A 72,089-nucleotide genomic window follows, 5' to 3' on the forward strand; every position below is an offset into this window, starting at 1 on the left:
CTCCCAGGCTCTTGCTCTTTCCACTAGGTCATGTTGCTCCTCCATGCTGCGGAGTCTCCATTTCTGGTGATCGTTAAGGAAAGAATAAACACCCACTGCTGCTGTAATGGGCATCACTTTGGTGCAGAGATGTTGCCAAGCACCATCAGGACATTCGAATGACTCCTACAGGATCTCTGCTTATTGGAAGCTACCGCATTGATTAAGCACTGAAAATGTGCAAGGGCAGTACGTTGGGCTAGGAAGATTACATGAAAATCAATTAGGACTTAGTCTCTGGCTCCCAAGAAGCTCACAGTCTAAAGGGAAGGGCAGACACAAGCGTCAGAATAATAACTAAGGCTTGAAAAGGACAGATTAAAATTCAACAGCGCAAAATTATGGACGGTAGAAAAAAAAATCACAATTCATGGTCTGTTGGAGGGGTCAGAGCTCGGACACCTTCTCAGCATTCTTAACGCGATGCAGGAGACAGTGTTTCTCTCCTGTAGTGGTGAGCTTAGTAAAGCGCTTAGTACAGTGCTCTGCACACAGTAAGCACTCAATAAATATGATTGATGATGAGAGGGAGGGGGCTGCCTCAAACCCCTAGATTGTTGGCCGCTGCTTGAGGACAGGGATAGTGTCTACTTACTCTATTGTACTTTCCCAAGCACTTGGCAAAGGCTCAATCAATCAATCAATCGTATTTATTGAGCGCTTACTATGTGCAGAGCACTGTACTAAGCGCTTGGGAAGTACAAATTGGCATCACATAGAGACAGTCCCTACCCATAACTATGATTGACTGATTGACTGATTGACTGACCACTGCTCCAATGCTGTGCTTTGCTAAATGTGAGCCAAAAAGGGCAGGGCAGGCCAGAGGGTGGACTGACAGGTAAAAAAGTTCTTGAGCCAAAAGATGTTTGGAACAGATCTGCAAGGCTGCCTGCTGGTGATTTCTGAAAAATTATAAAGTAGTTGAGAAGGACAAGAAGTTTAGAGAAAAGCAAAAAAGGTAGTCTCAAAAAAAAAAAAAGGAAAGAAAAGTGTTGCTAAAAATTACTGTTTCCGAATTTCAATTTTAAATCCCCCCCCCTCAAATTAATGGATAAAAATTATAAAAGACTGTATAGATTGTACCTATAAACATTTAGAAGGAGTAACAATAATAAGCAGTAACAATATCTGGGTTTATCAAGAGTAAATCCTTCAAAATAAGCTGTATTCCTTTTGGGATGCAATTTATAAAATTTTCTTTGGAAAAAACAGAAGCTGTAAGAGGTGCCTGAGGAACAGTTGCCAAAATGAATTGGGTGGCTTGGAAATAAAGCTTGTGACCTGTCAAAATTGGCTGTAGAACTGCAAAGGGAGAGTTGAGATAAATACTATGTTACCAGGCAGGCTTTAGTGCTTGCATAAGATACAGATCAGAGGAGATATGGTCTTGTCTGCCAATTAACGATTAGGTAGCTGTAAACTAGAGGGTGTTGGGAAGGCTTGGAGAAATAAAAACTCTGTGAAATTATACTAATAGTGAAGAGATCAGAAATAGGGGCAAAAAATTACTAAACAAAATGTAGAAAAAAATAATTTTAGACCCAGATATGTACTAGGCAGGAAGAATGGGCAGGGGAAAGGGAAGGAGGGAGAGAGGGGATAGAATAGTTTGCAATGTGATTCAGCCTAAAAGGTCAGTGCTATTTTGGGGGCTACAAGTGAAAATGCATCATGGGTGGAGCAGGGAAGGGAGAGGTCTTTTTCTCCTCTCTACTGAGACCCACCTCCTCCTGCCCCTCCACCCCAATCAGGAAAATATTGTTTTTGGTCCTGGAAAGTTGGAAGGAGATCAGAACAGAGCTACAGGATGCTGACAGGGCAGAGAAGGGAAAAAGGGCAGCTGAACTGGGGTGAAATGGGGGAGTCTACGCTGGACCTGGGGAGTGGGTTCGGTCATTTCCTCAGAAATCCCACCAAAATGGGGAGAGTTGATTTTCCCTGAACCAAAAAGGTCAGCTAGCTGGGGAATTAAGGAAATGAAGGCTGACTCACAGACCTGAACAGGAAACCCTCTTTACTGAAGGTATGATCTTCGAAAGGGAAAAGACCAAGAGTTAAATGATCCGTGTTGTTCACATCTGCACTGACAGGTCCAGGGAATGCACCTCTAGAGCTGGAAGTACAGAGGCAATATAGAGAAGGATAACTAAGGTGATCAGGAAAATGGAGACGCTTCAGCCTGAGGGTGGTCTTTATCTGGAGAAAGAGGATATGATGGAAGTTTACCAAATCATGAAGACAGACACAGGATAAATCCTCCCCCACCCAGGATTAAAGGATAGACAGTGAGGTATAAAGCTGGTAGGTTGTAATTAAACAAAAGGAAACATTTCACTTTTCAGGTAGTAAACGTGGACTTTGTTCCCACAGGATGGTGGGGAGGCAGAAGAAATAGGTTGGTTCACGCGGTGTTTGGATAATTTCACGGATTGAGCAGCCTAGTTATGGCATAGTTTAAGGTCAGGGTTGGACTGAGGCTTTCAGTCACCCTGGGCTAAGTGGGCTCTCCCTCCCTGTTACCCCTGGTCTTTCACCCTCAAGTCTTCTCTACTGTGGACATGTTTTTGGATTTGGCTCAGCTCTGTACTCGGCAAATAGATGTAGCTGGAGACACTCTTCTCCTTTCTGATTTACCCTAAGAGTATATTGTTATATTAATACCCAATATGTCATATTATTATAGATCATAGCATTATAATATTAATATATTATATTGATGGTGTATGCTAATAGATTAATAATAAGATTCTAGGGCAAACCAGAAAGAAGACTAATAATAATAATAACAATTGTTAAGCACTATGGGCCAAGCAGTTACCTCATCTGTAGCCTAGTGGCAAGAGCACGGTCTTGAGAGTCAGAGGTCGTGGGTTCTAATCCCTGCTCTGCCACTCGTCTGCTGTGTGACCTTGGGTAAGTCACTTAATAATAATAATAATGGCATTTATTAAGCGCTTACTATGTGCAAAGCACTGTTCTAAGCGCTGGACTTAACTTCTCTGTGACTCAGTTCCCTCATCTATAAAATGGGGATTGAAACTGTGAGCCCCATATGGGACAGGGACTGTGTCCAACCTGATTACCTTGTGTCTACCCTAGTGCTTAGAACAGTGCTTGGCACATAGTAAGCTCCTAATACCATAATTCTTATTATCATTATCTGTAAAATGGGGATTAAGACTGTGAGCCCCAAGTGGGACAGGGACTGTATCCAACTTGATTAGCTTGAATTTACCTCAGCACTTAGAAGAGTACCTGGCACATAGTAAGCATTTAACAAATACTACTATTATTATTATCATCATCATCATAATTATTATTATTATTATTAAGCACTGGGGTGGATAAAATACAATCAGATCATACGATCAGATCAGACACAATACCTGTTCCATGGGGCTCACAGTCTGAGATGGAGGGAGAAAAGTATTTAATTAATTTAAGCTGTGGAGACTATTGGATAAATTCTCCAGGATGCCCCAGTATGAGTTGTTGCAGCCTTTTCAGCTCTGATTTCTATAGTTCTAAGGGATCAGCCAAGGGCTTCCAGACTAAGACGGTGGAAAAAACGTCCAGGAGCAGGGACCAGACTAACATCTTGATTGGCACGCAGGGTGAAAGTGACCTGGTTCCTTTTGCCATTGGCAAGAGCTTTATATATCCCTCATTTTCACATCAGTAACGGCAGATGGTTGGGGAGGAAGCGGATTCTCAAGCGGGGATCATTCCCATTGCCCCTCAGCTTCGATAAATCGCAACCTTCCTTAAGAGCGCTTTAAAAACCCCATTCCCTCTAGGAAACACTTCCTAATGAACCCTCCTTCTTCCCAGTCATGCCTTCCCCTCAGCCACCTCAGCATTTGTGCACTTATCTGTTTATTTGCTGTTGATTTGTATCTATGTTCATTAATTATTCCTCTTACCTTCTTTGTACTGGTGTGTATTCAACAATTTATGTCTGCTTGTCCTGGCTTTTAGACTGTAATCTCATGCTGGGCAAGATATGCTGCTTCAGAGTTTCTCCCAAGGGTCTAGCACAGGACTCTACATACAATAGCCCTCAGTCTGTGTATTGTAAAATACCTCCTCTAGACTTTAAGCTCTTTGTGGGCAGGGACTGTGTCTACCGACTCATAATGTATGCTCCCAAGCGCCTAGTACAATGCAGTAAATGCTCAATAAATACAATTGATTGATTGTTGATAATAGTCATGTTCCCTTTCCTGGCAACTATGCCAGCCTTCCCCCAGATTAATACTGTTGTTTTTCCACTTCTCGACGATCTGAACAAGTTACCAGATCTCTAAAAACAAAATGGTGCCAGAATCACACTTCCAGAACAAACTGCCAAACATTTGGCGGCTTCTTACTTGCGCTACTGATGACCCCAGGACCACTTAGCTTTTGTTGAAGGCCTTTTTCTTACGTCAGTAAAACCTCCCCGGACAAAAAACTCTGGTCACTCTTTGGCTGCTCCACCTCTTCTCAGGAACATAATTTGAGCCCATTATTGGGTAGGGACCGTCTCTATATGTTGCCGATTTGTACTTCCCAAGCACTTGGTACCGCGCTCTGCACACAGTAAGCGCTCAATACGATTGAATGAATGAATGATTTCTATATTGTCATATTGTACCTTCCCAAGTTCTGAGTGCATTGCTGTGCACACAGTAAGTGCTCAATAAATACAATTAATTGCTCGATTGATTGATCGACTTCCTCCTTGCTAACTGCAGGTATTCTTCAAATCCCTAGGTGATTCAGGAAATTCTAGATTAAGGCCCTGGTAGGACAAAGCAATGGAAGGCCAGAAGATTACATCAGCCAAAACGGGCCCATCCACACTTGCCTTACCCCCTCCAACTCAACATGCCGGCCGCTGTAATGGTGACGAAGAGGGAGGGATGAAGTGCTGTCCAGATCCCACCACCCCAGAAAGCAGTGGGTCTGCTTTGTCCAGTGATTAAAAAGCCCTGGTCTCAGGCTGTGTCTTTATTTAATAATAATAATAATAATGATAACGTTGGCATTTGTTAAGCGCTTACTATGTGCAAAGCACTGTTCTAAGCGCTTGAGGCTGTGTCACTGCTCTAGACTTGAATTTCTCCTTGGAAGGTTTTTGTCCATTTCACCAAGTGCTTTGATCAACCTTTCTTGTCTTATGCTGTCTAGTCTAGCGACGCCATGGACACATCTCTCCCAGAGCACCCCGCCTCCATCTGCAATCATTCTGGTAGTGTATCCATAGAATTTTCTTGATAAAAATACAGAAGTGGTTTACCACTGCCGCCTTCCGTGCAGTAAGACCTATCAATTCATCAATCATATTTATTGAGTGCTTAAAGTGTGCAGAGAGCACTTTACTAAGCACTAGGGAGAGTACACTACAACAGAGTAGATAGACACCCTCTGTCCATAAGGAGCTTACGGTCTAGAGCGGGAGTCAGACATTACAATAAATTGTGGATATGTACATAACTGCTGTCGGGCTGAGGGTGGAGGAGAATAAAGGGTACAAATCCAAGTCCTGGGATGATGCAGAAGGGAGTAGAGGAAATGAGGGTTTAATGGAGGAAGGCCTCTTGGAGGAGATGGGATTTTAATAAGGCTTTGAAGCGGGGGAGAGGGATGGTCTGTTGAGCATGAAAGAGGAGGGAGTTCCAGGCCAGAAAGAGGACATGGGTGAGGTGTTGGCGGCAGCGAGATAGCTAAGATCAAGGTACAGTGAGTAGGTTGGTGTTAGAGGAGCGAAGTGAAATTCCTGGATTACAGTAAGATATCAGTGAGGTAAGAAAGGAGGGAAGCCAGGTGATAGAGCGCTTTTAAGCGGATGGTAAGGAGTTTATGTTCGGTGCAAAGGTGGATGGAACCACTGGAGGTTCCTGAGGGGGGCGAAACATAGATTGAGCATTTTTTTAGAAAAATGATCCAGCCAGTAGTGAGTGGGAAGAGACAGGAGGCAGAAAGGTCAGCAAGAAGGCTGACGGAAGGCAGAATAGGATAAGTGCGTGGATTAATGTGGCAGCAGTTTGTACGGAGAGGAAAGGGTGGATTTGAGCAATGCTCTGAAGGTAGGAGCGACAGGATCTGGTGAATATGTGGGTTGAATGAGAGAGGCGTGTCGAGGATACAGGTTTGTGAGACAGTGAGGCTGCCTACAGTGACGGGAAAGTCAGGAATGGGACAGTTCCTAGCACAGACTAAACTGTGCTATGAACACAGAGGGAATTTACCCTTCCAACTGAACGTGCAGTCACTAGTGCTGACTCAGCCACAATAAAGCCCTGTCCCACCTCACTTGAGAAACCCCCCATGTGTCTTTTCCTTTCCTCTTCACATCAAGGAGCTTCCTGTGTTCTTTTTCCTAGTATTGAACATCACTGTCACCTTCCCTCAGGCTACTCAGTCCTGGTAAGAGACCTCAGAATTCAGAATAGGAGTCCTTGGGCATACTATATGAGAGAGACAAATTCATTCATTCATTCAATCGTATTTATCGAGCGCTTACTGTGTGCAGAGCACTGTACTAAGCGCTTGGGAAGTACAAGTCGGCAACATATAGAGACGGTCCCTACCCAACAACGGGCTCTTCCTTATGCTCTCTCTACGGTGGGCACTCAGTAAATACCGCTGACGCCCTTCCTGACCAACTGACTGACGAAGCCACAGGTTGACTGAATGGGATTTAGAAGCAGCGAGGCTCAGTGGAAAGAGCCCGGGCTTTGGAGTCAGAGGTCATGGGTTCAAATCCCGGCTCCACCAATTGTCAGCTGTGTGACTTTGGGCAGGTCACTTCACTTCTCTGGGCCTCAGTTACCTCATCTGTGAAGCGGGGATTAAGACCGTGAGCCCTCCCGTGGGACAACCCGATCACTATGCAACCTTCCCAGCGCTTAGAACAGTGCTTTGCACATCGTAAGCGCTTAAATGCTATCATTATTATATTATTATCTGCACATAGTAAGCCCTTAATAAATGCTATCATTATTATTATTATTAAGACAGACACTTCCCTGGCCTTTACTCGATGACCATCCCATAGAGAAGGCACCGCCACACAAAACGTCATTTGGGTTTGCCGCCCCATCTTAAGACATCCTAACCTACCCCGGCGACTGCCAGTTGGAGAAGAGGCTCAATGTCTCTACTCTTGGGGCCAGAACTGAGGGGATGACAGTGAGAGCCCCGTCTACTATGCAGTTGCATTTTCTTCCCTCTTAGGGATTGGGGCTCCAACTAAAGACCTTTAAGAGACAACCACTTGGAGTGGACTAGTCCCTGTCTACAGCAATCACCAGCAAGGCGCTCGTGGAAAAGGATTTTCTGGCAGTGCATTATAGCTTTTTCGGCCACTAGAGAAAAATAGCATTTATCTTGCAGAAAATGACTCTCCCTGCCTTTGTCCTTTGCAAGGAAACATCCCCCCTGCTCCCAAGGAGCCTCCCTGCCTCTGGGGTTTCAAGGGAGTCAGAGCCTGCAGCAGCAACCTCGCTCCTGCTACCCAGTAAGGCCTGAGCGAAATCCCTCTCCTTCCACCTTCAAAACCCTTCTCAATCAATCATGCAAGCAAGCAATCAATAATCAATCATATTTATTGAATTAATAATAATGATGGCATTTGTTAAGCGCTTACTATGTGCAAAACACTGTTCTAAGCACTGGGGGGGGATACACGGTGATCAGCTTGTCCCACGTGGGGCTCACAGTCTTAATCCCCATTTTACAGATGAGGTAACTGAGGCTCAGAGGAGTTAAGTGACTTGCCCAAGGTCACACAGCAGACATGTGGCGGGGCCGGGATTAGAACCCATGACCTCTGACTCCCAAGCCTGTGCTCTTGCTGCTGAGCCGCGCTGCTTCTCAGCGTGCAAAGCACTGTACTAAGTGCTCGAGAGAGTACAATATAACTTCCCTGCCCACAACGATCTTACAGTCTAGAAGACAGTCAACAGTCAAATTAGGAGAAGCAGCGTGGCTCAGTGGAAAGAGCATGGGTTTTGGAGTCAGAGGTCATGGGTTCAAATCCCGGCTCTGCCAACTGTCAGCTGTGTGACTTTGGGCAAGTCACTTAACTTCTCTGGGCCTCAGTTACCTCATCTGTAAAATGGGGATTAAGATTGTGAGCCCCCCGTGGGACAGCCTGATCACCTTGTAACCTCCCCAGCGCTTAGAACAGTGCTTTGCACATAGTAAGCACTTAACAAACACCATTATTATTATTATTATTAACAGTATTCACAGAGCATTTACTCTGTGCAGAGCACTGTACTAAATGCTTGGGAGAGTACCACATAGTTTAACAGACCTGATCCCCGGCCTCAAAGAGCTGAGAATCAAGCTGGGGGAGGCAAGATGGAAAATAAACTATCGGTAGAAGAAAGCAGCAGAGTTCAAGACCAAGTACAATGCTCCGCACAGAGTAAGCACTCAATAAATACTATTGACTGATTAACTGATTGACCAAATGCTTGGGTGATGAGGAAGGGCTGACATGGCAGCAGAAGGGTATCAATGGTATTTATGGAGCACTTAATATGTGTAGAGAACTGTACGAAGCATTTGGAAGAGTACAATCCCTGCCCACAGCGAGCTTAGTCTGATGCCCAGAATGGGCACCTTCCTCCCTCTCAACACCGTGCAAGGGATCCTGCCACTGCTACAGAAGCCCAGTCCAGGCAGAAAACATTTCACAAAGTCTAGAACCCTGGGAAAATTACAGCGGTTTCTTACCAAGGACTGTTTGCCTGAAGTGGTGAAATCCCCTCAGGCTACCCCTGGCAGGAAGAGTTAAATTTACATATTTTACCGTCCATATGTTTTGATTATCGAGTATTGTTTTCACTGTTGACTGGATTATGTTATTATACGCGTCTGTCCTTAGAGCCCCCTTGCAGGCCAGAGACAATGACTGAGTTTGTTTTCATCTAATTACCCCAGCAACTAGAACAGTCCTTTATACACCGCATGTCCTGAATACATGTCATTTTAAAAAAAGGCAATTACAGTCATTAAGCTAAGATACTTCCCTTTCCAGCCTGGAGCAGTTTGAGGCAGTTAGTAATACATCCTTTATTGTTTTAGGAAAATAACCTTCAGGATCTGTGGAATATCATTATCATTATCATCATCATCATCATCACTCATTCATTCATTCAATCATCATCAAGGGCAGCATTTATTGAAGGCTAACTATGCACTGCACTGCACTAGACCCCTCAGGGATCTGAAAACCTAAAGGATCACAGGATGAAAAGGAGAGGGAAAGGAAATAGCTGGGGACTCAATGAATTCTTTAGCTGTCTTTCCAGAGGAAGATTTTGGAAGAGATTCCCATGCCTAAATTGTTTTGTCTCAGAGAGACAAGTCAGAGAAACGCAAATTGTGGTAATCACACAGGATATTTTGGAGCAAATTAATAAACTAGATATAAACAAATGACCAGAAATTATAGATTTCTTGACCTGGCAGATGGGGAGAATCTACAATCAAGTTTTCAGATGACTGAGCACTTAACCAATTGGGAGAGACACAGTGTGGTTTCTGTAAGGTCTATGATAAGCTCCTACTCCAACGACTTTTTAAAAAAACGGAGTATCGTAGGATCGGCGGGAATGTCCTTTCCCGGTTCGAAAACCGGCTCGAAGGCCATTTCCAGGGTTTGAATTTTGGCAGGGAAACCGGTGACAAGATTGCTGGCTGAGGAAGTGGGAAGTGGAGAACCTCGTGCTTTTCTTTCCAACTCTCCCAACTAAGCGGCCCCCTCTCCACCCATGGAGCTACCAAGCTGCCCTTATCAGCCTCCTGCCATCTGTCTGTAGTGGTTGGCAGCCACGTCCCTTCGTTCCCTCCATTTCTTTCGTCTAATAAGGGCCCTTGTTCTGGATGTGCATCTGCTGCAAAGGGCTTCAGGAGCTGCTCCTAGTGAAAGTCTCGCCTGCTTTTGGCAGGGCACTCAGATCCACTCCGGCCCCAGCATACCAAGCTGCGCCACCAAATAGAGTAATAGCACTACTAAGCGCCTACCGTGTGCAGAGCACCGTACTAAGCACTGGGAAAGAGTACGCTGGTGGGAATTAGACACAGACCCTGCTCCTTGGGGGGATCAAAATCTGTGAATATAGCTTTCGGGGATGGGGGGGCAGGACCGGAGACAGACATATTAGGGGTGATGAAACATTAAAACAACTTTAGGGACCAAGCTACGCAAAAGGCAAGGCGCAGGGAGTTGCGGCTAGAGGAGCAGAATCTCCTCGTGATTCAGAGTACACAGCAACGGCTACACGGTCACCCATTTTCCCCAGTTTCTATGGGACCTCAAGCTGCGGGTGCTGTTCTCACTGACGCTGGGTTGGTGAAAAGCGCGGCAGGATAGGGTCACCTCAATGGCGCGCAGGAGAACCCGTGTAAGTCCTGGGGGGCGAGGAGGGAAGGCAGGTGGCTTGGCTGCGGTGAGGAGGGCCAAGAGAAGGCAGGGAGGCGAAGCTGCAAATGCCCGACGTGACGTAAAAAGGCACCACGGTAGCTTTAAGGTACTCGACCAACTCTCTCCCTTACCTTACCATACCCTGCAGATCTCCCACAACCCAACCCGCACACTCTACTCCTGTAACGTCAACCTCGATTTCGTCTAGCTCGCCACGGCCGTGCCCATGTCCTCCCTCTGGTCTGGAACACCCTTCTCCTTCATATGTCACAGACCACCACTCTCCCGATCGTCAAAGCACTCCCCAAATCACATCTCCTCCAAAAGGCCTTCCCCGACTAAATTCTCGTTTCCCCTACCCCACGCTCCTCCCTGTGTCACTTATGCATTTGGCTTTGTACCCTTTAAGCAGCTGTATTGTACTTTCCCAAGCATTTAGTACAGTGCTCTGCATCATCATCATCAATCATATTTATTGAGAGCTTACTGTGTGCAGAGCACTGTACTAAGCCCTTGGGAAGTACACGTTGGCAACATATAGAGACAGTCCTAAGTGCTCAATAAATACGATTCAGTGAAGGAATGATACTCACCCCATCCCCCCAGCAGTTATGTGCATATCTTTATGAGGGGCAGCATGGCTCAGTGGAAAGAGCCCGGGCTTTGGAGTCAGAGGTCATGGGTTCAAATCCCTGCTCCGCCAACTGTCAGCTGTGTGACTTTGGGCAAGTCACTTAACTTCTCTGTGCCTCAGTTACCTCATCTGTAAAATGGGGATTAAAACTGTGAGCCCCCCCCAGGGACAACCTGATCACCTTGTAATAATAATAATAATAATAATAGTATTTGTTAAGCGCTTACTATGTGCAAAGCACTGCTCTAAGCACTGGGGGGATATAACATGATCAGGTTGTCCCACGTGGGGCTCACAGTCAATTCCCATTTACAGATGAGGTAACTGAGGCTCAGAGAAGTTAAGTGATTCACCCAAGGTCACACAGCAGACATGTGGCGGAGTCAGGATTCGAACCCATGACCTCTGACTCCAAAGCCCGTGCTCTTTCCACTGAGCCACGCTGCTTCTCTAACGCTTAGAACAGTGCTTTGTACATAGTAAGCGCTTAGCAAATACCATCATTATTATTATTATCTTTATACTCTATTTCCCCTAGCTGTAATTTATTTTAACGTCTGCCTCCTCCTGTAGACAAAGCTCCTTGTGGACAAGGATCACGTCTACCAATATTTTACCGAACTTTCCCTAGCGCTTAGTACAGTGCTCTCCACACCGTAAGCGCTCTCAATAAATACCATTGATTGAGTGATCTGTGTTGAAAAAAAGGTAGAAGAAAAAGTCATTTGCCCAGAAATCTGCTGTCCGGCCTTTGACGACACCCATGCTTGCCTGTTAGATCTGAACTTTTATGTACTCGATATAAATATTTGTAATATAAAAAGACTGGAAACACTAGTTCCCGCAGGGTAAACAAGATGTCTTTCTGAAGAGCTCGGTGAAACTCAGCACGTGTTTGAGAAGACTGTCGGATCAGAGGGCGGTTACAAGGTTGGCATCGAACTTCAGGCCAAACTGAAGGTCTTCAGAGCTAGTGTTGTCCAATCTTCTAGTTGTGAAACCTGGACCAGGAATACCGCATCCAGGTCCTTGAAACAGTCCCATCAGCATCACTTATGGGCCACATTCAACATCAAGTGACATAACAGAATCATGAATGGTGTTAGACCAAAGCCAGTCCACCAGTACCAAAGCTACGCTCACCTGAACCCAACTTTATTGAGCGTGGGATGGAATAATGGCTGATGCCCCAACAGCTGCTTATGTGGTGAGCTAAAACGGAATGGGGGAATCGGAGGAAAAGTTTTAAGGACGACGCAGCACGGCAGCTAAATGTGGGGAGACAACAGTGGCAGATGAGCCTGGTGCACTACAATCAAGAAGTGAGTTTTTCCCCCCCGGCAGAAGCGTTGAGAGGACCATGAGACACAACTGAAAGCAATGGCAAATGCTGCAAACCCAACGGCAAGAATGACGGTCATTGGGTATGCATGGGAGGGAAGGAAGGTAGAAGGGATTATTGGTGGCCTCACATGGGCCTTTTCACCCACACTTGTACTCATTTCACCATTAGTGGATTCACCCACTGGGGGATGGTGGGGGGCAGGACTGGAGACAGACGCATTGGGAGCGAAGAAACAATAAAACATGAAAACAACTTAAGGGACCAAGACACACACTACACAAAAGGCAGTAGGGTGTTGCGGCTAGAGGAGCAGAATCGCTCCTCGTGATTCAGAGGACACAGCAATGGCTTCACAGTCGCTAATTTTCCCGAGGTCCTAAGGGATCTCAAGCTGCAGGTGCTGTTCCCGTTCCCCCTGGGTTGGTGAAAAGCGGGACGAGGGTCACCTCAGCAGAGACCCTCCCAGCCCCACAGCACTTCTGTACATATCTGTAATTTTATTTATGTATATTCATGTCTGTCTAGACTGTATGCTCATTGTAGCTAGGGAATGTGTCTTTTATATTGTTATACTGTACCCTCCCCAGCTCTCTGCACACAGTAAGTGCTCAATAAATATGACTGTAGACTCTGGATACAGTCTCTAGACTGTATGCTCATTGTAGCTAGGGAATGTGTCTTTTATATTGTTATACTGTACCCTCCCCAGCTCTCTGCACACAGTAAGTGCTCAATAAATATGACTATCTTCAAATATGAACTATGAATGTACACATACACACACACCCTCCAAATAAAGTGAACACAGAGCTCGAGTCTGTCTGGAGTTTCTTCCAGTATTTTTTGCCTCATGGGTCATCTTATTTACAATTGACACAAAAAAATCTATAGTCTATTAGTTGCGCGTGAAGTCATTTCTGTTTGCTTGGTCCAGTAACAAATACCTCAGGGATCCCAGAAAATGACACGGTGTGTGTGACTGTTCAACTGGCACGGCAACCAGCAATGATAAGTGACATCAGAGGTATCAGTGAACGGAAACGCGAAAAGCACACTCAAGAGTGTCTGGTTGGCAAGGTGAGTGATGTCAGAAAAACTCAGGACAGCAGCTCCTAGTTCTCAAACACTTAACACAATGAGACACAAGAGAGACCAAGTCACACACACAGAAACACTCATAAAGACAGGCCCTTTCACTTTTCCTGCCACCAGATTGCAGGAATCATATCTTCCTCAGTGCATGGAGGATGTTATTCAGAAATCTCAGAGGGTGTTGGCTCGTTGGCGAACTGGGATGATGGAAGAAGCTGAGGGGCTGAGGTTCATAGTTGACATGATATTGAGTAACGGGCAATGATGATAGAGATTGCAGTGAATGATCTCAGAAACGTATACATCCTCTCTAAAGAGAAAGAGGGCTTCAGGCTCAGAACAGGCTCCTTTCTGTAGCAGCAAAAGCCTGGAGGAGGAGACTGGGAAGGAGAAGAGTTGGCAACCTTGGTGGGCAGCTCTAGTCTCCCCCTCCTTGGAATGGTGAGGCCGAGGTGCCATGGGTCAGTCCTCTGTGAAATATTTTCCCAGAAATTTGAAGGATTCCGATAGCGTGATCCTATCTCACCCAACACAGCACTCCCTTACCTGGAATATTTTAGAGTCAGACTAATCTCGGGCTCATGCCTTCTGGATTTATTTTGACTACACCAGATCCCCAGGGCTTCCGTTAGGCAGAATCTCAGAGTTTTCACATCTAGTCTCTTTTTGCAATAAGTAGATAAAGAAGTGACTCAGCCGTGGAGAGGAGGGAGAGGTCTTATCTCTTTTCTAATCACTGAAGCCCTTTTCACAGAGTGTATTTTATAGCCACACGGCACTTGGAATACAAAACTGCACTCCGCACTTATCCTAGATGCACTTGTTCTCTTGAACCTGGCCTGCTATCCTGAACCTTGGCTTATCTCCAGACAACCCCCCCACCTCACACACCTTTCTCCAGCCCCTCCGCCACACCCTTCCCAAACAGAGCCCATGATCTTCCCAGCAGGTAATGGGACGGATTCTAGGAGTCGAGCCCACAAGCAGGGAGAGCTGGAATCCCTGTCAGCTGGGTGGATGAGGCTCCTGGGTTGAGCTGCAATGAAGAGGCATTTTCCCATCTAGTAGAGCACGTAGCAGTAAACGTATCCAAATTCTCTTGGTTGATCTCTGCGTCCCGGGGGTTACGTCAAGAGCCGCTGCCGCCCTCCACTCTCGGCTGAATCGTAGGCCACTCTTTCAGGCTCCCCGGAAGTTGACATCACACTCAGGATGTCTCGCTTGCTCTGAGGGCCAGGGACAGCCAACAGCCCACCAGAGGCTTCATGGGTGTCCGATTCACCCAGCCAGCCTAGCCCGTTCCCTTAACTCCAAAATGGCGCCCAATGATAGTGGCAGAGTGAGGGAGGCTGGGGTGGCCAGAGGACATTGGCCTTTGTGCTGGAAGCTCTGCAGAGCACCAAGACCACCCGACCAAATTGCTCTCTGAGCCTTGTGGAGTTTCCTGTCTGAGACGTCGGGAACCCAACCGCTGGCAGCGCTGGGTTTCCGGCGGGGCTCCCACCGGGGCCCCCCTGCACTATCAGCTCCGCACCAGATGCCTCTCCAGGATACTGTGGTAAAACTGTGAAGGGCACAGTCGGCAATTTGGGGTTTTCTCTCGTGTCAGCCTCAAAGACAAATTGGAGGGGGGAAAAGAAGGGCGCGGTAGCACTTCTCGTTATTCAGTTTTGTTTTTCTGCCACCACGTGGGGCAGGGAGAGAAGCGGGCCAAAGCCGTGACGGGGCACAGCCCAGGGTGGAGATGTTTCAGGGCCACTGGGTTGGATTCCCCAATTTTCTTGGGCCATGGAGGGCGCATGGCTCACTCGGGGGTACTGCCCCCTGGTGGCCGAATGGGGTATGCCAGGCCCTCCAGGACCGGCCCGAGGAAAGGCCGGCGGGGACGAGGAAAGACCGGCGGGGACCGGGGACACCGGGCTCACCTGGTGTCCTGCCAAGATGGCACAAAAGGAGCCGGTGAAGGCCTAACGGCTCCTCCACCCTTGGGTTCAGAAACCCTTGGCTACGTCCCCCGGAAAGGCAGGACAAGGACTCCGGCCCCCTTCCAGTAGCGCGCTTCTGTAGCCGCAAACGTCTCCGATCCAGATCGACGGGCTCGCTCCCTCCTCCTGGACGGGGTTGCCTAAAAGCAGAAAAGCCGAAGGGCAGCTTGAAGGAAGCTACGGCGGGGGGGGGGACATGGGGATATCTAGGGTCTGAGGTGGTCTTCTCCGCCCTTGTTCAGAACCGGCCCCTTCCCAAAGGGATTCACGGTTCTAGTCATCAGAACTGGCCCCTTCCCAAAGGGATTCACGGTTCTAGTCATCAGAACTGGCCCCTTCCCAAAGGGATTCACGGTTCTAGTCATCAGAACTGGCCCCTTCCCAAAGGGATTCACAGTTCTAGTCAATCAGTGGGGTTTAATCAATCAATCAACCGCATTTATTGAGCGCTTACTGAGTGCAGAGAACTGTACTAAGCGCTTGGGAAGTACAAGTCGGCAACACAGAGAGACAGTCCCTACTCAACAGTGGGCTCAGAGTCTAGAAGGGGGAGAATGCTTACTGGATGCTTAATGCTCAATGCTTAATCAATCAATCGTATTTATTGAGCGCTTACTGAGTGCAGAGCACTGTACTAAGCGCTTGGGAAGTACAAGTCGGCAACACACAGAGACAGTCCCTACTCAACAGTGGGCTCACAGTCTAGAAGGGGGAGAATGCTTACTGGATGCTTAATGCTCAATGCTTAATCATTCAATCAATCGTATTTATTGAGCGCTTACTGAGTGCAGAGCACTGTACTAAGCACTTGGGAAGTACAAGTCGGCAACACATAAAGACAGTCCCTACTCAACAGTGGGCTCACAGTCCAGAAGGGGGAGAATGCTTACTGGATGCTTAATGCTGAATGCTTAATCAATCAATCGTATTTATTGAGCGCTTACTGTGTGCAGAGCACTGTACTAAGCGCTTGGGAAGTACAAGTCGGCAACACATAGAGACAGTCCCTACTCAACAGTGGGCTCACAGTCTAGAAGGGGGAGAATGCTTACTGGATGCTTAATGCTTAATGAATGCTTACTGGATGCAGAGAATGCTTACTGGATGCTTAATGCTTAATGAATGCTTACTGGATGCAGAGCACTGAACTAAGCACTTGGGAGAGTACAACAGAGTTGGGAGACATTTCCTGCCCACCATGAGCTTACAGTCTAGATGGGAAGACAGATACTAAAACAAATTACGGATATGAACGTTAAGTGTTGTGGGGCTGAGGGTGGCGATGAACAATCAGGGACTTAAAGGGAACAGATCCAAGGGCATAATTGATTGCTTAGGAATCAGTGTTGTCTAGTGGATAGAGCCCGGGATCGGGAGTCAAAAGGACCTGGATTTTAACCCCAGCTTTGCCACTTGTCACATGGAATATGCTTGTTATATTGTTATACTCTCCCAAGCGCTTCATACAGATCTTGCACAGTAAAGCGCTCAATAAATACGACTGACTGACCTTGGGCAAGTAACTTCACATCTCTGTCCCTCAGTTACCTCATCTGTAAAATGAGGCTCGAGACTGTCAGCCCCTTGTGGGACAGGGACACTGTCCAACCCAGTTTGCTTGTACGCACCCCAACGCTTAGTACAGTGCCTGTCACATAGCAAGTGTTTAACAAATACCACGATTATTATTACTACGGCTGCTTAGGGAAAACTTTCACAGATCCACCCTTCTCTTAGAGACTTCAGAGGCATTTGCTACTTTTTCTTTTTTGTAATTCAGCACAGTAGGGCTGAAATGCATTAAGCTGCACTAATGAAGAAAGGGTAATTGGGGGATATTTCGAGTGGACTGCTGGGCCAGTTGAGGCGCGTGCGCACGCACACACAACACTACCAAAGCCCTGCACTCTCCTTCACCTCTTCACTCTGGGAACTGCTCTGAAGTCACTCAAGACGGCAGCGGGGTTGGGGACCGGGGGAGAAGAGAAAATTAGGTGGAAAAAGTTACTTTCTCTCTAGATATCAAACAGGGAGGGTTTGGAAATAGACTAACGGGCCACAGTTGTAAAACGCCAATCTTGTGTGCATGAAGTGCATGGTGCACTCCCTGCTAATGTTGTGGGCCCCATGCAGATTTAGGCCCCAAACGGATTTTTCTTCCAAATGCTCTTCAGAAACATGCTTGCCCCGAGCAACGCGGCCACTGGGTCCTCGAGGGGTGATTCCTTAATGTCGGCTAAGGCCTTCGAGCTGAAAAGCGTAGCTTGAAATGTAAATGGAAAGAACGCAGCCTGCCAAGTTTTAGGGCCTTGATCAGAATGCCCCGCTGTGGTATAACATACACAAGTTGGACGTCACAGCAACCGGGCCCTGCCAGGGAGGAAGCCCTGAGGTCTTTGATCAACAAGAGAGCCCGGGCCACTGCCGGTATTGCCCGGCTGCATCCCCTGGATGGCCTGAAGACACACTCTCCCACCTCTGCTGGAGCCCGCCATCAGGACAGCACCAGATCTCCCAAGGCGACCCCCTCCCTCCATGTTATCTATCCCCCCTAACCCTTGTCAGCCCAGAGGCCTGGCTGTTAGTGTCCACCCCTGAACCTGACTTCAAACACCTTGAAAGGGGGCCTGTTCCAATGAGAAATCCAACGGAACTATGGCACAAGAGATCAGATCCTCCCTTCCCCGGGATTTATCAGTATCTAGTACCAACGGAATCCCTCCCAGCCCAGGTAAGCTTCCCACCTCCCCATTCATTCATTCATTCATTCGCATTTAGGGTTATTATTCATTCGTATTTATTATCCCCACTCCTCTGTGAGCTGGGGGTCTGCACAATTAGCCCTACCTATGTGTTGTCTAGGGATCTGTTTTTGGGGTGGAGGGGGAAAATGCTGACACTCTCTGTTCCCCAACTTCCAGAACAATGCTCATGAGTGGCTGAAAAGGAAAATGACCATTTCGGCCACTCCTAAAGTAGCACTAAGGGTTGCAGGATGTCAAGGACTGCCTCCCCCTCGCCCCCCAAGAAAGAAGCAGCTCCCGTTAGTTATGCTCAGGGTGGCTTGCTCAGTCAGTTTTTCAAGACACAAAGTGATCTGGCTAGCCATCTCGCAGCTCAGAGTACTTGTTCAGTGCTGCACGGTGATCCCAGTAAGGGAACAGAATTTTTCTACCTCTGTGAGGACCCAGAGACAAGACATACAGCCTATTAGTTCACCTCTGCACAGGAAGCGCTATGTTACTGGGAAAAGAGGGACAATCCATCTCATTCTTAGTCGTCACTACTCTAAGAGTGAAAGCAGAGGGGGCATTTATGCGTCTTCCCTGTCTTTTAGAATGGAAGCTTGTTTAATGCAAGCGAATCGAAGGCAGGGCCCTACTGAATTAGCAGGGGTGGTCTTAAGCTGCCAGGACCTACTGGCTGCCATCTGAACCCATCAGGAAGTTCAGCTGCTGAAACCGGACTGTTACGGTTGTAATTATTTTGTTATTTTTTTAATGGTAAGTAATAAGCATCTGTAGCATGAAGGAGGCTTTAACACAACACTTACAGATCCCTTGAGTGCAAGAGTCAGAAAGCAAGTGCTTTCAGGTGAGCCGAGGGTAGGAAAGAGGGAGACTGGCCTCTCTGTCACAAAGTTCGGAGGCCTGGATATCCTACAACACCAAGACAGACAATTCACCAAACATTCACAGTCCCTGGTTTATTTCAATTTGGTCTCACAAGCAATTTTAAACACACACGCACATATACAAAAACGAACAAAAACATCGCAAGCTGGAAGGGCACATACTAGAGGTTTTTCAGGTTCGCTCTAAAACACTGCGTTGAACAATTCAATTTCTGCACAAAAACAAAACAAAAATCCGCAGCTCAGTTTCCTTCCCAATAGGTTCTGAAAGGCTTACCTTCTTACCTTGCCTATTTTTTTTTTTAAAAGGAAACAAAACAAAAAAAAGATACAAAGAAAAAAAGGAAAGGTCTTTTCAGGTTCTTCAGGTGAGACAGGTAGCCCTACGTGACCCCGTACGCTCTCAACCTCTTCCAGGAACACAAAGGATTGGGGAGAGCCAATTTCAAAAACCCTACACCATTTGAAAAATTGGGGTCGTCAACATTCCCCACTTCCACATTCAATCCAACATACCTCTAATCCCCACCCCCACCCCCCCAGCCCCCCCCGCCACCCCAGGGGGCATCAACTGCTGCGACAAACACACTCAGGGACCATTGATCGCACACGGGAGCTGCTCCCTCCCCAACGTGGCAGTACCGCAGTTACAAAGCATCGAGGATGCTGTCGATTTTGGAGACTAGATCCTGTCGTTTGACTGAATGGTGCTTCTCATTCTCGATGTAGGTGTCTTTCTTGAGCTTGCCGGCCACCAGCCTCTCTGCTTCTCCGGATGACTTCAGCACCAGCTCCTTCACCTGGCTGTCGAATTTCTGGATCTCGCTGACCTGGTGATGCCCAAAAGAAGATGCGGCGTTACACCGGGACAGAAGAGACTGGGCAGGGCCCGGGGGGCTGGTGAGGAGCGTTGCGACCAATGCCCAATTAGACCGGTCTTGGACTGAATGGGAATGGCAAGACTCAAGGTTAGGGAGATGGGGGACGATGGAGGGGAGCATCTTTCTCCGTGATAACAGGGCTCATTATATAGGGCATGGCCAAGGGCAATCTGGGACACTTGGTCTCCTGTTCCCCGTCCACGGTCTTGGGGCTGGAGGGGGTTTCGAACCAGCTCGGGACCAACTTTGGACGGCGCCTCTGGTAGGAGGTCAGCCGACTGGATTGCCAGGACCATGACATAACTCTGAACTTTGGGGGAAACTTGGGCTAAAATTACAGCTGACCTGCACCTTAACTCATTACATATTACCAGACAACACAGTGACTTGGAAATGTTTCTAGTGGCCGGATTCTAAATACTTCAAATAGCACTCCAGCCCCACTGCTCATATCACTGAGAATCCCCTCACCAGCGTCTATGGTTTGCAGGACTTTGGTTTGGTTACATTTTCCCCATATTTGCTCTGCAAAGGGGCTTTGCGAGTGGAGCACGGGAAAGGAGAGCAGTCCGGGCTTGGGAGTCGGAAGACGTGGGTTCTAATCCCGGCTCCGCCACTTGTCAGCTGTGTGACTTTGGGCAAGTCACTTACTTCTCTTTGCCTCAGTTCCCTCATCTGGAAAATGGGGATTAAGACTGTGAGCCCCACGTGGGACAACCTGATTACCTTGTATCTACCCCAGCGCTCAGAACAGTGCTTGGCACGTAGTCAGCGCTTAACAAATACCATCATTATTATTATCATTATTAATCCAAACATTGTAAATGAGTACAAATCAGAGGCTTGTGAGATAAGCAGGCACCTAATGATGAAAGTGACGCGCTAGATCCCTGCACAGGCCAAAATGTTCCATCTGGCTTGGCACCACCAAGTTCCAACTAAACTGAACCCCAGACCTATGGGACCTTAATCTTCTTTTTGGGTTGGGGCCACAATTATGCAGACAGAGCAGAGAGCTGCAGCACAGAATTGTCAAACACAGGAAGAGGGAGCCCGCTTGGCATGGAAGTGACTCCACCACAGTGCAGTTACACACACGTGATAGCCCCAAATCCCCCTGGTTCTCAGAAAGAGGAAAGAAAATGATGTTCCACCACACCTGAGGTTGCCCCCTCATTCGCAGACCGTTCAGAACTCGAACGGGCGACAAACCCGAGTCGAGCGGAGTCCGTCCAGCCCCCACCCCCCGAATCCCACCAAGACCGGTAAGCCCCTTACTTTATCGCATAAGTCAGAGCCCTCAGTCTTCAGGCGGGCCTGCAGTGAGGCAATCTCATTGGTAAGGGCCTTGTGCTCGGTCTCCAAGGTCTTCTTGCCACTGTTGAGGGTGGAGATGTCGCGGGACTGCTTGTACTTATTGACGGCTTCGTCAAAATGGCGGTACAGGCCCAATCTCTTATTAACCAGGGTCAGAACCTGCTCCGTGATGCAGGCCACCTTCATCCGAGCTTCAGCGGCTGGATCCTATGGGAGACGGATCCCTGTATTGATCAGGCACCCTAGAAGCCCTGAGCCCACCCTAATATAGCCCCTGCCAACCAAGTACCAATCTGAATAATAATTATGGCTTTTATTACGCCCTTACGGGTACTCGGCGCTGGAGAAGGTACTCAACCAAAGGTACATCGGGCAAAACCCACACAGGTGCTCACAATTGAAGAAGTGGGTAATCCCTGTTGGGCACAGTGATTAACATGACAGCACAGAGAAGTGAAGGCAGGCATCCTGGCTTCCTGAGGTTTCTAAAGGGCGGGGTGGTGGAGCAGGGGAGGGAGAGCTGTCACTGACTTAAACAAACCTTGGAACGTCTGGATTGTGATTGTCCCTGAAGTTGCTGGGAGGGGGAGCAGGGGTAAGGACCAGAAAACAAAACCATCACCCTCAAGAGCAGGATAGGTCCAGGGTGCTCACCCAGGCTTTTACACACTTGAGTCGTGGAAGAGGCAGAGTCTCAGGAGAGACAGGAAATCAGAAATATGAATCCTTCCCTCTCTCGGAAGAAGCTGCCCCTCACTCCCAAACTGCCTATCAAGTCTCCGGCTGCTGACTGCTTAAGGGTTAAAGTAGTCCAGGAAACAACTCATGTCAAAAGAGACATTCTGCATCCCTAAATGGTCCCCTACTTTGATGCTCCCTCCACACCTCGCTGCCCACCCTCAAAACCACACTTGCTCAGTAAGACTATATTAGAGATGAGACGTCCAGTATTCCAAAGAAAAGAACTGAGGTGGGGAATGATTAAAAGCAAAACCTCTAGCTTTAAAATGGGCCAAAAGCCATTTGGGATGCGGCTTCAAGTGATTCACTTGCCAAACCATCTATACACCGCATCACCCCATGGGAAAGTTTCCTTCACGTGACAACATGGCCTAATGGAAAGAGCAGGGCTCTGCCACTTGCATGCTGTGTGACCTTCGGCAAATCCCTTAACTTTTCTGTGCCTCAGTTTCCTCACCTGTAAAATGAGGATTCAATGCCTGCTTGCCCTCCCACTTACACGGGTCCAACCTGATTCTCTTGTGTCTACCCCAGGCGCTTATCACGGTGATCAGCACATAGTAAGCACCAAAAAAAAAAAAATTATTATCATGACACATGGGAAACGAATCATCAAAACACACAACTTAGTCAGAGAGGGCACCTCAGAGGAGTCAAGTGGCCATTTCCTGAACCGCTCTAGTGAGTCTTTTGAACTGTGGCTCCTCCCCTAGCTGCAATTTAGCCTCAGAAGGGACTCACCTTGGTGATGGAAAAGTCCAGCCTCACATAGAGGATTACTGTGAAGAACAGGATATAAAAAGCTGCAACCACCAGAAGGGGCTCCTGAAGCATGAGGATCTTATTGAACGTGTAGTGCACCTGAGAAGGAAGCAGGGGAGTTGGGCATTCGAGAGCTAGAAAGAGAGAACCTATCACCCCACCCAATTCCTGAGAAATAGAGAAGTTGGGAGCAACTGCAACAAACCCTCCAGGAGAGCTATCAACGCACCAGAGAGCCTAAACCATACAAAACCCACTTTTTCCCACATTCAATTTGGTAATTTATCCTCTGCCGCTCTAGCAGGAATGCAGAACCTAGTCAATCCTGTGTTTCCAAAGTCCCCTCGGGGAAGGAGCTGGTGGGCTAGCAGAAGACGTTTCGTATTTTCAGATCACAAGTTGCTCAGGGGCCAGGGACTGCGTTTAATTTCCCCCTTGCATCTTCTCTTTCATTCGATCGTATTAAGCGCTATGTGCAGAGCACTGTACTAAGTGCTTCTCTCCCAGCACTTAGGACAGCGCTCACTAAACTCTACGGCTACAACTTACCACAATGTCCTGAATATGCTGCTCTACCAGGTTGTTCTTATGGGCCACAAGCACAGTCCGGCCAAATGTGTCCAGGTAGGTGTAGTGCAACTCATCCGGTGCCCGGTTGATCTCATAGGGGCTGTCGACATGGATGTTCCTGCGGATGAGAGCCCAATATCCCCGTCACCTCTCTGCCCGGGAGTGAGCGGACAGGGGGCCTGACATGGCCTCCAGCACACAAAACATCAAAAATAAATCTCCCTGCTACAAAGAAACTCAACTGGAGGCTATTTCCCCCAAATGGCTGAGAAATCGATTCGTCTCTAGGACTTCGGCAATGCCTGTTACTTTGAGGATACGGGGATCACCTTACCCCTCACAGATAAAGCGGGTCAGGGAAATGGGCAGGACGGAGAAAAGCAGGGCAAAGGTGCTCTAGGGGACTGGGAAAGGGGTGCGGAGAGGAGCCTGGAGTGACCTTTTCCTCGGCTCACGCTCAACGGTATTTAGGCACTCAGTGCAGCGGAGCACTGAACTAAGCACTTTCTGCCTTGAGCCCCTTCTTTCAGCACTCATGGCTTTCCCCACCCTTTCACTTGCACAGCCTGGGGGCTCTGGACTGCCCATTCTGCTTGAGAACAGACGGAGTTGGATGTGGGGCACAAGCTGGGAGTCAGAAAGACCTGGGTTCAACCCCTGGCTCCGCCACCTGTGCGCTGTGTGACCATGGGCTTCACTTCTTCGGGCCTCAGTTACCTCATCTGTAAAATGGGGATTGAGACTGAGTTCCATGGGGGACAGAGACTGTGTCCAACCCGATTACCCTATATCTACCCCAGTGCTTAGAACAGTGCCTAGCATAGGGTAAGCACTTAAATACCACCGAAATAAAAAGCACCCCAGGGAGAGCCAGGGTCCATCCACAGTAACCCCAGAAGGAGACACAGCCTCGGGACCCGCAGCTGGCTTCTCGAGAAGAGCTCGGGCCACTGACTCAGAAAGATTCAGTTTTCTGGCCCACGCCACGTCCACTGGCCTCTGTCGTTACGGGGCACCTCAGGAGCAACAACACACGGGATGGAGGCCAGGGCCGTACCAGCTGTGAGCTCCTTGACGGCTGTTCCCCCCTGCAATGGCACCGGGAAGATAACACAGAAAGGCGGGTGGAACAAGGTCATGCGGAGGATGGGCTCTCAGGAAGGCTGGGAGCTGTACCCTGCTGAGCCCCAGGTCCCACCGCCCCAACCCGCTGTCTCCTCTCAGGGCATTCCTAGTCAGCAGCCTTGTTCTCAGACTAAAAAACAAGCAGACAAACAAGTCTCTTGCTCTTCCCCTGCTAGCATTCATACTCACTTGGCCCCTTCTGGCAGGATTATCTTCACAGTAAGAGCATCGGTCACCTGCTCATCAAACACATGATCCACAAACCTCATCTTCAGGGCATACTGATCACCTGGAGGAATAAAAAAAAGAATAAGTGACTCCCTCAACCAGTCTGAAGCTTCCAAACTTCCCCTGGGTGCCTAAAAAATGCCAACCCAGCACCCTGGACAGACCCCAAGGTTAGAAAGGACCCTGTCGGGAGAAAGAACAATCTGTCCCATCACTTTCCATACGGGCAAGCACTGACCCAGATTATAGAGGTATTCGTAGCTCGGCAGGTTGTAGCCAATGATGTAGTGGGTCTTCCATCCCCCGAAGAGTGGGAAGCGGGGCCGAATCTCCATCTCCACAGAGTCATCCAGGATCAAAAGGTGGCTGGTAGAGACATTTCCAATCTCATCTCGGTAATAGACATCCTGAGCAGCAGCAGGGAGGATGGTCTGCAGGGAAGATGATCCAGGCACTCAGTGATTGCAGGACACAAACCATTTTGCCACCGCCGCAACCAAGAGAACGACCATCCAGTTCTCCCTCTAAAAGGCAGCTTCAAGAACTGCCTTGAAGGGATTCAGAAACCTGGATAGTCTCTCAGGCTACTGTATGAGGATTTCCTCATGGCCAACAGTAACTTCTACCCCAAAGGAATTTCTCTGGCTATCCACTTTAATAGCAAATCACTTTAATATCCAATTCAAAGATAGAAGACTTCAGTCTTCTAGACTGTGAGCCCGTTATCGGGTAGGGACCGTCTCTATATGTTGCCGATTTGTACTTCCCAAGTGCTCAGTACAGTGCTCTGCACACAGTAAGTGCTCAATAAATACGACAATGAACGGATGGCTCTTCTTCATGTCAGTTTCACATAAGAAGCAAACCAATAAATCACCACCATCCTTAATGTCCAGCAGCAAAGAAGAAATCACAACTTCCCTCCTGCTTGAGAGAAAACAAACATTTCAGGCATGCAAACTGGCGGTTGGCTAGAAACTGACCTTTAAGGCAGGTTTTTTATTACATCATTTACTCACTTCAGGTTGGAACTAAAGAAATGATGTTGATGCTCAAAGTTGTGTTCAGGCCTACCCTTCCCACAAACACTATGGATAATTCATTCATTTAAACACAATGATGGTATCTGGGCATTATTCAAGTTTTCTGATGGAAAGCTCATCCTGAGAAAAGCTCACCAAATCCTGTCATTTCTATCTACAACCCACCCCTCCCTCTAGATCCACCCTAGTCCAAAGTCTTGTCAGGCCACATCTGGATTTCTGCACCAGCCTCTCCCTTCTCCAGTCCACACTTCACTGCTGTCCGGATCATTTTTCTAAAAAATAATTGTTCTGAGCACATCTCCCCACTCCTCAAAATTCTCCATGGTTGCCCACCCATTACCTCATTAACCAGAAACTCCTGATTGGCTTTAAGGCATTTAATCAGCTCTTGCTTGCTCCCTTCCCACTTCATCCCACCTCACGTGCTTCACTCCTCTAGCACCAACCTACTCACTGTGCCCCCATCCCACCTCTCTCATCAACCCTTTGGCTCAAGGCCTACCTGGAACTCCTTTCTCCCTTCATATCCCACAGACCATCACTTTCCCCATCTTCAATGCAATATTAAAATCTCACCTCTTCCAGAAAGCCTTCCCTGATTAATCTTTCACTTCCCCACCCTACTGTCCCTCCCTTCTGCGTCATCTATAAACTTAAATCCTTGTCCCCTAAGCACTTACACGGGATTGTGTCTCCCCTGCTAGACTGTAAACTCCCTGAGGTCAGGGATCTTGCTATTTAAATGCTTAATATAGTGCTGTGCACATAGAGAGAGCTCAATAAATGCCACTGGTTGATTGATTCTCTCTTAGAAGGGTTTGAGGATGTGAAGAAGGCTTAGTATAATATGTTAACAAGATTTCCAACAGACGGCTCAACCTCCGGTTTCCAGACCAGGTTTACATATGAGAGAGCCTAAGAGCCTCACTAATTTATGTGGAAAAGGTGCTGGGGCAGGGGAGGCTTAAATAAAGATGTGGGAGTGTTCCGGGCATTTCTTCCTCTTCTCCCTGCAGGATGGAGTCATCTTTTTTTTGCATAGGTGACACCCAGGTCTTTCAGCATCAGGCTCATTATCTCACTAACAAGGTGAATTCTCCCCCATTTGCCTCAAATGCTTTCTTCCTGCTCTCAAAAGGTCACCCCCCACCCCCACTCCAGGAGCAGAACCACTAAAACAAAGACTTAACTGATTTGAAAGACAATACCCCACTGCTCCGGATGGTAGGCAGCCTCAAATGGCCAAAGAAAGGTTCGGCCTATTGATGCTACAGTTGTAAGTATCAGCATTTGATATCCCCACCCCCCCCAGCACTTGTGTACATACCTGTAATTTTTGTTTATTTGTACTGATGTCCGTCTCCCCCCACCCTACACTGTAAACTCTTTGTGGGGCAGGGAATGTCTGTTTATTGTTGCATTGTATTCATTCATTCAATCCTATTTATTGAGTGCTTACTGTGTGCAGATATAATATATTGTACTTTCTCAAGTCCTTAGTGCAGTGCTCTGCACGCAGTAACTCAATACGTTTGAATGAATGAATGGTAATTATTGAGCACTTACTCCTTGCCTCCACTCTCTCACCCCACATAGCCAATCTATCACCAAAGCCTGCCGGTCTCGCCCTCACAAAATCGCCAAGATCTGCCCTTTCCTCTCCATCCACACCGCTACTACATTAATACAATCACTCATCCTATCCCAACTGGATCACTGGATCAGCAACCTTTATGACCTCCCAACCTCCTGTCTCTCCCCACTTCAGTCTATACGTCACTCTGCTGCCCGGATTATCTTTCTACAGAAACGTTCTGGGCATGTCACCCCCCGTCCTCAAAAATCTCCAGTGGTTTCCTATCAATCTTCGCATCAAGCAAAAGCTCCTCACTCTTGGCTTCAAAGCTCTCCATCACCTTGCCCCCTCCTACCTCACCTCCCTTCTCTCCTTCTGCAGCCCAGCCGGCACACTCCGCTCCTCTGGCACTAACCTCACTGTGCCTCGTTCTCACCCCTGGCCCGCATCCTACCTCTGGCCTGGAATACCCTCCCTCCTAAAATCCGCCACACTTTCCCCCTTCAGAGCCCTACTGAAGGCTCATCTCCTCCAAGAGGCCTTCCCAGACTAAGCCCCACTTTTCCTCAGCTCCCCCTCTCCATCGCCCGGACTCGCTCTTTCCTCTACCTCCCCTCCCCACCCCACAGCACTTGTGTATATATGTACACAATTCTATTTATTTATATTAATGCCTGTTTACTTGTTTTGATGTGTATATATCTATTCTATTTATTTATATCGATGCTACTGATGACTGTTTACTTGTTTTGATGTTCCCCCTTCTAGACTCTAAGCCCACTGTTGGCAGAGATTATCTCTATTGCTGAATTGTACTTTCCAAGCGCTTAGTACATTTCCCTGCACACAGTAAGCGCTCAAATACGATTGATTGAATGAATGAATGAATGAATACTGTGTGCAAAGCAGTGTACTACCTAGGCACTGGGATAAAAGATTACCAGATTGGATGCAGTCCCCATCCCACCTGGGATTCACAATCTAAGAGATCCGTTAATGTTCTCTTCAATCCCCGTTCAGCAGACACTGAAGGGTACAGCTTTTTCCATATAAACAGGGCTAATACCTTGGTGATTAGTTAAATTTGCCTGCATGAGGAATTGCTCAAAAATACTACCAATGGAGGGGCAGATGAAAGAAGTGCAGCATTCAAATGGAACACAGACTGGTATATGTATATATGTTTGTACATATGTATTACTCTATTTTACTTGTACATATTTATTTTATTTGGTTTATATGTTTTGTTTTGTTGTCTGTCTCCCCCTTCTAGACTGTGAGCCCGCTGTTGGGTAGGGACCGTCTCTATATGTTGCACACTTGTACTTCCCAAGCGCTTAGTACAGTGCTCTGCACACAGTCAACGCTCAATAAATACGATTGAATGAATGCATGAATGGGAGCTTTAAAGTTAGAAAGTCACAGCTCAAGTTGGAATTGTCATTTAAATATGTTATGGCACCATTTAATCAAGCCTACCTGGGGGCTCTCTGCCCTGCCACCCATTCTTCCAATAACTTTCTAGAATGAAAGCTGCTCTTTTCTCTACTCCAGAACCCAATCCTTAAAATACTTTACCTTTAACTTTCAAGGGCTTGATTAGGATTAAATGATGGCATTTATTAAGCACTTACTATGTGCAAAGCACTGTTCTAAGCGCTGAGGAGGTTACAAGGTGATCAGGTTGTCCCACCGGGGGCTCACAGTCTTAATCCCCATTTTACAGATGAGGCACAGAGAAGTGACTTGCCCAAGGTCACACAGCTGATAAGTGGCGGAGCCGGGATTTGAACCCATGACCTCTGACTCCAAAGCCCAGGCTCTTTCCACTGAGCCATGCTGCTTCTCCATAAAAGCCTCTCTACCTTGTTTTATGGTATGTGTTAAGCGCTGCAGTAGATACAAGTTAATCAGTTTGGGCACCATTTCTGTCCCACATAGGGCTCGCGGTCTTAATCCCCATTTTACAGATGAGGTCACTAGGGCCCAGAGAAGTTAAATGACTTGCCCAAGGTCACACAGGACACATATGGCAGGGCCAGGATTAGAACCCAGGTCCTCCGACTCCCAGGGCCGTGCTCGATCCACTAAACCAAGCTGCTTCTACCTGCCAAAAGAATCTCTTGTGTGGGAAACTGAAAGCCGCTCCACAATTTCAACGTACTTTTAGCTCCCATGCGATTTTATGAGGTTGAGAAGCAGGGTGGCCTAGTGGATAGAGCACGGGCCTTGGAGTCAGAGGGTCATGGGTTCTAATCCCGGCTCTGCCACTTGTCTGCCGTGTGACCTTGGGCAAGTCACGTATATTAATGGGCCTCAGCTACCTCATCTGCAAAATGGGGACCGAGACTATGAGCCCCACATGGGACTTACTTGTATCTCACTTGGTACAGTGCCTGCCACACAGCAAGCACTTAAACATCATCGTTATTGTTATTATTATTACCTAGCCGCGATCCAGCGGGAAGGGTTTCTTTACAGAAACGGAACCAAGACGCACATACCTTGAAAGACTTGACGGAAGAAATCCCGCTGTCTGGCTGTCGTTGATAGTCATATCGGGAGAAAGGACCTTTAAGCACAGCTCCTGTGTGCTTCAAGTCGACAGTTTCCTCCACTGCAATATTGCCCCAGTGAGAAACTTCAATGACGCGAGTCATGCTGGTGATGGTCAGGAAGGGGCTGTTATTCTCATAATGCACTTTGAAAGAATCCTGTCAGAGAGAGGAATGGGAAAATAGACAAGTCACAATCAAATCACAGAGTGACATCTAGTCAAAGGAGGAAGAATATTAATCAATCAATCAATCGTATTTATTGAGCGCTTACTGTGTGCAGAGCACTGTACTAAGTGCTTGGGAAGTACAAGTTGGCAACATATAGAGACAGTCCCTACCCAACAGTGGGCTCACAGTCTAGAAGGGGGAGACAGAGAACAAAACCAAACATATTAACAAAATCAAATAAATAGAATAGATATGTACAAGTAAAATAAATAGAGTAATAAATATGTACAAACATATATACATATATACAGGTGCTGTAGGGAAGGATTAGAAAGGATTTTTACTCTGACAGCTCTGGATTCAAACTGAGGAATATGTAAATGAGTAGTAGGAAATTAGCTCCATTCCTCCCAATTCAAGGTCCCTGCCTCCTTCCTCCTCCCCCAGTCTTGGGTGAGCCAGCTGGTGCTTAGTTCAGAGCTCGGCACCCAAGGGGGCTCGTGAACATGACAATGGGGAAGAGGGTACGATTGTAAACTCACTAGAAAGTACTAAGAAGCTTTAAAGTCTCCTCAAGGACCTAGCTCACTATGGGGCTCCCGGTGGCCTCCTCTTAAGAAATTGAGGTTTTGGATTGCGAACTCGGGTTCACTAAGACTCCAGCTGCTCTCTTTCCCAATATGGAATATTTCCCAATATTCCCCCTTTTAGACTGTGAGCCCACTGTTGGGTAGGGACTGTCTCTATATGTTGCCAACTTGTACTTCCCAAGCGCTTAGTGCAGTGCTCTGCACACAGTAAGCGCTCAATAAATACGATTGATGATGATGATGATGTCGGAAACACTGGAAACATTCCTCCTTGCCTTGGGAGTTCCAGCTCACCTGACGCTATCGACAATTCACTTCGGAGAGTGTAAGCACCTTGAGGGCCAGGGACCCTGTCTAATTCTCACCCATGTATTCTTTCCCAGCACTTAATACAGTGCTTTGCACACAGCAATTGCTTAATAGGGAAGCAGCGTGGCTCAGTGGAAAGAGCCCGGGCTTTGGAGTCAGGGGTCATGGGTTCAAATCCCAGCTCCGTCAGCTGTCAGCCGTGTGACTTCGGGCAAGTCACTTAACTTCTCTGTGCCTCAGTTCCCTCATCTGTAAAATGGGGGTTAAAACTGTGAGCCCCCCCATGGGACAACCTGATCACCTTGTAAACTCCCCAGCGCTTAGAACAGTGCTTTGCACGTAGTAAGCGCTTAACAAATACCATCATTATTATTATTATTCATACTCTACTACTGTTCCTACTCCTCCTGCCTCTTCTGACTTACAGATTTCTGCTAAAGAGGGGTGTGATATATGGTACATTATAAATATCTCAACACTAGGAGAAAACAGCACAGGCTAGTGGAAAGATCACAGGCCAAAGAGTCAGAGGACCTGAGTTCTAATCTTAGCTGTCACGTGCTTACTGTGTAACCCTGGATGAATCAATTCTGTGCCTCAGTTTCCTCAACTGAAAAATGAGGATTCAATACCTGTTCTCTCTCCTACTTAAGACTGTCAGCCCCATGTGGAACCTGATTATCTTATATCTCTTATATATTTTATATCTACCCCACCACTCAGTGCAGCACTTGGCACAGAGTTAGTGCTTAACAAATATCACAATAATTATTATATAGAGAAGCAGCATGGCTCAGTGAAAAGAGCACGGGCTTTGGAGTCAGAGATCATGGGTTCAAATCGCGGCTCTGCCACTTGTCAGCTGTGTGACTTTGGGCAAGTCACTTAACTTCTCTGTGCCTCAGTTACCTCATCTGTAAAATGGGGATGAAGACTGTGAGCCCCAAGTGGGACAACCTGATCACCTTGTAACCTACCCAGTGCTTAGAACAGTGCTTTGCACATAGTAAGCGCTTAATAGATGCCATTATTTTTATTTTTTTATTATTCACTCAATCATTTATTAAGCACTTAATATGTGCAGAGCACTGTACTAAGTGCCTGGGAAAGGACAATACAACAATAAACAGTGGCATTCCCTGCCTACATGGAGCTTACAGTCAGGAGGATGGGGGGAGAGAACAGATATCGATACAAATAAAATTACAGATATGTCCATAAGCCTGTGCGGCTGGGAGAGGGGAAGAGCAAAGGGAGCAAGTCAGGGAGATGAGGAAAAGTGGGACTTAGTCTGGGAAGCCCCTCTTGGAGGAGGTGTGCCTTCAATAATGCTTTTGAAAAGGGGGAGAATAATTGTCAATTTGAGGAAGGGGGGCGTTCCAGGACTTGGGCTAGGGGTTGGCAGTGAGACAGGCAAGACAGAGGCACAGTGAGAAGGTTAGCACTAGAGGAGCTAAGTGGGCGGGCTGCTTTGTAGAAGGAGAGCAGTGAAGTGAAGCAGAAAGGGGGCAAGGAGTGCTTTAAAGTCAATGGTGAGGAGTTAACTCAAGAAGGACACTAGTGCAGCAGGACCGGGAGGAATTGTTTCCTGCACTGCCCCTTGGATGATGAATTTGAGGAAAAGGGTCCTTTGGATCCGCTAGCTTAGTTGTTCTCACTACTTATCTGTCTCAATCCTTTCATCAAAGGCCTACTGCCCATACAGTCAACCTTAGAGATCAAAATGAATGACCTAAAAGTTGGCACCAGGCCACCCAGCTTAAAAAAAGGAGAAAGATGACTACAAAGACATGGAGAACACAATATGTCACACAGAGCAGCAGCACCATCAACAACAGTATTTCCGGTGAGGTCTCCTGGGGAGGGAGCATCCTTACATTTCAAAGAACCGTGTTATGAGTCATCTGCCGTCATATTGTACTAGTCTACTCTCCCCAGCGCTTAGTGCTCTGCGCACAGTAAGTGCTCAATAAATGCCACTGATTGACTGATTGATCAAAGAGCAGAGAAGGGAGGAGGCTCAACAGCAGTGACCAGTTTCTGGAGGTGTCCTAAAGGGGAGCCCCCGAAAAGCAGCATGGCCTGGTGGATAGAGCACAGGCCTGGGAGTTAGAGGGACCTGGGTTCTAATCCCAGCTCTCCCACCTGTCTGCTGTGTGATCCTGGGCAAGTCATTTCACTTCCTCTGTGCCCCAGTTACCTCATCTGTAAAATGGGAATTAAAACTGTGAGCCTCACATGGGAAGAACTGTGACCAACCTGATGTGCTTCTAGCTTTACTTCTATTTATTCTGATGACTTGACACCTGACCACGTTTTGTTGTCTGTCTCCCCCTTCTAGACTGTGAGCCCGTTGTTGCGTAGGGACCGCCTCTATATGTTGCCAACTTGTACTTCCCAAGCGCTTAGTACAGTGCTCTGCACACAGTAAGTGCTCAATAAATATGACTGAATGAATGATTAGCCTGCACCTACCCCAGTGCTTTGTCCAATGCCTGGCACATAGTAAGTACTTAACAAATACCATTAAAAAAAAAAATTACGCTTCAGGATCTGAACTCTGACCTCTCTATCCCCAACTTCCCCCAAACCACTGATAAGGTGGATGGAGGTCATCCTACAGGTTGCACTGCAATGTGGGCGGGGAATGTGCCTGCTATATTGTGTTGTACTCTCCCAAGCACTTAGTACAGTGCTCTGCGCACAGACAGCGCTCAACACATACAACTGACTGATGTGTTTTGGGAGCTTCTAGACCGGACCCCACAAGTCACATTCTGTAAGGGCCTCGAGGGCCGGGATCATGTCTACCAGCTTGACGGACCTCTCCCCAGTGCTCGGTGCCGTGCTCTGCACACAGTAAGGGCACAGTAAATACCACTGATTGATCGCTATTAGCTTACCTGACTGAAAGCCGGGATATCCTTGAAAGGCCCGTACTCTAGCATGTCCTCAGAGCGTGTGGGGTTGCCCAGTTTGGTGTAGCTCTCGATGTTGCGGGAGGCCAGCTTCACACGCATGGTCTGTGTCTTGGTAGGATACGGCGAGTAGAAATAGTGGTTCCCCTCAAACACCACAAACTGCTTCTCTGCCTGGGTGATCTGGGTTGGGTAGGGCTGCAGGGCGTGGGTGTAGACGGTTTCGATCGATACGCGGATCTTGGCTCCGGCAGTCAGGGGAGAGGGGAGCTTCACGGTGAAAAATGTGCCGCTGGAGGAGGAACGTATATCCAGAGGTTAAGTAAGGAAAGCCAAAATGAGTCTAACAGTTTCAAGATACAAGATATCTTGAGGTGGGCAGAAGTGGGCAAAATGCCACCGGAGGACCGGATCCAGCTGCTTCTGTCAGCAGCTCCTACCTGGCCATCCGCAGATACACTCAGCAAACTCCCAGCACATTGTATGCCCTGACACTGAAAAGAGGAAGATGCAAAGGCTGGCTAGGAGCCAGGTAGGAGCCAACTAGAAGTGACTGCACTACTGCAATTTAAACTTCAGCCTTCTCCCTGCCTTCCGCCGTCAGTCAGCCCACAGACCACCAGAAAAAGGGAGAAACTAGCTGACAGTCAAAATAAGTGCCCACCCATGTTCTAGAGAGACTAAAGAAATTATTTTCACTTGCTGTTGCCACAGCCTCAGAAACACAGACAATGAGAAACCAATGGAGACAATGCCCGAGAGAAACAAAAAGGCAGGAAAGAAGAAGAGGGAAAGATGGGGGTATTTTGAGATCCTATGGATGAGTGTATTTTTCAAATGTGCAACCACTCAAAAGTTAAAGTGGTCATAGCCAAATTTTCTGAAGGCCACAGCAGTTGGTCTTAAAAATGCTATTTTTTAAATTTGCTGTTCTCCTCCTTTATGGCTGATAATCCCCGGAGGTTGATCCTATGTGTTATCAGACCTAAATGGGGGAACTAGAAGCGAACGGGACATGAGGAGCTGAAACCCGGTACTTCCACCTCCAGCTCAATGTAGAACCTTTCTCTCCGGCCAACCTTCCCCACCTCAGTGGGAATCACCCATCGTTGTCTCCAAGCTTTCCAACATCCGAGCTTTCTTTGGTTATTTACCATATATATCCAGGCAGTTGCTAGATTCCAGGGCTGCTTCTTACACACCCATTCTGGCTGCTACCTCTCCCCAACCCACACCCTAGTAAGCTCTCATCTGGCTTCTCCAACTTCAGCTTTTCCTTCTGTTCTGGAGGCCATCAAGGTCATCATTCATTCAATCGTATTTACTAAGCGCTTACTGTGTGCAGAGCACTGTACTATGCCCTTGGGAAAGTACAATACAACAATAGTGACAATCCCAGCCCACAATGAGCTCACAGTCTGCCGGGGGTGGGGGAGAAGAGAGAAATACAAATAAATAAAATGACATATACGTAAGTGCTGTGGGGCTGGGAGAAGGGGGAAGTGCAAAGAGATCAAGTCAGGGTGACGCAGAAAGAAGAGGGAGATGAGGAAAAGTGGGGCTTAGCCTGGGAAGGCCTCATGGAGGAGATGGGCCTTCGGTGAGGCTGGAGGGGCGGGGGGGGAGGGGGTGGGGAGTAATTATCTGTTGGATTTGAGGAGGGAGGGCGTTCCAGGCCAGAGGCAGGACGCAGGTCAGGGGTCGGCGGCAAGACAGGCAAGATCGAGGCACAGTGAGAAGGTGAGCACCAGAGGAGCGATGTATGTGGGCTGGGTTATAGGAGGAGAGAGGCTCAACTCCAACTCTGGCCAGGACTGCCATTCTCAAAGGTCTCCAAAGGGTCTAACTGGTCTCTACATTAGGTTGAAACAGGACATCGGCTACATCCAAAGTCCTCCATCAGCCTGCTCCATCCTAACTCATTACCTTCTGTCACTCTACCATTATACTTCTCCCTTTTGCTACAATATGGCTAACTTGGTCTCCTGCCCCTGATCTCGCTCCAGGCTCGCATCTCCTCCTGCCTTCAGGACATCTCTTCTTGGATGTTCTCCCGCCACCTCAAACTTAGTATGTCCAAAACAGAGCTTCTGATCTTCCCTCCCAGTCCCTGTTCTCTCCCGAACTTTCCCGTCACTGTAGATGGCACAACCGTCCTTCCCGTCTCACAAGCCCATAACCATGGCGTCATCCTTGACTCCGCTCTCTCATTCAACCCCCATACCCAATCCGTCACCAAATCCTGCCGGACTCACCTTCGCAACATTGCTAAAATCCGCCCTTTCCTCTCCATCCAAACTGCTACCATATTAGTATAATCACTCATCTTATCCCACCTAGATTACTGCATTAGCCTCCCTTCTTCCCCCCCAGCCTCCTGCTTCTCCCCACTCCAGTCCATACTTCACTCTGCTGCCCAGATTATCTTTCTACAGAAACGCTCAGGGGCACCTCATCCCCCTCCTCAAAAGTCTCCAGGGGTTGCCTATCCACCTCTGTATTAAACAAAAACTCCTCACTGTTGGCTTTAAAGCTCTCCTTCACCTTGCCCCCTCCTACCTCACTTCCCTTGTCTTCTTCTACAACCCAGCCCACCCACTTCGGCTCCTCTCATGCTAACCTTCTCACCGTGCCTCCATCTCACCTGCCTCGCCACCGACCCCGGCCCACGTCCTGCCTCAGGCCTGGAACGCCATCCCTCCTCAAACCCGACAGACAATCTCCCTCCCGCCCCCTTTCAAAGCCCTGCTGAGGGCCTATCTCTTCCAAGAGGCCTTCCCAGACTAAGCCCCATTTTTCCTCCCAATCCCTTCTGCGTCACGCTGACTCGCTCCCTTTGCTCTTCCCCCTCTCCCTGTCCCACAGCACTTTATGTATTTATCTGCAATATTAATTATTTATATTGATGCCTGTTTACTTGTATTGATGTCTTGATGCCTATTTATTTGTATTGATGTCTGTCTCCCCCTGCCCTAAACTGTGAGCTCATTGTGGGCAGGGACTGTCTCTCTTTCTTGCTGTATCTCACTTTCCCAAGCATTTAGTACAGTGCTCTGCACACAGCAAGCACTAAATATGACTGAATGAATGAACTGTACTTCCTCTAACGCTAACCTTTTCTGGTCATGTCCCTTTCAAACCAAAGAACATTTTACCATAAGCTACAGCCCTCCATGGGCCAGGTCATAACCATGTCTGAGCATGTTTTCTGTCCACTGTATGCATATTTAGTTGCACATTCAATTATTTGACTACTCCTATAAATATTTTTGTCTCCCCTGGGTAAGTTCCTTGTGGGTAAGGGAAGTCTACCCTGTTTCCTCTGTACTTCCCAAGGTTCCAGTCCACTGCACTAAGTGGACACTCAAACACTAGCACTACTAGGCACTTTGGTAACATACCAAAGAAAGAAGTGTGAGACACGGTGCCTATCCTCCAGGAGCTTACAATCTAATGGGGACGACAGCAAACAATAATGTGAGGATACATTAAAAACAACAGACATCTATAAATTGGGGATAAGAAATGACCGGGAGGCAGGGTCTGTTTTGATTTGAATACCTTACTGAATACAGTGCTTGGCATCTAGTAATTGCTTGATAAACACTAAAACTCACTCAATTTTTTTGGTTCAGACTTAAGATGTTAGGTAGGTGTGCTAACCACAGCAGATGTTTTAGACCAAATCGATAAAAACTCTATGTAACCAAAACCCAACCAAGAATTCTGAAGGAACCAGGAAGGGAAGTTGCAGAAGTTCTAGAGGAAATATGTACCTAACTTTGTTACAAATGGCCACTGCACTGGAGGTCTAGAAGACCTCCACTGTAATTCCCAACTATAAGAAGAATGTTAGACATGGTCTTCCCCTCTCAGGGTCACGCCTGGAGAGTTTCCAGTACTCTACCAGTCTCGGCTATGGGAGGGAGAGTCAAGCAGAGGCATACCCATTCCATTCCTAACTTGGCCAGTGGCTAGCAAGTGGAAGGCAATCTGCTACAAGTCAAAACTCACCCGTGTTGGGCAGCAGCAGCAAGGGAGAGAGTCGAGGGCAGAGACTCAAGTTTACTGCGCAGAAGGCAATGGTAAACCACTTCCGTATTTTTACCAGGAAAACTCTATGGATACACTACCAGAACAACTGCAGATGGAGAGGGGGGCGTTCTGGGAGAGATGTGTCCACGTTGTCACTACGGGTCGGAAACGACTCGACAGCATAAGACAAGAGATGGTCTAGGGAAGCTTATATGACTTTCATTTCACCACCTGGAAAACCGGCAGACTCTCTAAATCATCCAAGGTCACAGTGAGGGAAAGACAACATGGACTCCATCAGGGGGAAATCAGGCCTCAATAATCTGTTGGGAGTTCTCTGAAGAGCTCAGAGAACCAGGGGATAGAATATATGTAGATTTTCAAAAGACCACCAAAAGTTTCACACCAAGGATTTTTTAAAAATCTGAATAACTATGGAAATGGAGGGAACGCTCTCGCACATAGAAAAAGGAACGCAATGGTTTGCTAAGCAACAGGGTGGAGATAAATGGCCACTTTTCTGGATGGAAAGAGAATTGGGGTCCCCTGGGAATCAGTGCTTGGACTGATTTTATTTAACATTTTCATAATTGATTTGGAAGAGCGTGCAGTGAAATCTCCATGTCTAGAGATGATCTGAGGAGTGATAGGGTGATATGACACCATGCGTTTATAAATTACATAAAAGCCTCTTAAAGCTGAGTGAGCCAAAATAAAGTGGGAGATGAGCTTCAGTACAAGCAAGTGCAAGATATGGCTTCTGGGGAAAGATGTAATTATAGTCAGCCCTCAAATTCAAAAACAATGCCACGGTTAAGATTCAACTAATGTCACCTCACCAGGATGAGCAGATATCCACTGACACCTGAAGGAGATTGGTTCCAAACAGAAGCAAGCACCTTTATGTGGCAGATAAACATAGTAAATTGGACGGACCCAAAATAGTACATTCCAGAAGTGTTTAGATAAAATGAAGGGCGAGATGCCCGTAATGGATTATTAGAGGTAAAGTTAGGCATGTTAGAAGACTTGAGATGGATTAAGTAGATATGGGCAGAGGTCTGGGATGGGTTTTGTTTGATGATTTTTGGGGGGAAGTCAGGGATGTTAAAGGGTACATCCATAACCATTTGGATGAATGCCCCAGGAGGGAAACCTACACGTAGTTCCTCCAGGCATCCCAAAGCCACTGTTGGGAAGCCACTGTTGGGAGACAGAATCCAGGGCTGGATGGGCCATTAGTCCGACCCAGTTGTGGCTTTACACGTGGTTTTATGTTAGGTCATCACCAACAACCCAAGTTGGATTCGAACAGGTGTAAGAGGGGTCACTGAATCTCCCCTTTAACAGTGGGCTTTCGGTGTCATGATGGATCACAGAAAACCTCACTGATTGACACAATAAAGATCCAACTTGCCCCATGTGTCATTTTGGGCCTGAGCAACTTTTGTGGTTTAGGATCCCTGAATATTACTCGGGAAGGACTGCGGCTGCCCTAAGGTAAGTTTAAACATGGTCATAAGCAAGACAAGAATGAGACTCATTGCTTACCTTTTACCTTTAATTTTCGTCTCTCGCACCTCTAAGGTGTTCTCCTCCTCTTCTTCTCCCTTCACCTGTGGCAGAATAAAAATTAAAACGCATCTGTGCCACCTGAGTCATTTGTCCTTTGCAATTTAAGGTGTACATTTATACTTTGGCATTTATACCCATTCTTAGCACTTCGCTTATGTTTGTTTAGTCTGATAGTCCCTTTGACTACCTATTATATCCTCCTTCTTCCCCCTGCTCCTGTTATTTGGAAGTAGTTTTTGTGTGCCTTTCCAATTTTTTATTTCTAACGCACTCTCCCAAGCCCTCAGTACAGGAAGTCCTCAGACTTACGACACAATCTGGTTCCTGACAATCGCCTTCAAGTCAAAACATTATAAGTTGGAACTGATTTCCTCATAGGAACAATGCCATAAATTGGGAATTGGTCCCTGAACCATGACCAGATACTCTGTATTTACCAAAATTACCCAGATTCACGTACTCGATTACACAATAATATATGTACATTAGGGTATGATATTTATATTTTAAACAGCTTTATTGACCCAAAAAATCACAGTTAAAAATACAAGAGCACTGTAAGAATGCACATTACCCCTACCTACAACAACATTAAAAGCACAATTTTTTTTAATGCAGTTTCTAAGGTGAATGGAAATTCCTTGTTGATTACCCCTATGTTGGAGCTGCTGCAAAGCATCATATTCCCAGACGTGTGCTATACCTTTAAGGCAACCAGCAGATGCGGAAGAGTAAAAGGAGAGGGGGTGGGGAGTGGGGGCTTCATGCCAGCTGGGACTTGCTGGAGGGGTGACACCCTGGTATTATGACAACAAAACAGCTGAAGCGGAGACCTTGGAAAAGGCCAGCTGCTGGACAGTTACTTAGGGCCAGAGTAGTTTCCAGGAGAGGTGACTTAGCAGAGCCAAAGGCAGCTCTGATTCGTTTCTCCACCACTGATGGCTCGTCCACCGCTGTGGAGCCGGGGCCAGAGATGAAGAAGAGGATGAGGAGACAGCATGGGAACCCCTGTAGTGGCTGTGGCCACTGCTCCCGCTACCAGGAGTGGTGGGGAATGAAGGAAAGAAGTGGGGGGGGGGGGGGGGGGGGCCTACATGGCAATCTCCACAGTGGTGGCTGCCACTGCTTTCACCCTCTGTTGCTTCCCCCAACCTGTGATGTATTTTGGTGTCTGTCCCCCCCCCCCCCCCCCCCCCCCGATAAGACTGTAAGACCCAAGAAGGCAGGGATCGGGTCTACCGGCTCTACTGTACTCCCCCAAGCATTCTGCATAGTGTTCTGCACAGAGTAAGTGCTCAGTAACTACTAACTGACTGGGGGCAGGGAAAGAAGAGGAGGAGCTTCAACAATCCCACTCCCTCCTCCTACCCCAGCCCTTTGGCTTGGTGGCCAAAGAGGGGGTCGGGAGCCACAGGAGTGACACTGAGCAGAGGGAAGGGGCGAGGGGAACCAGGAAAGTAGCGTGAAGGGAGGGGGCAGGGTTATACAATACTTACCTTAGGAGCCTGATGTCGTAAAGTCGGATCCGACGGCGTAAACCTGAAACGGTGTAAATTCAGAGATGTCGGAAGCGCCGCTCGTCAAAACTCGGACGGTGGTAAGTTGAGGACTTCCTGTACACTACTCTGCCCTCAGCAGGTGCTCAATAAATACCCTCGATTGGTTGCAATATCCAGATTCAGAATCAGTGACTACCATCTGGTCCAGAACGTTCCCAAATAATTCCAGCGACCAAGGTTTCAGAGTTCCGCGTCAAAGCCATAACCGAACTGTGTAATATTTCTGAGTCCCACCAGTGAAAGCCAATCATTTCTCCAGCTGGAGACGTGCCATACAGTCATCGCATGCTCTCTTTGTGGGTCCTCCCCAGCCAACAGCGCCAAATTCTAATGTAGCTTTGGGGTCCAAGAGGCCGCCCCACAAGGCAAGCCGGGCTCAAGGGTCCTGCCCGAATCCAAAGTCCCCCTTGGGAGAATCACTCCTGAGCAGGACCTTCTTAGACCCCTAAAGGGTCACAGCCCCTGGAAACTAAATGACTGTGTACGAGACTAAAAATGAGCATTATTGTTTCATCAACTCCTAAGTAGTAGAGATTTTTGAAAATACCAAGCCCTATCTGCTTATATGGGGTACCTGAAAAGTTTGGCTAAAAAAAAAAAAAAAAAAAGAAAAATCAGCTTTTCGCAGACTACCGTTTATAAATGCGCTACATACGAGTCTCGAAACACGTTACACTTGTCCGTGCATGTCTTATGTGTCCTTGGGCCTCCAAATTCCAGAGGCACATGCAAACAACCTCAAGCACACCAGTTTAGCATACATAGCCGACTCCCTTTCCTCTCTGCAGCCCTCAGGCCAGGCCAGACGTGGGGTTTCAAAAGAAAAACGGGTTTGGGACTAGAGACCCATCATCTTTGGCTCAGGTCTGGGGCTAAAGTGACAACCAGCCCAGGCAGAATTCTAAGCGCTAGAACTCGCAGCAGACTCAAAATCTAGTCATTTCTGCCCAAAAGTCAACTTTAATGATTTGGACAATTGTCCATTGAAAAATGAATTTAAAACGTTGAGAAGAGCTCTTTAGATGACTTCTGACCAGATTAAAGAGTCTTTTTAAATGACAACGGACAATTCTTTTGTGTTTATGATAGCCAAGCAAAAGAGATGGGAAATTTGCAACGTGACCTATAGTGAGAAACTGAGCATAGGAGAAATGCATATATTACAAATATTGGGGGCAAGAACCAATACCTGATAAGCATTTCTTTAAAAATGGCTATATTGTGGTTTTAATGTTTAGTAATCTAATGGAAAGAACACTGGTCTAAGAGTCTCAACTCCCAAACTGTGTGTGACTTTAACCTTTCTGTGCTTCAGTATCCCCATCTGCAAAATGGTATAACCTGCCCCTTCTCGACTCCCAGAACAAATCAGACAGTAGTACAAGAAAGGTGCTCTACAAATACAAGATATTTTTCCTCAAAATGCATGGCTGCAGTAGCATGATGTACTGCAGCCCAGGGAAGTAGCTTTCCTCAGGCCTTCAACAGAGAAGCAGCTTGGCTCAGTGGAAGGAGCACGGGCTTTGGAGTCAAAGGTCATGGGTTCAAATCCCAGCTCAGCCAATTGTCAGCTGTGTGACTTTGGGCAAGTCACTTCACTTCTCTGGGCCTCAGTTCCCTCATCTGTAAAATGGGGATTAAGACTGTGAGCCCCCCGTGGGACAACCTGATCGCCTTGTAACCTCCCCAGCGCTTAGAACAGTGCTTTGCACATAGTAAGTACTTAATAAATGTCATTAAAAAAAAACTAGTACAAGGGCAGAAGGTTATGTGGAAGGTGTGGGATGATGGAAAAGAACAGAAACCTGGAAACGTAAAGCAGCACTGGCTTTGGAGAAGGAAAGGGAAACATTACAAAAAAAAAAAAATCGAGGGGAATCTATAAAGTTGCAACAAATCAAATCACACCCCACGTCAACCTCGCTATTGAAAACTGGAGAATCTCAGTTTGTTTCAAATCACCAGCCCAATCCACACTGCACCCGTCTCCCCCTGCCCCTTCCCCAAGCAATTTTAAAACTAGAAGACCCAGAACTATTCCCAGCATGGACAGGGTTGGTTCTCCGAGAACTAGCTATTGTACTGGGGTACCCCGATTTAGAGAGCAAGGACTATCTTCTTCATGATCTTTACAATCTGCATACTGCAGGAGTCATACACTGAATCAACCTAGAAATGAAAAGTCCACCTCCCTGAACCCATATCATTCCTGTAAGCAAATTTCACTCCCAAGGGACTCATCCTCAAATATGAAAGACAACTTTACACACATACAGTCAAATGTCCCCTCCCCTCCCCCCTCCACAAATCTCTTAACTTTTCTGAACTTTGTGCACATACTGTGACTGGATTCTCAGACGATAACGGTATTTGTTAGGTGCTTACTAAGTGCTGAACACTGTATTAAACACTGGGGTAGACACATGATAGGCATGTTTGATGGTCCCTGCCCCACACGGGGCTCACAATCTAAGGAGAGGGGAGAACAGATGAGGAAACTGAGACACAGAGAAGTAGCGAGGCTTAATGGAAGGAGCCCGGGCTTGGGCGTCACAAGACGTGGGTTCTAATCCCGTCTCTGCCACTTGTCTGCTGTGTGGCCTTGGGCAAGCCACTTAATATCTCTGTGCCTCAGTTCCCTCACCTGTAAAATGGGGATTAAGGCTGTGAGCCCCAAGTGGGGCACTTAGAACAGTGCTTGGCACATAGTAAGTGCTTAACAAATACCATAATAATTATTATCATTATTATTATTATTATTAAGCAACTTGCCCAAGGTCACAAAACAGGCAAGTGGCAGAGCTGGGATTAGGACCCAGGTCCTCTGGTTCCCAGGCCGTGCTCTTTCTGGGCCACTGTGCTCCAGAATGTCTCGACTGAGGTCTAATCATTATTTCAACCACGTTATAAAGGGTGAGTGTTTATTAAAGGAAAAGATTCTCCACGCATCAAAAGAATACAGCAGCAATGTAAATGAAGCTTTTCTGTAATTCAGAAAATGCTGTAGAAATACCAACTTGATCACAAAAAAACTCTGGTTAGAACTGCCCCAACGCATTACATACATAGTACATATTTACTATTCTATTTATTTTATTTTGTTAATATGTTTTGTTTTGTTGTCTGTCTCCCCTTTCTAGACTGTGAGCCCACTGTTGGGTAGGGACCGTCTCTATATGTGGCCAACTTGCACTTCCCAAGCGCTTAGTACAGTGCTCTGCACACAGTAACCGCTCAATAAATACGACATTGATTAGTACGGTGCTCTGCACACAGTAAGCACTCAATAAATACGATTGATTAGTACAGTGCTCTGCACATAGTAAGCGCTCAATACGATTGATTGATTAGTACAGTGTTCTGCACACAGTAAGCGCTCAATAAATACGAATGAATGAATGAATTAAAGGAAACTGATGGCAAGTTGGCACATTTGGCACCGGATAACTTTCTAACTACATATTTAGCTCTAAAAGAAACATTAAACGGAAGTGCAAAAGTGCAGTAACTGCTCTTCTTTTCACCAGCCTTGCTACGATTGGGTTTACTTCAACAAATGTACGGGTGGGCATTTAAGTGCTGTTTTACGACGGTTGATATATATATGTATATATATAGTAAGCCCCTAACCTGTATATATGTTTGTACATATTTATTACTCTATTTATTTTACTTGTGCATATCTATTCTATTTATTTTATTTTGTTAGTATGTTTGGTTTTGTTCTCTGTCTCCCCCTTTTAGACTATGTGCTGCTGCTCTGCACATAGTAAGCGCTCAATAAATACGACTGATGATGATGATATAAAAGTTCGAACTATATACAATCAATCGTATTTATTGAGCGCTTACTGTGTGCAGAGCACTGTACTACGCGCTTGGGAAGTACAAGCTGGCAACATATAGAGACAGTCCCTACCCAACAGTGGGCTCAAGTCCTTCCCACTTACAAGTTACTCGCCGGGAGAGTTGCTTTAATAAAACTAATGCGCAATCCCTATAAATAGGTGTGTTAAACCTGCCTCTAGTTTGAATTGCACACTTATTTCAACCTGAGATCTGGGTTTACCTACTGAGCGCTGCCTGCCGAACAGCCAGCTCGCGACAAGAGGTAGGCCCAAACGGGTTGACGCTGGCCAGAAATTCGGGAATTTGAAGAACATTTCGATTTAGAGGAAAAAAGGCTGCTCTTTCCGAACTAGCCAGCTATGGAGTCGCCACGGAGGGCTCCGGTTTCCTCTGAGGCGGCTGGCTGCAGGCCGGGCCTTTTGCTTACGTGTCAGGATCTGCAGGGCTGAGAAAGGGAGCGTGACACGGAAGTATTGCACACTGTAGTAGCCGCACACGGCTGAAGAGCTGTAACCCCCAGTGCTTACAAGGTGGGAGCGAAATACCTACACTTAATAACAATAATGATGGTATTTGTTAATACACACTGTGAGCCCGCTGTTGGGTAGGGACTGTCTCTATGCGTCGCCGATTTGTACTTCCCAAGCGCTTAGTCCACTGCTCTGCACACAGTAAGCGCTCAATACGATTGATTGATAAGCGCTTACTATGTGCGACGCACTGCTCTAAGCGCTGGAGGGGGAATACAAGGCGATCGAGTTGCCCCACGTGGGGCTCACAGTCTCCAACCCCATTTTCCCATTGGGAAGCAGCGTGGCTCGGTGGAAAGAGCCCGGGCTTTGGAGTCGGAGGCCGTGGGTTCAAATCCCGGCTCCACCAACTGTCAGCTGGGTGACTTTGGGCAAGTCACCCACTGTTGGGTAGGGACTGTCTCTGTATGTTGACAATTTGTACTTCCCAAGCGCTTAGCACAGTGCTCTGCACATAGTAAGCGCTCAATAAATACGATTGATTGATTGATTCTCTGGGCCTCAGTTACCTCACCTGTAAAATGGGGATTAAAACTGTGAGCCCTTGGGAGCAACCTGATACCCTTGTAACCTCCCCAGCGCTTGGAACGGTGCTTTGCACATAGTAAGCGCTTAACAAACACCATCATCATTATCATTATTGTCCAGATGAGGGAACTGAGGCACGGAGAAGTGAAGGGACGTGTCCAAAGTCACCCAGCAAGCAAGTGGCGGAGCCGGGATTGGAACCCATGACCTCAGACTCCCAACCCCGGGCTCCTTCCACTGAGCCACGCTGCTTCTCGTGCAATTAAAAGCGATTTACACCCCAAATCTGGCTCCGGGGCCGCATGTTTTCAACGAGTTTTCGGCGGCTCATCTATTGCTTTTCCTCCCTCAAACTCGGGCTGCTCGGCAAGATTGGGTTGGGTTTTTGGTTGGCTTTTTTTTGTTGTTTTTTTCCACAACTCCGCGGCGTCTTACTCCTTTTTTTTCCAAAAGCAAGTGTTCACGCCCCGCCTCGGTCAACGTTAAACGGCAAGAGGGCGCGGACGAGAGAAGGGAGGGGAAGGGGGGAAGGGTGAGAGGAGGCCCCGGGGATGGGGGCCCAGCTCCCGCACTCACTTGGACCCCGAGGTGGGCCATCTGGGCCTCCAGCTCGGGCTCCAGGGCCACCAAGAAGGAGGCGGCGGGTGCCGCGCCGCCCGGATGCGCCAGGGTCACATCGGCCGTGACTTTGGCCAGGTGGCTGCTCAGGTCCACCGTCCGTTTGACTTCTTCGTTCACCAGCACCGGGTCCTCGGCGTCGCAGGCCGCGGTGAAGGCCCAGAGCAGCAGGAGCAGGCGGGCGGCGGGCGCCTCCATGGCCGACGAACGGGCGGATGGAGCCGGATTAGGGACCGCCCTCGCCCCGGCCGTTACCGTCGCCGCCGTCGCCACCGTCACCGCCGCCGCCGCGCTCATTGGACAGGAGGTGGCGCCACAAGATGGCGGCTTCCAGCCTGCCAAGGACCCCGTCGCCTCGGCAACCGGGGCTGCCCGCTAGGTGCCTGATCCCAAAATAATAATAATAATAACAATAATAACATTTATTAAGCGCTTACTATGTGCAAAGCACTGTTCTAAGCGCTGGGGTAGATACATGGTAATCAAGTTGTCCCACGTGGGGCTCACAGTTTTAACCCCCATTTTCCAGATGAGGGAACTGAGGCCCAGAGAAGTGAAGTGACTTGCCCCAAGTCACCCAGCTGACAGTTGGTGGAGCCGGGATTTGAACCCATGACCTCGGACTCCCAAGCCCGGGCTCTTTCCACTGAGCCACGCTGCTTCTCATAATAATAATAATAATAATAATAATAGCATTTATTAAGCGCTTACTATGTGCAAAGCACTGTTCTAAGCGCTGGGGTAGATACATGGTAATCAAGTTGTCCCACGTGGGGCTCACAGTTTTAACCCCCATTTTCCAGATGAGGGAACTGAGGCCCAGAGAAGTGAAGTGACTTGCCCCAAGTCACCCAGCTGACAGTTGGTGGAGCCGGGATTTGAACCCATGACCTCGGACTCCCAAGCCCGGGCTCTTTCCACTGAGCCACGCTGCTTCTCATAATAATAATAATAATAATAATAATAGCATTTATTAAGCGCTTACTATGTGCAAAGCACTGTTCTAAGCGCTGGGGTAGATACATGGTAATCAAGTTGTCCCACGTGGGGCTCACAGTTTTAACCCCCATTTTCCAGATGAGGGAACTGAGGCCCAGAGAAGTGAAGTGACTTGCCCCAAGTCACCCAGCTGACAGTTGGTGGAGCCGGGATTTGAACCCGTGACCTCGGACTCCCAAGCCCGGGCTCTTTCCACTGAGCCACGCTGCTTCTCATAATAATAATAATAATAATAATAATAGCATTTATTAAGCGCTTACTATGTGCAAAGCACTGTTCTAAGCGCTGGGGTAGATACATGGTAATCAGGTTGTCCCACATGGGGCTTACAGTTTTAATCCCCATTTTCCAGATGAGGGAACTGAGGCCCAGAGAAGTGAAGTGACTTGCCCACAGTCACCCAGCCGACAGTTGGCGGAGCCGGGATTTGAACCCATGACCTCGGACTCCCAAGCCTGGGCTCTTTCCACTGAGCCACGCTGCTTCTCATAATAATAATAATAATAATAATAATAATAATAATAGCATTTATTAAGCGCTTACTATGTGCAAAGCACTGTTCTAAGCGCTGGGGTAGATACAAGGTAATCAGGTTGTCCCACATGGGGCTTACAGTTTTAATCCCCATTTTCCAGATGAGGGAACTGAGGCCCAGAGAAGTGAAGTGACTTGCCCCAAGTCACCCAGCCGGCAGTTGGTGGAGCCGGGATTTGAACCCATGACCTCGGACTCCCAAGCCCGGGCTCTTTCTACTGAGCCACGCTGCTTCTCATAATAATAATAATAATAATAATAATAATAGCATTTATTAAGCGCTTACTATGTGCAAAACACTGTTCTAAGCGCTGGGGTAGATACAAGGTGATCAGGTTGTCCCACGTGAGGCTCACAGTCTTAATCCCCATTTTACAGATAGGGTAACTGAGGCACAGACAAGTTAAGTGACTTGCCCAAAGTCACACAGCTGACAATTGGCAGAGCCGGGGTTTGAACCCATGACCTCTGACTCCAAAGCCCGGGCTCTTTCCACTGGGCCACGCTGCTTCTCTGTAGATACAAGGTAATCAGATTGTCCCACATTGGTTTTACAGTTTTAATCCCCATTTTCCAGATGAGGGAACTGAGGCCCAGAGAAGTGAAGTGACTTGCCCCAAGTCACCCAGCCGGCAGTTGGCGGAGCCGGGATTTGAACCCATGACCTTGGACTCCCAAGCCCAGGCTCTTTCTACTGAGCCACGCTGCTTCTAATAATAATAATAATAATAATAATAATAATAATAATAATAGCATTTATTAAGCGCTTACTATGTGCAAAGCACTGTTCTAAGCGCTGGGGTAGATACAAGGTAATCAGGTTGTCCCACATGGGGCTTACAGTTTTAATCCCCATTTTCCAGATGAGGGAACTGAGGCCCAGAGAAGTGAAGTGACTTGCCCCAAGTCGCCCAGCCGACAGTTGGTGGAGTCGGGATTTGAACCCATGACCTCGGACTCCCAAGCCCGGGCTCTTTCCACTGAGCCGCGCTGCTTCTCATAATAATAATAATAATAATAATAATAGCATTTATTAAGCGCTTACTATGTGCAAAGCACTGTTCTAAGCGCTGGGGTAGATACATGGTAATCAGGTTGTCCCACATGGGGCTTACAGTTTTAATCCCCATTTTCCAGATGAGGGAACTGAGGCCCAGAGAAGTGAAGTGACTTGCCCACAGTCACCCAGCCGACAGTTGGCGGAGCGGGGATTTGAACCCATGACCTCGGACTCCCAAGCCTGGGCTCTTTCCACTGAGCCACGCTGCTTCTCATAATAATAATAATAATAATAATAATAATAATAGCATTTATTAAGCGCTTACTATGTGCAAAGCACTGTTCTAAGCGCTGGGGTAGATACAAGGTAATCAGGTTGTCCCACATGGGGCTTACAGTTTTAATCCCCATTTTCCAGATGAGGGAACTGAGGCCCAGAGAAGTGAAGTGACTTGCCCCAAGTCACCCAGCCGACAGTTGGTGGAGCCGGGATTTGAACCCATGACCTCGGACTCCCAAGCCCGGGCTCTTTCTACTGAGCCACTTTGCTTCTCATAATAATAATAATAATGATAGTAATAATAATAATAATAATAGCATTTATTAAGCGTTTACTATGTGCAAGGCACTGTTCTAAGCGCTGGGGTAGATACATGGTAATCAGGTTGTCCCACATTGGTTTTACAGTTTTAATCCCCATTTTCCAGATGAGGGAACTGAGGCCCAGAGAAGTGAAGTGGCTTGCCCCAAGTCACCCAGCTGACAGTTGGTGGAGCCGGGATTTGAACCCATGACCTCGGACTCCCAAGCCCGGGCTCTTTCCACTGAACCACGCTGCTTCTCATAATAATAATAATAATAATAATAATAATAATAACATTTATTAAGCGCTTACTACGTACAAGGCACTGTTCTAAGCGCTGGGGTAGATACAAGGTAATCAGGTTGTCCCACGTGGGTTTTACGGTTTTAATCCCCATTTTCCAGATGAGGGAACTGAGGCCCAGAGAAGTGAAGTGGCTTGCCCCAAGTCACCCAGCCGACAGTTGGCGGAGCCGGGATTTGAACACATGACCTCGGACTCCCAAGCCCGGGCTCTTTCCACTGAGCCACGCTGCTTCTCATAATAATAATAATAGCATTTATTAAGCGCTTACTATGTGCAAAGCACTGTTCTAAGCGCTGGGGTAGATACATGGTAATCAGGTTGTCCCACATGGGGCTTACAGTTTTAATCCCCATTTTCCAGATGAGGGAACTGAGGCCCAGAGAAGTGAAGTGACTTGCCCACAGTCACCCAGCCGACAGTTGGCGGAGCCGGGATTTGAACCCATGACCTCGGACTCCCAAGCCTGGGCTCTTTCCACTGAGCCACGCTGCTTCTCATAATAATAATAATAATAATAATAATAATAATAATAATAATAATAGCATTTATTAAGCGCTTACTATGTGCAAAGCACTGTTCTAAGCGCTGCGGTAGATACAAGGTAATCAGGTTGTCCCACATGGGGCTTACAGTTTTAATCCCCATTTTCCAGATGAGGGAACTGAGGCCCAGAGAAGTGAAGTGACTTGCCCCAAGTCGCCCAGCCGACAGTTGGTGGAGTCGGGATTTGAACCCATGACCTCGGACTCCCAAGCCCGGGCTCTTTCTACTGAGCCGCGCTGCTTCTCATAATAATAATAATAATAATAATAATAATAATAATAGCATTTGTTAAGCGCTTACTATGTGCACAGCACTGTTCTAAGCGCTGGGGTAGATACAAGGTAATCAGGTTGTCCCACATGGGGTTTACAGTTTTAATCCCCATTTTCCAGATGAGGGAACTGAGGCCCAGAGAAGTGAAGTGACTTGCCCCAAGTCGCCCAGCCGACAGTTGGTGGAGTCGGGATTTGAACCCATGACCTCGGACTCCCAAGCCCGGGCTCTTTCGACTGAGCCGCGCTGCTTCTCAAAATAATAATAATAATAATAATAATAATAATAATAATAATAATAATAGCATTTGTTAAGCGCTTACTATGTGCAAAGCACTGTTCTAAGCGCTGGGGTAGATACAAGGTAATCAGGTTGTCCCACATGGGGTTTACAGTTTTAATCCCCATTTTCCAGATGAGGGAACTGAGGCCCAGAGAAGTGAAGTGACTTGCCCCAAGTCACCCAGCCGGCAGTTGGTGGAGCCGGGATTTGAACCCATGACCTCGGACTCCCAAGCCCGGGCTCTTTCCACTGAGCCACGCTGCTTCTCATAATAATAATAATAATAATAATAATAGCATTTGTTAAGCGCTTACTATGTGCAAAGCACTGTTCTTAACGCTGGGGAGCTACAAGGTGATCAGGTTGTCCCACGGGGGGCTCACAGTCTTCATCCCCATTTTACAGATGAGGGAACTGAGGCGCAGAGAAATGAAGTTCCTCTCAATCATCCAATCAATCGTATTGATTGAGCGCTTACTGTGTGCAGAGCACTGTACTAAGCGCTTGGGAAGTACAAGATGGCAACATACAGAGACAGTCCCTACCCAACAGTGGGCTCCCCCTCCCCCCCCCCCATCCCCCCGGCCTTACATCCTTACCTTCCCCGCAGCACCTGTATATATGTTTGTTCGTATTTATTACTCTATTTATTTATTTATTTTACTTGTACATATCTATTCTATTTATTTTATTTTATTAATATGTTTGGTTTTGTTCTCTGTCTCCCCCTTTAAGACTGTGAGCCCACTGTTGGGTAGGGACCGTCTCTATATGTTGCCAACTTGTACTTCCCAAGCGCTTAGTACAGTGCTCTGCACACAGTAAGCGCTCAATAAATACGATTGATTGATCGATTGATTGAAGTGACTTGCCCAAAGTCACACAGCTGACAATTGGCGGAGCCGGGATTTGAACCCATGCCCTCTGACTCCAAAGCCCGGACTCTTTCCACTGAGCCACGCTGCGGTGATCAGGTTTTCCCACGTGGGGCTCACAGTCTTAATCCCCATTTTACAGATGAGGGAACTGAGGCACAGAGAAGTTAAGTGGCTTGCCCAAGGTCACACAGCTGGCAAGTGGCTGAGCCGGGATTCAAAAAGCTTCCAAATGAGCCATTTGGGGCTCTGGATTACTATTTTCACTACTTCTTTTTACTAAAGAGAAGCAGCGTGGCTCAGTGGAAAGAGCACGGGCTTTGGAGTCAGAGGTCATGGGTTCAAATCCTGACTCTGCCAATTGCCAGCTATGTGACCTTGGGCAAGTCACTTCACTTCTCTGGGCCTCAGTTCCCTCATCTGTCAAATGGGGATTAAAACTGTGAGCCCCCCGTGGGACAACCTGGTCACCTTGTAACCTCCCCAGCTCTTAGAACAGTGCTTCACACATAGTAAGCACTTAATAAATGCCATCATTATTATTATTAAAATGCAATCATCCTGTAAATATTGGCAGAACTGCCCTTCAAGTACAAATACAGGGAAGCACAGCCCCCCCAGTCAGAAAGTACTGCAACAGTAATAAAGTCATAGTTCTCAGAATACAAGCATTATCCCTGAATATGAAAATTTGCGCGTATCAGTCTGAAGTAGGTAGGAATTTGAAAATCTGAAAGCCAAGACCAGGCCTTGTAGGGTGGTCGCTTGGGAATATCCTACTCCTTCCCTCTGCTCTACCCGCCTCTTGTGTATAGATATACATCTTTATTATTCTATTTATTTTATTAATGATGTGTTTATATCTATAATTCTATCTAGTTATATTGGTGCTATTGATGCCTGCCTACTTCTTTGGTTTTGTTGTCTGTCTCCCCCCTTCTAGACTGTGAGCCCTTTGTTGGGTAGGGATTGTGTCTCTTTGTTGCCGAATTGTACTTTCCAAGCATTTAGTACAGTGCTCTGCACACAGTAAGTTCTCAATAAATACAATTGAATGAATGAATGAATGAATGAATATCAAGCGCTTAGTACAGTGCTCTGCACACAGTAAGCGCTCAATAAATACGACTGAATGAATATCCAAGACCCCTTTGTAGACCTCCCTTCCCCTACTCCTACTCCTTGTCCCCCCCGCCACCCAAGCACAATAATGTAATAATCATCATCATCATCAATCGTATTTATTGAGCGCTTACTATGTGCAGAGCACTGTACTAAGCGCTTGGGAAGTACAAATTGGCAACACATAGAGACAGTCCCTGCCCAACAGTGGGCTCACAGTCTAAAAGGGGGAGACAGAGAACAAAACCAAACATACTAACAAAATAAAATAAATAGAATAGATATGTACAAATAAAATAAATAAATGAATAAATAGAGTAATAAATATGTACAAACATATATACATATATACAGGTGCTGTGGGGAAGGGAAGGAAGTAAGATGGGGGGGATGGAGAGGGGGACGAGGGGGAGAGGAAGGAAGTAATAATGTCACATGCTTAGGAAGGCCAGCAACAGCGGTCCAGAAAATAGAGACTGAGATACATGTGATATCACCCCTGCGGTACCAGCATTCAGTATGGTGTGATGCTGCTGACATTTTAAAAGACGTCCACCCAGTTCAACATTAATCGGCCAGGACTTAAAACTTTGTTCTGGGGTATCCTCCCAATTGCTCCAGAGCTTTTGAGTTCCCCTCCCAGGTCCACCAGAACCTCTGAGTCGCGGAACTAAGCAGCAGGAGCTGGGGCAGGAGAAGAGTGGGTGTTGAAGACAAAAATAACAGACGTGAAGGCGTCCGGTACAGATTCCATAGGCTAATGAAACCCAGACTGTCCATTGTAAAATTATACAAATGGCCACACTATGGTGTGCTTGCCTAATTCTGTGCTTCAGCATTTCTCCAAGGGGAGCCCTGATCTCCCTAAACTTGCTCCACAGCCTTTGTGTACCTTTCCCAGATTTATGTGAACATGGGCATTGTGTCTAATCCACCCAATTGGATAGCAGGAGCTGCTGCAGAAGAAGGCCGGGCATTGAAAATCAAATATTGGATATAATGATGACCAATGCTGTACGGCAATGGACAGCGGACCAACTAAAAACCGAAAAGACAGCCACCTTAATTCCTCGGCATTTCTATGCCCGTGCCCTGTGGCAAAACCCTGCTTTCTGCATCCCAGCAATATTTACTTGCTATTACTAACCAAAAAGTTGCGGGGTGTGCATGAGCGTAGCGACACGATCCCTACTTGACACAAAGCTGGGCAAATAGACTTAGCATAAGCTAGGCTAAGAGAACCGAAGGCCTGAAAATCAGCGAGAGCTGTAGATCGTGACAAGACGGCAGTTCACTGAGATCACAGGGACTACGACGGTAATAGGATATGAAAGCTGTAAGAGTGTTTTCGTATGACTGTGGAACAGAAAGAGAGACTTTGGGACAGAGAAACAAACAAGGCATAACTTGTGAAAACAGACACCAAAGAAGCAGAGTGGCATAGGGAATAGAGCACAGGCCTGTGAGTCAGAAGGACCTGGGTTCTAATCCCAGCTCTGCCACTTGTCTGCTGGGTGAGCTTGGGCAAGTCACTTCACTTCTCTGTGCCTCAGTTACCTCGTCGGTAAAATGGGGATTAAGACTGTGAGCCTCATGTGGGACATGGACTGTGTCCAACCTGATTAACTTGTATATACCCCAGCACTTAGAACAGTGCCTCGTAAGTGCTTAGCAAATGCCATTATAAAAAGTAAAATATACGTCGATGATGATCACGATAGTGACTGTGAGGCTGAATTTACTGGTTAAATGGATTCAGGAGAGAGGGAACAGGAAGCCCCATTTAACCCCCCCGCCCCACAGCACTTTATATGTATATATCTATAATTCTATTTATTTCTATCGATGTCTGTTTACTTGTTTTGATGTGCATATATCTATAATTCTATTTATTTATATTGATACCTGTTAACTTATTTTGATGTCTCCCCGCCCCCCCGCCACCCCAACAGGCTGTAAACCCGGTGTGGGCAGGGATTGTCTCTCTTTATTGCTGAATTGTACTTTCCAAGCGCTTAGTACAGTGCTCTGCCCACAGTAAGTGCCCAATAACTATGATTGAATGAATGAATGAAGCAAGGAGCCATGCCAATCCTCTTTTTCCAAACCAGTTTCACAACGCAACGAAAATAAGGTGACCAGATGTCCTGAAATAGGTCATCCCTCTTGGGGATTCCGTTCCACTCCCCAAAAGACCCATTAGGGTCAGGTCAGGGAGATACTGGTAGCTGGCAATGGGGCCTAACCAGCTCCTCGGACCAGGTAGAATTAGCCCTCCTGAGCCGCTATTTGGAGTTTCAGCCCAGAAAGGGCCCTGGACTAGGCAACGGCAATGATGGAGAAGGGGTGAGTGTAAAGTGAAAAGAAAACGACAACACCCAGAACAGAGCACAGAGGTACACCCACAGTTAGGAGTGAGGCAGAGGAAGTGTCGGTGAAAGGGACTCCGAAGGAAACTGAGAAGGATTGGCCAGAAATCTAAGAGGAGAACCAGAAGAAAACTCCCTTCTACTTAGGCTGCTAGGCCTATGTGGGACAGGGACTATGTCCAACTTAATTAACTTGCATCTACCCCAGAGCTTAGAACAGCGTTTGACACAGTAAGTGCTCTTAGAACAGTGCTTTGCACATAGTAAGCGCTTAATAAATGCCATCATTATTATTAACAAATTCCATATTTTTAAAAAAAGAAAAAACTTCCTTCTCAGTCTCTCTGGCTGGCTCTTCCTCTTCTCTTCTGGCCTTACACTCACCCCTTTGGGTAGCCCATCCCCCACCATGGTTTCAGTGATGACCTCTCTGCAAATGACTCAAATCTTACCTCATTAGCCCTGACCTCTACTAGGCACTTAGGAAATACGGAATAACAAAGCAACCCATTTCCTGCCCATAAGGAACTTACACTCTCACAGAGGAGACAAACATAAAAATATTTTCGGGTCGAGTTATCACAAATAAATACATTGAAATAAATGATAATAAATATACATATGAAACAGATAATACACATATTATATAATCTATAATGAACGTGTAAATGAATAATGTGCACAAGCACCAGAGAGGGTGTAAAGTTCCTAAATTCTACAGTTGATCTAAGGGATGATTCATTCATTCAATCATATTTATTGAGCACTTGGAAAGTACAATTCGGCAACAGAGACAAACCTTACCCAAAAACGGGCTCACAAGGATGATATGGCTTAGGGCTTTGGTTTTGGACTTTGGAGGAGGTGGGATTTTAGGAGGGATCTGAATCCCTTCCCTTCCCCACAGCACCTGTATATACGTATATATGTTTGTACATATTTATTACTCTATTTATTTATTTATTTATTTTAGTTGTACATATCTATTCTATTTATTTTATTTTGTTAGTATGTTTGGTTTTGTTCTCTGTCTCCCCCTTTTAGACTGTGAGCCCACTGTTGAGTAGGGACTGTCTCTATATGTTGCCAATTTGTACTTCCCAAGTGCTTAGTACAGTGCTCTGCACATAGTAAGCGCTCAATAAATACGATTGATGATGATGATGATGATGATGTGGGGAGAGCTATGGTCTATCGTGGGGAGGAAGGGGATTCCAGGGTGGGGGAAGAACATGAGCAAGGGATTAGAGGCGGGAGAGTTGAGAGCGAGGTATGGCTAGAAGTTTGGCTCAGGAAGAACAAAGAGAGGGAATTGGGGAATAGCAGATGAAGAGAGCAGATTGGTAAGGTGGGACCAGATAGTGGAAAGCCTTGGAGCTGACTGTGAACTTTTGTTTGATGCCAGTGGAAGGTTTTGAGGAGAGAAGAGATTTGCGTCGAGCGATGCAGAGATTTGTGTCGAGTGACGCTTCAGGGAAATGATCCGTGCAGCAGCGCGTAGCATAGAGTGGAAGGGGGAGAGACTGGAGACTGGGAGACTAGCAAGGAGGCTAATGCAACAGACTAGCCATAGCAAGACAAGAGCTTGTACCGGGGTGGTAGCAGTGTGGTTAGAGAGGAAGGGGCAGATCCAGGAGATGTTGTGCAGGAAAACTCAGCAGGAGTTGGCAGTCTTGGCAATATCACATTTCCTCCTGCCTCCGGGACATTTCCCCATGGTTGTCCTGCTAGCATCTCAAGTTCAATATGTCCAAAATTAAACTCCTTATCTCCCCTCCCAGATCGTCTCTGATACTTATCCCTTCCATCACAGTTGACAGCATCACCATCCTTCCAGTCTCCGAAGCCCTACCCTCAGCATTATCCTTGACTCCTCCCTCTCATTCGACACCTGTATTTCACTCTATCCACATCCTGCCAGTTTTTCATCTAAGATCTAGGATCTGCCCCCCTCTTCTCCATCCAAATGACCAAAACGCTGGTCCAGACACTTGCCATACCCCTACTAAACAAACTACTGCATCAGCCTCCTCGTTGGTCTCCGCCTCCAGTCTCTCCCCTGTTAAATTCATATTCCACTCCGCTGTCCGGATCACTTTTCCATGCACGTGTTTTCCTACTCCTCTAGAACCTCAAATTGTTTCCCATTCTACTCTGCATCAAGCATAAGCTTCCGATCCGGCTTTAAGGGAAGCAGTGTTGCCTAATGGAAAGAGCACAGGAGACCTAGGAATCAGAGCCATGGGTTCCCATCCCGGCTCTGCCACCTGCCAGCTGTGTGGTCTTAGACAAGCCATTTCACTTCTCTGGGACTCAGTTTCTTCATCTGGAAAATGGGGATTCAGTACCTGTTCTCCTTCCCCCTTAGAGTGTGAGTCCCATGTGGGACAGGGACTGTGGCTGACCTGATTATCTTGTATCTTCCCCAGCATTTAGTACAGTGCTTGGCACATAGTAAGCGCTTAACAAATTCTGCAATGATTATTATTATTATAAGGCACTCAGTCAGCTCTCTCTCCTACTTAGCCCCTCTCTTCTCTCACTACACCCCAGCTCACACTCTTCATTCCTCTCTTATATACATATCATGCCTGGTTCTTGCCTCATTCTTGTCTCTCCTGCCTTTGATTGTTGGAAGCAATTGTGTAGAATGCTTTGGAGTGCTTGGTGGCCCAGGTTGCTCAGAGAGGGGGGATAAACTGGATGCCTTATGGTTTGGCAGAATTTTGGTTCAGGTATATGAAATGTAGATGTGAAATATAGATTGTGTGCCATATTGACAGGGCCCATTAAGTTCCTTGGGGAGAAGCTGGGTACCTTAAGGGTTGATAGAATTATGGTTATTAATAATAATAATAATAATGGTATTTGCTAAGCGCTTACTATGTGCTGAGCACTGTTCTAAGCGCCGGGATAGATACAAGATGATCAGGTTGTCCCATGTGGGGCTCACAGTCTCAATCCCCATTTTCCAGATGAGGTAACTGAGGCACAGAGAAGTGAAGTGACTTGCCCAAAGTCACACAGCTGACAAGTGGCGGAGCCGGGATTAGAATCCACGACCTCTGACTCCCAAGCCCGGGCTGCTTCTATGCTGTATAGGAAATGTAGACGCAGAATGTAGATTGTGACCGACGGGTGGGTGCTAGAGAAGAAAAGTAGGGTGCCTGGGGGATCGATAGACCACAGATGGAAGCAAGAGAGTATCTCCAGCCAAAGAAGATGACGGCCACTCCAAGGATGGCACACTTCGCTCCTCTAACGCCAGCTCACCCGCTGGGCCCCGATTTTGTCTGTCTCACCACCGACCCCTTTCTCATGTCCTCCTCGTAGCCTGGGACTCCCTTCTCCACCCATATATGCCAGATCACCACTCTCCCCACCTTAAAAGCCACATTAAGGCCACAGAGTGGTCTAGTGGGTAGAGCACAGGCGTGGGAGTCAGAAGGTCCTGGGTTCTAATCCCAGCCCTGCCACTTTGCTGCGTGACTATGTCCAACCTGATTAGCCGACTGAGAAGCAGCGAGGCTCAGTGGAAAGAGCCCGGGCTTGAGAGTCAGAGGTCATGGGTTCTAATCCCCGCTCTGCCACTTATCAGCTGTGTGACTTTGGGCATGCCACTTCACTTCTCTCTGCCTCAGTTACCTCATCTGGAAAATGGGGATTAAGACTGTGAGCCCCACATGGGACAACCTTGTATCGACCTCAATGCTTAGAACAGTGCTTGACACATAGTAAGTGCTTAACAAATACCATCGTTATTATTATTATTTTACTATTAGCTTGTATCTACCCCAGTACTTACTGAAATGCCTGGCACATACTAAGTGCTTAACAAATACCATTAAAAAAAATTGTTCCTTATCTCCAACACACCCTAGTTTATGCTGTCCACTCCAGCTAAACAAACCTGTTTACCATGCCACCGATCCAATTCTTCCACCCCTGAACCATTGTATAACCTATCCCCCTTACCATCAATCCATGTATTTTCCCTCTTTCATAACGCTGTTTAAACCCCATCTTCTCTATGAATCTTTCCAAGATTAACCCTGACTGACTGGATCCAGCCCATCCGATGACTCTAGAAACCCCTTTGTATTTGCTTATGTACCTGTACGATATCTGCTTATCTGGTTTTTCTGTCACTGAGGTTTTTTAAAATCTTTTATTTTTGACATTCCTATCCTGAATCTTTATTTGCGTTCACTATCAATCGATATTTATTGAGCACTTACTGTGTACAGAGCATTTTATTAAGCACTTCGGAGAGTAGAGTACAATGGAGTTGGTAATGTTCCCTGCCCACAAGGAGCTTACGGTTTAGAGTTCACTCCATCTTCCAGTTTACATTGTAAACTCCTCAGGAGCAGGAACCATGGCTTGTACTTCTCTAATTCCCCACAGCAGGTACTCAATAGAGAGAAAACTATTCTTTGCAAATAGTAATAATAACTGTGGTATTTGTTAAGCGCTTATTCTATGTCAAACAATGTACTAAGCACTGGGGTAGATGCTAGTTAATCAGGATGGACACAGTTCCTGTCCCACCTCATGGTCTCAGGGGGAGGGAGAACAGGTATTGACTCCCCATTTTATAGTTGAGGAGTTAAGTGACTTGTTCAAGGTCACACAGCAGGCAAATGGCGAAGCCAGATTAGAACTCGGGTGCACTGACCCCCAGGCCCGAGATTTTCCAACTGGGCCACTAGGCTGCCTAAATATCCAAATAATAATACTAATTATGGTATTTGTTAAGCTCTCACTATGTGCCAAGCACTGTTCTAAGTGCTGAGGGAGATACAGGGCAATCAGGTTAGACGCAGTCTTTGTTCCACACGGGGCTCACGGTCTCAATCCACATTTTATAGATGAGGTAACTGAGGCACAGAGAAGTTAAGTGACTTGCCCAAGGTCACACAGCAGACAAGTGGTGGAAGCCAAGATTAGAAGCCCCAACCGCTGACTCCCAAGCCCGTGCTCTTAATAATAATAATAATAATAATAATGGCATTTGTTCAGTGCTTACTGTGTGCAAAGCACTGTTCTAAGCACTGAGGGGGGATACAAGGCGATCAGGTTGTCCCACGTGGGGCTCACAGTCTTAATCCCCATTTTACAGATGATGGTAACTGAGGCCCAGAGAAGTTCAGTGACTTGCCCAAAGTCACACAGCTGACAAGTGGCAGAGCCGGGATTAGAACCGGTACCTCTGGCTCCCAAGCCCGTGCTCTTTCCACTGAGCCACGCTGCTGCTTCTTATGCTTCCAAATGACTAGGCAAGTCTCAATTATTCCCAAACTATATCTATATGGTTTATTCATTTGTGACATCCTTAAAACAACTGAACTGTGCATTATGACATTAAAAAAATCAGGCGGCAGACTTTTCTCTTCCACCTGTTAGAACTGAGGTACAGGCCTGTGCCCATCGCCTCACGGTACAATATTAAATTCCCCCTTTTAGACTGTGAGCCCACTGTTGGGTAGGGACTGTCTCTATATGTTGCCAACTTGTACTTCCCAAGCACTTAGTACAGTGCTCTGCACACAGTAAGTGCTCAATAAATACGATTGATTGATTGATATTAAATAGTTGGGCTCCCTCAAACTAGGAAGAAAGACATGAGAGTTTAGAGCTGTGTGACTACACTAGAAAGCATAATAATAATGGTATTTGTTATGTGCCAAGCACTGTTCTAAGCACTGGGGGAGATACAAGGTAATCAGGTTGTCCCACGTGGGGCTCACAGTCTTCATCCTCATTTTACAGATGAGGGAACTGAGGCACAGAGAGGTTAAGTTCATTCAATCGTATTTATCGAGCATTTACCGTGTGCAGAGCACTGTACTAAGCGCTTGGGAAGTACAAGTCGGCAACATATAGAGACGGTCCCTACCCAATAACAGGCTCACGGTCTAGAAGTTTAGTGACTTGCCCAAAGTCACACAGCTAATAAGTGGCGGAGCCGGGATTAGAACCCATGACCTCTGAATCCCAAGCCCGGGCTTTTCCCGTTGAGCCACGCTGCTTCTCTATCCCACCACTCCCTAGAATTCAAGTGTCAGGATTTTGGATGTCAGCAGACGCCGATCCCTGGTATTTGGTGTCACCGTGTAAGGACTTGAGGTGCTGGGATAAAGAGTCAGGTTTGGCTCTCGCCAAAGGGATCTGAGAAAATAATGATCAAGTCGCCTTGTGAAATTTCTTGGGAATTTTTGGGAAGGATGTCATGAGGGGTAAAAGATCTGAAGTTCAAGTGGCAATTAGTTGCTATGGCAATTGCTACTCTGAGAAAATAAGCTCCTTAGCCATTTGGTTAATGAAGCTTAGAAACCTTTTTGCTGTATTTGAGGAGGTTCTCTCAAGAACCTGTGCTGCCCAGAAGTAACGTGGACATGGTTTCAGAGACTTCACTAGGGGTTAGACGAAACAGCATGGCCTAGTGCATAGAGTACAGGGCTGGGAGTCAGAAGGACCTGGGTTCATTCATTCATTCATTCATTCATTCATTCAATCGTATCTATTGAGCGCTTACTGTGTGCAGAGCACTGCACTAAGCGCTTGGGAAGTACAAGTTGGCAACAACAAGCTGGGTTCTAATCCCAGCTCTGCCACTTCTCTGCTGTGTGACCTTGGGCATGTCACTTCACTTCTCTGTGCCTCAGTTACCTCATCTGTAAAATGGGGACTGTGAGCCCCATGTGAGACAGGGACTGTGTCCGACCCGATTCGCTTGTACCCACCCCGGTGCTTAATACAGTGCCTGGCACCTAGTAAGGGCTTAACAAATACCACAATTATTATTATTATTACTGAGTACTGCAAACGAAGAAACAGAAGTGTTCATTGTGGAGAGTCGAGATACCCCGCCCCCAAATCTCCCTTCTGAGTGACAGATTCTGGGATGGGATATTTCAAAAACCCCCGCCAATAAGAGTTGCTAAAAGGGCCACCTGACTGATAAGACTCTATAAAAACTCCTGTCAATCACCGAGCCAGAAAGCTACATTGGAATCTGTCCCACTTGCAGAATCAGAGCTAAGTTATTTTCAGAACTGAGCTTCGCACACTGTTTCTTAGAGCAGGGTTGCACTGCCATAAATATAAACCATTGCGCTACTCTGCTAAGAGAGACTTCTTTTTTCTTCCCAATTTTTGCTCTTCACCTCGGGGTTCAGCGGCCTTCCGTTTCTCGACGGCCTAGGGCCCCAACTCTGGCTCGGGGTTCCCTATTTTTTCCTGTTTGGGTTTCCAGAAGATGTAAAACAGAGCAGGCACGTTGAAAGTTTTCCCCAAATCATTTGAGAGCAAAGGGAAAGTTCATTCATTCACTCGTTCATTCAATCGTATTTATTGAGTGCTTACTGTACGCAGGGCACTGTACTAAGTGCTTGGAAAGTATAATTCAGCAATAAAGAGACAATCCCTGCCCATACTGCATCATCATCATCAATTGTATTTATTGAGCGCTTACTATGTGCAGAGCACTGTGCTAAGCGCTTGGGAAGTACAAATTGGCAACATATAGAGACAGTCCCTACCCAACAGTGGGCTCACAGTCTAAAAGGGGGAGACAGAGAACAAAACCAAACATACTAACAAAATAAAATAAATAGAATAGATATGTACAAATAAAATAAATAGAGTAAAAAAATATGTACAAACATATATACATATATACAGGTGTATATACATATATACAGGTGAATACTGCATTAACATCTTGTGGTAAGCGTGGCCTAATGGATAGAGCATGGTCCTGGAAGTCAGGACTGTCACGTCTGCTGGGTGATCTTGGGCAAGTCACTTCATTTTTCTGTGCCTCAGCTACCTCATCTGTACAATGGGGATTATGATGGCGAGCCCCATGTGGGACAGGGACAGTGTCCAACCTGATTTGCTTGCATCCACCCCTGCGCTTAGAACAGTGCTTGGCACATAATAGTAAACGCTTAACAAACACCACTATTATTAATAGATGCTTTGGTTAGCCTGTAGACTGTGAGCCCACTGTTGGGTAGGGACTGTCTCTATATGTTGCCAACTTGTACTTCCCAAGTGCTTAGTACAGTGCTCTGCACATAGTAAGCGCTCAATAAATACGATTGATGATGAATAAATACGATTGACGATGATGATGATGATGATGTAGACTGAATCACGAAAGGGGGAGGGGGGAGAGAAGGGGGAGAGAAGGGGGAGAGTTTCAATTGAGATAGCAGATGGGAAAACCAAACTCAAGTTACCCAAGTAACCCAAACCCTCGTTCTCGCCCGGCCCGCCGTCGACCCCCGGCCCGCGTCCTCCCCCTGGCCTGGGATGCCCTCCCTCCGCACATCCGCCAAGCTAGCTCTCTTCCTCCCTTCAAGGCCCTACTGAGAGCTCACCTCCTCCAGGAGGCCTTCCCAGACTGAGCCCCTTCCTCCCCCTCTCCATCCCCCATGCCTTACCTCCTTCCCTTCCCCACAGCACCTGTATATATGTATATATGTTTGTACGTATTTATTTATTTATTTTACTTGTACATATCTATTCTACTTATTTTATTTTGTTAATATGTTTGGTTTTGTTCTCTGTTTCCCCTTCTAGACTGTGAGCCCACTGTTGGGTAGGGACCGTCTCTATATGTTGCCAACTTGTACTTCCCAAGCAGTTAGTACAGTGCTCTGCACACAGTAAGCGCTCAATAAATACGATTGATTGATTGATTGAGGAAACGTTTCCTCTCGAGTGTGTAACCCCCAGCCTGACTCGGGGCCAACAAACCCCAGGGGAACAGGGCCGAACGGGGCGCAGATCAGGACCACAGGGACGAAATTGGGCTTTTTCCTAAAATAATAAATAAATAAATAAATAAATAAATAATGGCATTTATTAAGTGCTTGCTATGTGCAAAGCACTGTTCTAAGCGCTGTGGCTCGCCTCCCTTAGCGCGGCTCAGTGGAAAGAGCACGGGCTTGGGAGGCAGAGGTCATGGGCTCGAATCCCACCTCCCCCACATGTCTGCTGTGTGACCTTGGGCGAGTCACTTCGCTTCTCTGCGCCTCAGTTCCCTCATCTGTAAAGTGGGGATTGAGACTGTGAGCCCCACATGGGCCAACCTCATCTCCTTGTGTTCCCCCCCGGCGCTTAGAACAGTGCTTTGCACACAGTAAGCGCTCAATAAATACGATTGATGATGATGATGCTTTGCACATAGCGCTTAACAAATACCAATATTATTAATTACTATTAATTATTATTATTATTATTATTATTATTATTACAAGGTGATTGGGTTGTCCCACGTGGGATTCACAGTCTTAATCCTGTTTTTCCAGATGAGGGAACTGAGGCCCAGAGAAGTTAAGTGACTTGCCCCAGGTCACACAGCTAACTGGCAGAGCCGGGATTTGAACCCATAGCCCGGGCTCTTCCCACCGAGCCACGCTGCTTCTCTCAAAGGGAAAGGCAGTGGGCTTTCTGGGGACCACACGGTGACAAAGGGCGAGACTGTGAGCCCACTGTTGGGTAGGGACTGTCTCTATGTGTTGCCAATTTGTACTTCCCAAGCGCTTAGTACAGTGCTCTGCACATAGTGGGCGCTCAATAAACACGGTTGATGATGATGATGATGAGTGAAGGGACCCCCAAGACTCCCCGGGTGGGCGACGCCTCATGAATGCTTTTTTTTTTCTTCTTCTTCTTCTTCACGATGACTTGCAGTCGGCAGACGATAAATTCCCGGATGCGGCCACGAGGGGGCAACATGGCGGCCCCATCTCCGCCTTGTCCGGCCACATCACCAGAACGCACGGCTTGGGGCCTGCTTAACCCGGAAGGGAAAAGAATTGCCGTACAAAATGGCTGCCGGGGGGTGCGGCCTTGCCTTCCTCCTTGGGGAATGGTATTGGCGAATGGCTACTACTTCGGCCTTTGAGGCCAGTCGGACTGGCACCAGGTCTATGGCGACCCCAAGGGGGGGCCCACACGGGGGAGGGGCTTGCCGCCCGAGGAGAAAATGGCGGCTCCCAGGCCAACCCGGGCAACTCACGCTTAGGCCGCTCCGTGAGGCGGGCTCAGGCCCGAACGGCTCTGTTTTTCCCCCTTGAAACTGTGGACCGCTGGGGGAGAATAATAATAATAATAATAATAATAATGTTGGTGTTTATTAAGCACTTACTATGTGCCAAGCCCTGTTCCAAGCGCTGGGGTAATAATAATGGCATTTATGAAGCACTTACTATGTGCAAAGCACTCTTCTAAGCGCTGGGGAGGTTACACGGTGATCAGGTTGTCCCTCGGAGGGCTCACAGTCTTCATCCCCATTTTCCAGATGAGGTAACCGAGGCCCAGAGAAGTGAAGCGACTTGCCCAAAGTCACACAGCTGACAGTTGGCAGAGCTGGGATTTGAACCCCTGACTTCTGACTCCAAAGCCCAGGCTCTTTTCCACTGAGCCAGGGTTGTCCCACCTGGGGCTCCCCGTCTTCATCCCCAGTTTCCAGATGAGGTCACTGAGGCCCAGAGAATCAATCATCAGTCGTATTTATTGAGCGCTTACTGTGTGCAGAGCACTGGACTAAGCGCTTGGGAAGTACAAGTTGGCAACATATAGAGACAGTCCCTACCCAACAGTGGGCTCACAGGCTAAAAGGGGGAGGCAGAGAACAAAACCAAACATACTAACAAAATAAATAGAATAGCTATGTACAGGTAAAATAAATAGAGTAATAAATATGTACAAACATATATACAGGTGCTGTGGGGAAGGGAAGGAGGTAAGATGGGGAGATGGAGAGGGGGACAGTGAAGTGACTCTCCCAAAGTCACACAGCTGACAATTGTTAGAGTCAGGATATGAACCCATGACCTCTGACTCCAAAGCCCGGGCTCTTTCCACTGAGCCATGCAGAAGCGCTCCAAGGTTCCCAGAGCTTTCCTTTCAAGCCTCACTGTGTGGTCGTCAATGCCCCGCAGTGATTTAGCAGGCTTCTAAATTTCATAAATGTGCCGCCTCCCAAAATGAATGCCTAGTTGTCCTTTCTTCTAGTCGTCACGAGCCCGTGGCAGGGAGCCAGGATGGGCACGGATGCTGGGGGCCGCAGGGCGGGACTCTGATTAATCAATCAATCAATCGTATTTATTGAGCGCTTACTGTGTGCAGAGCACTGGACTAAGCGCTTGGGAAGTACAAGTTGGCAACATATACAGTCCCTACCCAACAGTGGCCTCACAGTCTAAAAGGGGGAGACAGAACAAAGCCAAACATACTAACAAAATAAAATAAATAGATTAGATATGTACAAGTAAAATAAGTAGAGTAATAAATATGTACAAACATATATACATATATACAGGTGCTGTGGGGAAGGGAAGGAGGTAAGATGAGGGGGATGGAGAGGGGGTTGGGGGGGGAGGAAGGAAGGGGCTCAGTATTAAGAACAGTGCTTGGCACATAGTAAGCGCTTAACAAATACCATCGTTATTATCCTCAGTTTGGCACAAAAGACTCGGCACCATTAGCCTTGGCTTAGTCTGGAGCCAACACCCGTAGTTTCTTGATTTGTAGGAACACCCGAATCAGAAGGTTTCTCTCTGTGGCTTCAAGAGAACTTGCCTGTTTTGTTGGAAAATCATCTCCGAATTTGAATTTAAATTAATTCCCAGGGCAGGCACCGTGTCTCACCTAAGTAGAGGGCTTAGTGTAGTCCATGGATCATCAATAAAATGTCGATAGAGATAATGATTCTACACACTGTCTATTTTCCTCCTACCAGGAGCTCTTGCAAGCTATTTTTCTGACCAGTTCTTTCACTTGCGGGGACTTAATTTTCGGGTTTGAAAAATGAACGTAATGCTAAAGCCTCCAAATTAGTTCTAAGAGCTCAGGGGGAAAAGTAAAAAAAGAAAAAAAAAAACACTTCCCCGAATGACAGTTGAGAAACTTAAAAAAAAGTCTGTTGGGGATTGTTTCACGTAAACAGTGAGTTCTTGATTTCACTTTTATCTAAAAAGCAGGAATAGTGCATGTCATGAGAGATTCTGAAGTCGACAAAAATCTTTAGAGAACTTAAAACATTTTCCTGGCCATGTTCCCTTGCCACTCTTCTACTGTTGATGCATTTCACGGGGATGAACATCAGTAAACTGAAGGATTATAATATTTTTAATTTATATTAATACTATTACTGGTGTACAGCCCACTTTATATTCATTCATTCAATCGTATTTATTGAGCGCTTATTGTGTGCAGAGCACTGTACTAAGCTCTTGGGAAGTACAAGTCGGCAACATTTAGAGACAGTCCCTACCCAACAATGGGCTCACAGTCTAGAAGGGGGAGACAGACAACAAAACCAAACCTGTAGACAGGTGTCAAAATCGTCAGAAAAAATAGAATTAAAACTATATGCACATCATTAACAAAATAAATAGAATAGTAAATATGTACGAGTAGAGTGAATAGAGTAATAAATCTGTACAAATATATACAAGTGCTGTAGGGAGGGGAAGGAGGTAGGGCAGGGGAGATGGGGAGGAGGAGAGGAAAAAGGGGGCTCAGTCTGGTAGGTTCCAAGCCTAGAGCTTCTTTATTTGTTGGCTTCATATGCTCTGGGCTCCTAAAATGAAAGTCAGTATTCAAAAGCATACGATAATGGACACATGTTCATTAATGGCGCATTGTATGTGTGTGGAACTTCTCTTCCTAAAAATTCAATTTGCTTTACAATATACTCTCTCAATCTATAGGACCTACGGTCTGGATTAACAAAACAGTTTTTAGGATTTGCTTTAAGTTCGAGGCAAGAACCTCACAACATTGCAACCTATTGCAGAAGTCTCTTTAGACCTTTAGAAGCTCTTTAGACCACCTCTTTTCTTCTTCGATTTTAAAAATATATTAGTAATATCGATAATTGTGTTCATCTCTGGGCTTTCCACATTTCAGCAAATAGCTTCGTGATTATTTCTAGTTATAATTTCAGGAAGGTAGGTTAGGATTCTTCAGAGCCATCCTAAAATCTCTGGGTGTCCTGAGAAGACAACAAGCCAGTGGCTTGTAGAATCTTTTCTTGCTGCTAATTACGTCTTGAATGAGCACACAACATAGTCCCGGCCTTCAAGGAGCTTACATTCCAAGGTAGCGCAACACATTCCAAAATAGTATATAGGTCATTATGGTTTTGCTTACCAGCCAGGTATCTTACTGGTCATAAAGGGAATAAGAGATTCTCTTAGAGGTGCCAGATCCATTAAGATGAGGAATGGGCCCAGTGGGAGAGGTGAAGCTATTAGCTTTCCACAGTTATCCTGTTCTGTCATTTGGAGCCACATGGAGCCTGAAAGTGGAACCGATGCCTCAATTTCATTTTTTGTCTCCTGCTGACCAACCGTGGTTCCTTCTCCGACCAGATCCTCACCCCCACCCGGCTCGGTAGCCCAGCAGTGGCACCGGAAAGTTCATACCTCATCCCCAGCCTGGCCGGGGAGACTGGAGATTGATCTATAGGTGTAACGGGTATCCGGCCTTGGGATCCGCTACACGGCTCCCAGAGCCAAGTCCTCGGTGCGGAGCCAGAGCCGCTGCCCTTTGCCATTATCACTCAAGCAATAGTGTGGTCCAGGCTCAACTAGCCCATTCTGAGCTGGGCCCTGAAGCTGCTTCGCTTGGCTGGTATTGGTGGCAGCAGAAAACATCAGAGACAACAGAGCAGCAGAGAGTGAGTACCCTTTTTTTAATGGCATTTGTTAAGCTCTTCCTAATTGCCAGGCGCTGTACTAAGCACCGGGGTAGCTACAAGGTAATTGGGTTGGACACAGTCCCTGTTCCACTTAATAATAATAGTACTTTTGAGTGCTTACTGTGTGCCAGGCTTTAAGCACTGGGGTCGATTCCTGTTAGGTTGGACACAGTCCCTGTCCCACATAGGGCTCACACTCTTAATCCCCATTTGAAAGATGAGGTAACTGAAGCCCAGAGAAGTGAAGTGACTTGCCCAAGGTCACACAGCAGACTTGTGGCAGAGCTGGGATTAGAACCCATGACCTTCCGACTCCCAGGACCGTGCTGTACCCACTGGGCCACACGGCTTCTCTGCTAGGACTCACTGTCTTAATCTCCATTTTACAGATGAGGTAACAGACACAGAGGGGCTAAGTGACTTGCCCAAGGTTATGCAACAGAGAAGTGGCAGAGTCAGGATTGGAACCCACATCCTCTGGCTTCCAGGCCTGTGCTGTTTCCACTAGGCCACACATGCTTTCTTCCCAGCTTTCCTCTCTACCATCTTCCTTTGTTTTTCTCTTCCCTTCTTTCACTTTACTCTCTCCCTACTTCCCTGTTCTCTTTTTCCCTTCTCTCTGGTCACTTTCGGCTCTGCCCCATTCCGCCTCAGGTGTCTAGGCAGACCGACAGGTGCTTTGAGGGAAATGCGGGAGTGTGTCTCATCCCTGGCCTGGCCAAGCAGTCTAGCAGGTGGTCCAGGGGCAAGGTGGACGCTCCTCTTGCCCACAGCCCAGCCCCGGAGCCTGGCCAGAGCTCCGGCGATGAGCAGGGGGATTCCTCTCACCCCACCAGGCTATGGAACCAGGTCAGATGCTCTTTTCCCTTCAATCCAACCCCCGAACCCAGCTGTCACTTCTATGAGTTCCAGGATTCCTTGTGTCCTCTGCGCTCCATTGTTGCCAGGTCCTTTCCGCACCTCCACGGGCTCTAGAGCCAGATCAAGGGCTCTAGATCCCCTGGGTTCTTATCCCAGCTCTGCCACTTCTTTGCTGGGTGACCTTGGGCAAGTCATCCAACTTGTACTTCCCAAGCGCTTAGTACAGTGCTCTGCACACAGTAAGCGCTCAATAAATACGAGTGATTGATTGAACTCCTCAGTTACCTCGTCACACAGCAGACAATAATAATAATAATGGCATTTATTAAGCACTTACGATGTGCGAAGCACTGTTCTAAGCGCTGGGGAGGTTACAAGGTGATCAGGTTATCCCGCGGGGGGGCTCACAGTCTTAATCCCCATTTTACAGATGAGGTAACTGAGGCACAGGGAAGTTAAGTGACTTGCCCAAGGTCACACAGCAGACAAGCGGCAAAACCGGGATTAGAACCCACGACCTCTGACTCCCAAACCCGTGCTCTTGCCGCTAAGCCCTGCAGCTACTCTCATGAAATAATCTCTAGTACTCACTTGCCTTGTGCTTGAGAGTCAGAGGTCGTGGGTTCTAACCTCAGCTCTGCCACTGGTAAGCCGTGCGATTTTGAGCAAGTCACTTCTCTGTGCCTCAGTTCCCTCATCTGTAAAATGGGGATTAAGACTGTGAGCCCCACGTGGGACAACCTGATTGCCTTGTATCTACTCCAGCGCTTAGAACAGTGCTCGGCACATAGTAAGCACTTAACAAATACCACCATTATTATTATTATTCCCAATCTGTAATTCATTTCAGTATCTTCCCCGCTATACTATAAGCTCCTTGAGGGCCGGGACCTTGTCTGCCTACTTAATTGTACTCTCCCAAGCTTTTAGTACAGTGTTCTGCATCGTCAATTCTTAGTAAATACAATACAATTAATTGATCGATCAGGTCATCCCATTAGTCGGCCTTAGCGTTTATATCTTTTTTTTAAATTCCACTTATTCATTATTGATTTACTTGTGCTGTTACCAATTGTACCTACGTTTTCCCACTTGTTTCCATTGTCTGTATACTATATCTGCCTGCTTCCCTTATTAAATTGTAAGCTCCTGGAGAGCAGGAACTGTTTCTTTTATAATATGCTCCCAAATTCCCAATTCTCTGCCCACAAAAGGCCCTCAATAAATAATCATCATCAATCGTATTTATTGAGCGCTTACTGTGTGCAGAGCACTGTACTAAGCGCTTGGGAAGTACAAGTTGGCAACACATGGAGACAGTCCCTACCCAACAGTGGGCTCACAGTCTTAATAATGATGGCATTTATTAAGCGCTTACTATGTGCAAAGCACTGTTCTAAGCGCTGGGGAGGTTACAAGGTGATCAGGTTGTCCCTCGGGGGGCTCACAGTCTTAATCCCCGTTTTCCAGATGAGGGAACTGAGGCACAGAGAAGTGAAGTGACTTGCCCAAAGTCACCCAGCTGACAACTGGCAGAGCCGGGGTTTGAACCACGACACCGATGATGTCGATCATGCCGCTGCAATCGGGAGATTCATGCTCACTGGTCATTTTCTCAGATTCCCTTTTAAAAAAAAATCTGGTTCTGTTTTTTTTTTTTTCCTTCTATAAAATTCCAAGGACTACATAGAAAGTTGGAGGGATTGGACAGGAAGTTTGAAAGTGAAAGGTCTCACCTCCGTCTCGTTTGTGAAGGCTGCCGCCTTCATCTCCTGAATTTTGCTCAGTGCCCCTCTCAGGTGGCGTGTAATGTCTGGGAGAGATTGCTGTCCCTCCGACCTCCTTGGGAATGAGGATGCAATTGTTCGCCCTACTTGGCCAAGGTCACCCTTGATATGTTGCCAACTTGTACTTCCCAAGCGCTTAGTACAGTGCTCTGCACACAGTAAGCGCTCAATAAATACGATTGATTGATTGAT

The 72,089-nt window shown here is 47.0% G+C and overlaps 1 protein-coding gene and 1 non-coding gene across 2 annotated transcripts; one reads left to right on the top strand and one right to left on the bottom strand.

Moving 5' to 3' along the window:
• Positions 1–19,703: 19,703 nt before the first annotated feature.
• On the bottom strand, positions 19,704–46,867 carry RPN1 (ribophorin I). Its single transcript, XM_038772682.1, has 10 exons — positions 46,597–46,867; positions 39,531–39,595; positions 33,930–34,236; positions 29,906–30,115; positions 25,018–25,210; positions 24,741–24,840; positions 23,406–23,544; positions 22,836–22,955; positions 21,315–21,560; positions 19,704–19,985 (listed from the first exon to the last, which is right to left on the bottom strand). Exons 1-10 carry the CDS (start codon positions 46,834–46,836, stop codon positions 19,803–19,805), a joined length of 1,803 nt encoding a protein of 600 aa, XP_038628610.1. The 5' UTR covers positions 46,837–46,867; the 3' UTR covers positions 19,704–19,802.
• Positions 37,811–37,948, top strand: LOC119920283. Its single transcript, XR_005448040.1, has one exon. It is a non-coding gene; the product is annotated as a small nucleolar RNA SNORA7 (small nucleolar RNA).
• Positions 46,868–72,089: the final 25,222 nt, after the last annotated feature.

The sequence above is a fragment of the Tachyglossus aculeatus genome, chromosome X1, assembly GCF_015852505.1.
Source record: "Tachyglossus aculeatus isolate mTacAcu1 chromosome X1, mTacAcu1.pri, whole genome shotgun sequence".
In the NCBI taxonomy this organism is placed as follows: Eukaryota; Metazoa; Chordata; class Mammalia; order Monotremata; family Tachyglossidae; genus Tachyglossus; species Tachyglossus aculeatus.

What these genes read in the sequence shown, in the direction of transcription:
- RPN1 (XM_038772682.1), bottom strand. Translation starts at nt 46,836, where the DNA reads ATGGAGGCGCCCGCCGCCCGCCTGCTCCTGCTGCTCTGGGCCTTCACC. An exon ending in ATATCCCGGCTTTCAGTCAG is followed by an intron (nt 30,116 to 33,929) that starts GTAAGCTAATAG and finishes TCTCTCTGACAG; the next exon opens with GATTCTTTCAAAGTGCATTA. An exon ending in CGAATACCTCTATAATCTGG is followed by an intron (nt 24,841 to 25,017) that starts GTCAGTGCTTGC and finishes TTATTCCTCCAG; the next exon opens with GTGATCAGTATGCCCTGAAG.